Source organism: Mesoplodon mirus (genome assembly GCF_964341445.2).
Source record: "Mesoplodon mirus genome assembly, chromosome: X".
NCBI classification, from domain to species: domain Eukaryota; kingdom Metazoa; phylum Chordata; class Mammalia; order Artiodactyla; family Ziphiidae; genus Mesoplodon; species Mesoplodon mirus.
Genome location: NC_138981.1, coordinates 38814228 through 38886316, shown reverse-complemented (window position 1 = coordinate 38886316; position 72089 = coordinate 38814228). Strand labels below are relative to the sequence as shown.

Sequence of the window (72089 nt, the reverse complement as noted above, 5' to 3'; positions counted from 1 at the left end):
TAGTGGGATTTGATTGCAGGACTTCAACAGGACTGGGGGAAACAGAGACTCCACTCTTGGAGGGGAAACACAAAATGTGTGCATTGGGACCCAGGGGAAGGAGCAATGACCCCAGGGGAGACTGAACCAGACCTACCTGCTAGTGTTGGAGGGTCTCCTGCAGAGGTGGGGGGTGGCTCTGGCTCACCGTGGGGACAAGGACACTGGCAGCAGAAGTTCTGGGAAGTACTCCTTGGCGTGAGCCCTCCCAGAGTCTGTCATTAGCCCCACGAAAGAGCCCAGGTAGCCTTCAGTGTTGGGTTGCCTCAGGCCAAACAAGGAACCCAGCCTCACCCATCAGCAGTCAAGTGGATTAAAGTTTTACTGAGCTCTGCCCACCAGAGCAACACTCAGCTCTACCCACCACCAGTCCCTCCCATCAGGAAACTTACACAAGTATCTTAGATAGCCTCACCCACAAGAGGGCAGACAGCAGAAGCAAGAAGAACTACAATCCTGAAGCCTGTGAACAAAAACCACATTCACAGAAAGATAGACAGGATGAAAAGGCAGAGGGCTATGTCCCAGATGAAGGAACAAGATAAAACCCCAGAAAAACAACTAAATGAAGTGGAGATAGGCAACCTTCCAGAAAAAGAATTCAGAATAATGATAGTGAAGATGATCCAGGACCTCGGAAAAAGAATGGAGGCAAAGATCGAGAAGATGCAAGAAATGTTTAACAAAGACCTAGAAGAATTAAACAACAAACAAACAGATGAACAATACAATAACTGAAATGAAAACTACACTAGAAGGAATCAATAGCAGAATAACTGAGGCAGAAGAACGGATAAGTGACCTGGAAGACAGAATGGTGGAATTCACTGCTGCGGAACAGAATAAAGAAAAAAGAATGAAAAGAAATGAAGACAGCCTAAGAGACCTCTGGGACAACATTAAATGCAACAACATTCGCATTACAGGGGTCCCAGAAAGAGGAGAGAGAGAGAAAGGACCTGAGAAAATATCTGAAGAGAGTATAGTCGAAAACTTCCCTAACATGGGAAAGGAAATAGCCACCCAAGTCCAGGAAGTACAGAGAGTCCCATACAGGATAAACCCAAGGAGAAACACGCCGAGACACACAGTAATCAAATTGACAAAAATTGAAGACAAAGAAAAATTATTGAAAGCCGCAAGGGAAAAACGACAAATAACATACAAGGGAACTCCCATAAGATTAACAGCTTATTTCTCAGCAGAAACACTACAAGCCAGAAGGGAGTGGCATGATATATTTACAGTGATGAAAGGGAAGAACCTACAACCAAGATTACTCTACCCAGCAAGGATCTCATTCAGATTCGATGGAGAAATCAAAAGCTTTACAGACAAGCAAAAGCTAAGAGAATTCAGCACCACCAAACCAGCTCTACAACAAATGCTAAAGGAACTTCTCTTAAGTGGGAAACACAAGAGAAGAAAAGGGCCTACAAAAACAAACCCAAAACAATTAAGAAAACAGTCATAGGAACGTACATATGGATAATTACCTTAAACGTGAATGGATTAAATGGTCCAACCAAAAGACACAGGCTTGCTGAAAGGATACAAAAATAAGAACCATATATATGCTGCCTACAAGAGACCCACTTCAGATCTAGCAACACATACAGACTGAAAGTGAGGGGATGGAAAAAGATTTTCCATGCAAATGGAAATAAAAAGAAAGCTGGAGTAGCAATACTCATATCAGATAAAATAGACTTTAAAATAAAGAACGTTACAAGAGACAAGGAAGGACACTACATAATGATCAAGGGATCAATCTAAGAAGAAGATATAACAATTATAAATATATATGTACCCAACATAGGAGCACCTCAATACATAAGGCAGCTGCTAACAGTTATAAAAGAGGAAATCAACAGTAACACCATATTAGTGGGGGACTTTAACACCTCACTTACACCAATGGACAGATCATCCAAAATGAAAATAAATAAGGAAACAGAAGCTTTAAATGACACAATAGACCAGATAGATTTAATTGATATTTATAGGATATTCCATCCAAAAACAGCAGATTACACTTTCTTCTCAAGTGCACACAGAACATTCTCCAGGATAGATCACATCTTGGGTCACAAATCAAGCCTCAGTAAATTTAAGAAAAGTGAAGTCATATCAAGCATCTTTTCTGACCACAACACTATGAGATTAGAAATGAATTACAGGGAAAAAAAACGTAAAAAACACAAACCCATGGAGGCTAAACAATACATTACTAAATAACCAAGAGATCACTGAAGAAATCAAAGAGGAAATAAAAAAATACCTAGAGACAAATGACAATGAAAACACGACAGTCCAAAACCTATGGGATGCAGCAAAAGCAGTCCTAAGAGGGAAGTTTATACCTATACAAACGTACCTCACAAAACAAGAAAAATCTCAAATAAACAATCTAACCTTACACCTAAAGGAACTAGAGAAAGAAGAAAAACAAAACCCAAAGTGAGTAGAAGGAAAGAAATCATAACGATCAGAGCAAAAATAAATGAAATAGAAACAAAGAAAAGAGCAAAGATCAATAAAACAAAAAGCTGCTTCTTTGAGAAGATAAACAAAATGGATAAACCATTAGCCAGACACATCAAGAAAAAGAGTGAGAGGACTCAAATCAATAAAATTAGAAATGAAAAAGGAGAAGTTACAACAGACACCACAGAAATACAAAGCATCTTAAGCGACTACTACAAGCAACTCTATGCCAATAAAATGCACAACCTGGAAGAAATGGACAAAGTCTTAGAAAGGTATAACCTTCCAAGACTGAACCAGGAAGAAATAGAAACCATGAACAGACCAATCACAAGTAATGAAATTGAAACTGTGATTTAAAATCTTCCAACAAACAAAAGCCCAGGACCAGATGGCTTCACAGGGGAATTCTATCAAACATTTAGAGAAGAGCTAACACCTATCCTTCTCAAACTCTTCCAAAAAATTGCAGAGGAAGGAACACTCCCAAACTCATTCTATGAGGCCACCATCACCCTGATACCAAAAGCAGACAAAGATACTACAAAAAAAGAAAATTACAGACCAATATCACTGATGAATATAGATGCAAAAGTCCTCAACAAGGGCTTCCCTGGTGGCGCAGTGGTTGAGAGTCTGCCTGCAGATGCAGGGGACATGGGTTTGTGCCTCAGTCCGGGAAGATCCCACATGCCACAGAGTGGCTAGGCCTGTAGGCCATGGCCGCTGAGCCTGCGCATCTGGAGCCTGTGCTCCGCAGCGGGAGGGGCCACAACAATGAGAGGCCCGTGTACCACAAAAATAAATAAATAAATAAATAAATCCTCAACAAAATACTAGCAAACAGAATCCAACAACACATTAAAAGGATCATACACTATGATCAAGTGGGATTTATTCCAGGCATGCAAGGATTCCTCAACATATGCAAATCTATTAATGTGATATACCATATTAACAAACTAAAGAAGAAAAACCATATGATCATCTCAATAGATGCAGAAAAACCTTTTGACAAAATTCAACACGGATTTATGATAAAAAAAACTCTCCAGAAAGTGGGCATAGAGGGAACCTACCTCAACATAATAAAGGCCATATACGACAAACCCACAGCAAACATCCTTCTCAATGGTGAAAAACTGAAAGCATTTCTTCTAAGATCAGGAACAAGACAAGGATGTCCACTCTCACCAGTATTATTCAACACAGTTTTGGAAGTCCTAGCCATGGCAATCAGAGAAGAAAAAGAAATAAAAGGAATACAAATTGGAAAAGAAGAAGTAAAACTGTCACTGTTTGCAGATGACATGATACTATACATAGAGAATCCTGAAAATGCCACCAGAAAACTACTAGAGTTAATCAATGAATTTGGTAAAGTAGCAGGATACAAAATTAATGCACAGAAATCTCTTGCATTCCTATACACTAATGATGAACAATCTGAAAGAGAAATTATGGAAACACTCCCATTTACCATTGCAACAAAAAGAATAAAACACCTAGGAATAAACCTACCTAGGGAGACAAAAGACCTGTATGCAGAAAACTATAAGACACTGATGAAAGAAATTAAAGATGACACCAACAGATGGAGAGATATACCATGTTCTTGGATTGGAAGAATCAATATTGTTAAAATGACTATACTACCCAAAGCAATCTACACATTCAATGCAATCCCTATCAAATTACCAATGGCATTTTTTACGGAACTAGAGCAAAAAATCTTAAAATATGTATGGAGACACAAAAGACCCCGAATAGCCAAAGCAGTCTTGAGGGAAAAAAACGGAGCTGGAGGAATCAGACTCCCTGACTTCAGACTATACTACAAAGCTACAGTAATCAAGACAATATGGTACTGGCACAAAAACAGAAACATAGATCAATGGAACAAGATAGAAAGCCAAGAGATAAACCCACGCACCTATAGTCAACTAATCTATGACAAAGGAGGCAAGGATATACGAAGGAGAAAAGACAGTCTCTTCAATAAGTGGTGCTGGGAAAACTGGACAGCTACATGTAAAAGAATGAAATTAGAACACTCCCTAACACCATACACAAAGATAAACTCAAAATGGATTCGAGACCTAAATGTAAGACTGGACACTATAAAACTCTTAGAGGAAAACATAGGAAGAACACTCTTTGACATAAATCACAGCAACATCTTTTTTGATCCACCTCCTAGAGTAATGGAAATAAAAACAAAAATAAACAAATGGGACCTAATGAAACTTCAAAGCTTTTGCACAGCAAAGGAAACCATAAACAAGACGAAAAGACAACCCTCAGAATGGGAGAAAATATTTTCAAACGAGTCAACTGACAAAGGATTAATCTCCAAAATATATAAACAGCTCATGCAGCTCAATATTAAAGAAACAAACAACCCAATCCAAAAATGGGCAGAAGACCTAAATAGACATTTCTCCAAAGACATACAGATGGTCAAGAAGCACGTGAAAACCTGCTCAACATCACTAATTATTAGAGAAATGCAAATCAAAACTACCATGAGGTATCACCTCACACCAGTTAGAATGGGCATCATCAGAAAATCTACAAGCAACAAATGCTGGAAAGGGCGTGGAGAAAAGGGAACCCTCTTGCACTGTTGGTGGGAATGCAAATTGATACAGCCACTATGGAGAACAGTATGGAGGTTCCTTAAAAAACTAAAAATAGAATTACCATATGATCCAGCAATCCCACTACTGGGCATATACCCGGAGAAAACCATAAATCAAAAAGACGCTTGCACCCCAATGTTCATTGTAGCACTATTTACAATAGCCAGGTCATGGAAGCAACCTAAGTGTCCATCAGCGGATGAATGGATCAAGAAGATGTGGTACATATATACAATGGAATATTACTCAGCCATAAAAAGGAATGAAATTGGGTCAATTGTTGAGACGTGGATGGATCTAGCGACTGTCATACAGAGTGAAGTCAGAAAGAGAAAAACAAATATCGTATATTAATGCATGTATATGGAACCTAGAAAAATGGTACAGACAAACCGGTTTGCAGGGCAGAAGTTGAGACACAGATGTAGAGAACAAACGTATGGACACCAAGGGGGGAAAGCCACGGGGAGGTTGGGATGGTGGTGTGATGAATTGGGCGATTGGGATTGACATGTATACACTGATGTGTATAAAATTGATGACTAATAAGAACCTGCTGTATAAAAAAATAAATAAAATTAAATTTAAAAATAAAATTAAATTAAAAATTAAAAAACAACTAATACTAAACTTTCTTTGGGTTATTTGTATGTAAATATGTTAATATAAATGTTTCAGACATTACATGAAATTCCTAAAAATCTTATATGTTCTGGTATAATGTTATAAGTCATAATTCTAGTTATTATTTTTAAATGTATATCTCAGAAATAACTAAATTTCCTTGTCAATTGCATTATTATGAACTTTGAAATCTTTAACTGTGGTCATTTTTAAGTCTCTTGTTATTGACAGACAGTTCTGGGTGTACTCTGTTGGTTTTGCAAAAATGTTCCTGTAAAAGGGTTTCATCTTCAAGGAATTCATGGAAAAGACTCTGACAAGCACAGGTTTCTGATAACTGACTATACTGCTGAATTGAATGAATAAGCATTTTCAGAACTCTAATGGAAAACTGATGAATTCATAAAAGTGCTAAAAAAAGATCAAGATGAAAAAAAAGTTAATGGGACTGAGTGAACTGATGAGGATGATTATAATTTTTGTGACTTTCTGTTTGAATAAAAAAAATATGACTTCTGTTAACAAATGAATTACTTCTATACTTCAACAAAATTCTTTTAGAATCTTTATGTTTGGCATGATATAAATTTTGATTTTGTGTTTTATGTTGTGTTCTATCTTTATATATGGGATACAAATAATTTGTAAGCATTATTGCATTCCCATTTTTGGATAATTTACTATTCCTTAAAAGAAATGATATAAATTTATGCTGTTCTCAACCAGTCATTACCTGTAGTATTTAAGAGGGCAGAAGAAAAGACAGCCCTACAGACTTGGAAGGAGATTTTTAGGAAAAGTTAGCTTATGGTTATCCTGTAAATATTTGTTGGAAATTCAAATTTTAAACACTTGTTGAATATTATCATTAATTACAGCAAAATAATATATATTTGTTATATACACTATAACATATATAACATTATACTATATAATATGTGTATAACATGTAATTATATATACAATGAAATCAATACCAATAACAATTTCAATTATTGAATTCAGGCATTTCTAGGAAAACAAAGGAACTCAACCTTGACGCTCTTTCTGTTGTTGTTATTATTTGTTATTTCCCTTTCTACAAGTCCTGATAGAACAAAACCCATTATGGAAAATGCATCATTTGCAGAACTATTCTATAATATTACAATTTGGACCATTATGACTCATTAATATGCTCTTAATTGACTTGAAAATTAAGCAAGGTAAAATATTTCCAAACAACAAAATGCAAACAAATGAAAAAAAATCAAGGCTCATATTTATTTCCCTAAAAATGAGTAAATGGAAGATTGATTGATCATCTGGAATAAAATAATTTAGAATGAAAAAAAATAGATAGCTAGTGGGAAGCAGCTGCATAGCACAGGGAGATCAGCTCGGTGCTTTGTGTCCACCTAGAGGGGTGGGATAGGGAGGGTGGGAGGGAGATGCAAGAGGGAGGAGATATGGGGATATATGTATATGTATAACTGATGCACTTTGTTATAAAGCAGAAACTAACACACCATTGTAAAGCAATTATACTCCAATAAAGATATTTAAAAAAATACAGCACCCTGAATTGTGTCTCTTTGGCATGAGGATTGATGTAGGCTGATTATTTAAGGCCCCAAAAGACTCAGGATGAAACTTTGACCATCCCCCTAACTGCCTAAAAGGATTTAGATAGAGGACCTGTTCCAGGAAGGGAGCTATCACCATAGATAACTACAGTATGAACTAGGTGAGAAGACAGGGAGGAACCTAGCAAAATCTGTTAAAATTCCTGTGTCCCACTGTCTGCATGGCCCAGCAAACATTTATTTACCAAACAGTGCTTTTCCATCTCCTGTGAATTGTCTGCCCCCCTCCACTGCCCTTAAAGTCCCAAACCACTATCCCCAACATCCTCTTTTGACTTTCTTCCTCCCTGACAATGTCAAGTCTAAGAACTCAACCTAGTCGTAAATCCCAAGGACTTTTTTCCTAAAAGTTTTATAATTTTATATTTTACATTTCATTCCAAGACTCATTTTGAGTTAATTTTTGTATAAGGTGTGGGCTTTAAGTCTAGGTTCATTTTTTTGCGTGTGGGTGTTCAGTTGTTCCAGCACCATTTGTTAAGGCTATCCTTCCTCCATTGAAATGCTTTTGCACTTTTGTCAAAAATGAGCCGAGCCTATTTGTGTGGGTATATTTCTGGGTTCTCTGTTCTGTTCATTGATCTATGTTTCTATGCTCTTGTCTCTGACAATACCACACTCTCTTGATTACTGTAGCTACAGAGTAAGACTTAAGTCTTCACATAGAGTGATTCCTCTCACTTTACCCTTCTTTGTCAAGATTGGCTTAACTATTCTATGGCCTCTGCCTTTCTGTATAAATTTTAAAGACGCTTGTCTTACGTCTACAAAGGACTTTGCTGAGACTGTGATAGAGATCACATTACCCTGTAGGAGGGCAAAATGTGCCTCCCCAAAATGTGTCTCTTTGGCATAAAGATTATTTTAGATTGGTTATTTTGTAAGAAACAGCAGACATGGGAGGCACCCTGAAATCCAAGTCGAAGTTACCTTTTTGTAAGAGACATTTACATGTATAAGGGAATCTTTTTTATAAGGGTGTCTCCGCACAGTACCAGGAAGAGAGGGATGACCTTACCTCTAGAAACTCTTATCAGTGGAGAAGGTAAGGACTTAACTCTGCATAACATTACCTTTGTTTACTGTGCTTTTCCTGCTCACCTCCCACACCAGATACCCCTCCCCAGCCTCAACATCCTCTTTTGTCTTTAGCTGAAGATGGTATTTAAGGTGAGGGCTTTGGCCATTTTGGTGAGTTATTCCGTTCTCCTGGGTCTCTCCCACGTATACATGTTTGTCAAACGTTTGTTTGATCTTCTCCTATTAATCTGTCTCATGTCGATTTAATTCTTAGACCAGCCAGAAGAAACTTGTAGGGTAGAGGGAAACTTTTCCCCCCCAGCAACTCCCCTAGATCAAGTTGGGAAGAACTGACATCTTTAAATGTTGTCTTCCAATCCATGAACACAGTGTGTCTTGTTTAGGTCTTTGGTTTCTTTCATCAGCATTTCACACAGAGGCTGTACATGTTTTGTTAAATGCATACGTAAGCATTTTTCTTTGGAGTGATTGTAAATGGCATTGCTTTTTAAATTTCTATTTCCATGTGTTCATTGTTAATATATAGAAATATGGGGACTTCCCTGGCGGTCCGCGCTTCCAGTGCAGTGGGCGCAGGTTCAATCCCTGGTTGGGGAACTAAGATCGCACATGTCGTGCGACGCAGCCAGAAAAAAAAAAAAGAAATATGATTGATTTTTGTGTATTGATCTTGTTTCCTGTGATCTTGCTGAATATGCTTATTAGTTCTAGGAATTTGGGGTACATTATTTGGAATTTCCTATGTAGAAAATCATGTCATTTGCAAATAAGGACAATTTTATTTCTTCCTCTCAAATATGTATGTCTTTTATTTATTTTTCTTAATTTATTGTTCTAGCTAGAATTTCCAATACTACGTTGAACAGAAGTGGTGAGAGTGGATATCCTCACCTTATTGCTGATTTTACGGGAAAGCACTGTCCTTCACCAGTAAGCATGATATTAGCTGTAGATTTCTTCTAAACGCTTCTTTATCAAGTTCGGATCATTCCCCTCTGTTTCTAACGTGCTGAGTGTTTTGATCATGAGTGGGTATTAGATTTTGCCAAATGCTTTTTCTGTACCAACTAGCATGATTCTATGATTTTTTTTTTCTTTAGTTCATTGATATGTCAGATTACACTGATTTTCAAATGTTCAACCAGCCTTACGTACCTGGAATAAATCCCACTTGGTCATGGTGTATAATTCTTTTGGTATCTTTTTTTCAAGTCATTTCCTCTGAACTTCAACTATTATCTCCAGAAGAGAAAAGTTTCCAGAGGTGAAAAATGTCACATCACGATCTAGAGGCAGGGAAGTTTACTCTGGGTCTGGAGCTTAGAGATCTGGACTCAAATCCCAGTTTTGCCATTTACGAGCTCTGGAACTTTGGCAAGTCACTTAATTATCTAAACCTCAGTTTCTACATCTATAAAATGGGGATAACAATGTCTGAATGAGAGAATTAGATGATTAGGCACTGACTCTGACACATAATAGATAGTCAATAATGGTACCCATTTGAATTCCACAGCAACAAGCATTTTGGAGTAGAATTAGAAACATCTTATAAACGCAGTTATACAGAATATTAGGAACAGGGCATTGGGGTGACATAGCAGGATTTTCCTAAATGATCACAATCTCAATCATTTACCCTGGGGGATTTTTTTTCATCTTACTAGATGCTTTAATAATAGATATCACTGCGAGACACCAAGAGGGTCCTTCAAAGACATTCTCATTACTAGTTATTAATTTATTAAATGAACAGCCATTAGCGCTCTGCAGGCCTCTACAGAACCTCACTGCAGGAGCTCCACACCCATTAGCCACCTGGTTTGCACGTACCACTTCACCCTGACTCTTCAGGTCCATCAAAGAGCACCTCGATTCTAACTCCTAATTGCCCAGGTGCTCTTCAAAATGCTCAGTCTTGCTTCTTTTGATCTAACGAGGTCTTTAAACAGGGAATAAATAAGGCTAGCCCATTTTCTAGTGGTGATGCAAGAAAATAAATTGGCTGGGAGAAAATTAATCAACAAAACAGAGTCCTGCGCTTTACTTTCAACCCCATGCTCTTTGAAAACAACTAAGGAATCAAAGTGATACTGGCTTTCAAATATTTACGACTGTGACCCCCAATGAGAGACACATTTTTATATTGGGTTCCAGCATACACATACACACATATAACTGAAGCAAAGTTTAATGAAATAATACTTTTCTTACTATCTGTGATGCATGCTGAAGTTTCCCCATCTACTTTGTCACTATTATTATTATTATTATTTTTTTTTTTTTTTTTTTTTTTTGCGGTATGCGGGCCTCTCACTGTTGTGGCCTCCCCCGTTGCGGAGCACAGGCTCCGGATGCGCAGGCCCAGCGGCCATGGCTCACGGGCCCAGCCGCTCCGCGGCATATGGGATCCTCCCAGACCGGGGCACGAACCCGTATCCCCTGCATCGGCAGGCGGACTCTCAACCACTGCGCCACCAGGGAGGCCCTACTTTGTCACTATTATTATTATTATTTTTTTTTTTTTTTTTTTTTTTTTTTTTTTTTTTTTTTGGTACGTGGGCCTCTCACTGTTGTGGCCTCTCCCGTTGCGGAGCACAGGCTCCGGAGGCACAGGCTCAGTGGCCATGGCTCACGGGCCCAGCCGCTCCGCGGCATGTGGGATCTTCCTGGACCGGGGCACGAACCCATGTCCCCTGCATCAGCAGGCGGACTCTCATCCACTGCGCCACCAGGGAAGCCCGTCACTATTATTTTTTAATGCTGGTTGCCACTACCAATGCCATGACCCACTAATGGATCATGAGTGAGCCACAAGTGGGCCTCAGCCATGGGTCATGTATGGCAGACAGAACTCCTGCTAGGCCACTGGGAACCACAGCAGTGTGCCCTCCACGGGCCTCCCTGAAAGTTGGCGTTTCACTCAGTCTGGCTGTGAACAAAAACTCTTTTTCTCCTCTCAGGTGCACAGTAGCAAAAGTCAGCCACATTTCAAGGGAACTCCCTTAAAAAGTGCAAATGTTTGTCTAAGTGCTTCTGAATTTTCTGTGCCTGGAACACAAATAGAAGGAACATAAGCAACATTCATTCAGCAACTGAAGTTGGCCAGGCTCACTATGGAGGGGCCATGTTTCACTCCAGCTTTGCACCCCAGGCCACAGATAGACAGATGCTGAAGAGCTCTAAGATGAGGGGTTGCTCATGACTCCTCCAATGAGCTCAGCCCCTGTGAGTGCAAGTGTGTGTAGAGGGCAGGGAGCAGAGATCTAGTTGTTACTGATGTTTAAAACATGAAAATACCACCTCCCCTGGCCTGACTCCTGTCCCCTTTGGCCTTTCTTGACCACACTGGCCGCAAGGCCATGCAAAAGCCCCACATACATCACCCAGGAGAACCAGTAGGTGCAGAGACACATCCCAGCCAACACAATGAACAGGATGGAGATGAGACTCTCGGACTTCTGGAACCCAGAACACTTACTTACTGTCACAAGCAGTTTCTGCTCCCTGGGGTGGAGACTTGGGTGGGCCTCTCTAGAAAAGAGTCCTCTATTCTGTGAAGACATGGGGCCCAGTGCAAACAGAAAGGTAGGACCTACTCCTCGTTCTTGGGGGAAACCTGAACACAGTCCCAGAGGGGGAAGTGAAGAGTCCTGTTTGATAACAGAAAAAGGGAGTATCTTACAAGATTAAAGAAACTTTGGTCATACATGTAACACTTTTTAAAAAGAATATTTATTTGGCTGTGTCGGGTCTTAGTTGCGGCATGCAGGATCTTCACTGAGGCATGTGGGACCTTTCGTTGCGGCACGTGGGCTTCTCTCTAGTTGTAGAGTGTGGGTTCTTCTCTCTCTAGTTGAGGCGCGTAAGCTCAGTACTGGTGGCACGTGGGCTTAGTTGCCCCACAGCACGTGGGATCTTAGTTCCCCGACCAGGGATTGAACCCACGTCCCCTGCATTGGAAGGTGGATTCTTTCCCACTGGACCACCAGGGAAGTCCCCATACATGTAACACTTTAAAAGGAGGGGGACTGCTGTATTTTTTTCTGAGCTGTGTCTCCCAGTCTCCCAGATGCTGGTGCTCTTTGGAGAGAAATGTTACTTTACTTTGTGCAACTTGAGGCTAATTGGTGTTTCCAGAACTATTTGTTCATTCGGAGCTCTGAGCAGCAGTTTTCTGACCCCATGGAGCTGGGGTGAGGAAGGGACCGGCCAGCAAGCAGGCACACAGGCTGAGGATCGGACTTGACTGGCCCCTTCGGTTCTGATGGACCCCACCCTGGGAGACAAGAAAAAAGCTCCCCGGGAGTTTGGTCTCAGAAACAGGGAGGCCTGGGTGTTTCCAGCATGCGGGTTGGGGAGGGAGTTAAGCCAGCCAAGACGCAGGGGCCCTTGAGGGCACAGTCACATCCAGTCTATCAACAGCCACATCAGGTCTCCTTCACTTCTCAGCTGCTGCGATCTTCTGTGCTGTGAGGGACTTAGCGGGAGGGCATAAGCTGTCCTTGGGCCAGAGGATCAGAGAAGAGAGTAGTGTCCCCTCCCTTGAGATTGGGGTAAAGATGGCAGAGGGAAGCAACAGCCCAGGACAGCTGGGCCCAGCAGACGGTGTCCTCCAGAAGGTAACACTGTGGTGGCCTGACAAAGGCAGGTGGACCGGAGGGCTGTTGACCATCCTTGTGAAACCACCACAGGGAGACCTCTTCAAAACAGCCAGGGAGCTTTCTGAGAGGGAATTTTCCAAAGATCAAGCTTCCGGGGATTTTAATACTGCAAGTTGAGTCTTTGCATGGAAAACAAAGGGGAAAATATGAACCTTTTGTCTCTACGTTTTCTCTCCCCTTTCCTGAAAGAACCAATACAGTGAGGCCACAGCATTCCTATTGGCTAAAGCAAATACTGTCTTCAAAGCCTAGTTGGGGTGCTGGGAGGAGAGAAAGACTGGGACTAGCGGCTCGCTCACCAGATTGCCCCCGCAAGCCTCTATTTCTTCTTACAGTTCTGAGCAGTCCAGGCTTGGTTCTATCAGGTGACCTGCCTAGAGCCTCTAGTGCCTTGGAACATTGCCAGTGTTCACCAATATTCCCAGTTCTCCCCCTCTTCCTGGGCACATGGGGAGACCATACTTCCCTGCCTTGGTGAAGTGTGGCCATGTGACATTTTAAAAAAATATTTATTTATATATTTGGCTGCACCGGGTCTTAGTTGAGGTGTGCAGGATCTTCATTGCATGCGGGATCTTTAGTTGCGGCATGCGAACTCTTAGTTGCAGCATGTGGGATCTAGTTCCCTGACCAGGGATTGAACCTGGGCCCCCTGTATTGGGAACATGGAGTCCTAGCCACTGGACCACCAGGGGAGTCCCTATGTGACATTTTTGGCCAGTAAAATATGAGAAGCAACATGTGTCACATCTGGGTGGAAGCATTTAAGAGTGATGATTCTCCCAAGCTTTCTTTCTCTGTTGCAGCAAACCCTAGAGCCCATTTTGGATAACAATGTCCTCAAATGGCAGATCCTTCTTCAGCTTTGGTCCCTGAGTGGCTACAATGCACAGGGCCCCCCTAATAAGTCCATGTTGGACATGTAGCATGAGCAAGAAATAACCCTCAGTCAGCCACTGAAGTTTGGCGGTTGTTTGTTACCACAGCACAATGTGGTCCATCCTGACGGGTACACAGATTTGCTTAGCAGAACCCATAGTACTTTAACATTTCCCAAGGTACTAATTAGCCAATGATGGGGTGAGAAACTTAATGAACTCAAAACTGGGAACTCTCCACTCCCCTTTCTCTCATGAGAGCTCATAATGGCCACAATTGACTGGGAACTCATTTCAGGCAACTCTGGATCTGTTTGGAAAGTAACTCCCACGTTCCCAGAATTCTACTGGGCTGGGTAGCTCTATAAAAATCTGTCTCCCCGGAGGATACGTCAGCGTTGATACTTGTTCAGAGACTTTAAGCCAAACAAATGCTCAGTAAAAAGCTCACCATCTAACTACCCAGGCAGACCTGGAGCAGCATTTTGCAGCTGACTCTCAGGAACCCACTCCGAATGAAAGGAAGGACATTCCTCCCAAGGTGGCACCTTGTTCCTCAGTAACACAGGCTGCAGGTCTGCTGTGGACTCCCGTGGTTACCCAATGCAGAGATCTCGCCTCCAGGATTCTCATGATCCTCACTCAGTTACCATGACCACAACACACAGCTTGAGCAAACAACATTTCTGACCTCATCTTGTTCTCACATTTGAAAAGTAAGACATTCGGAGAACGAATTCATTTTGAAACATTAAAATCAACCAAAGAACTAAGAATTTTGAGTATTGTGATCAAATGAGTACAAGCCACGAACTAGGAACCTCATTTTCCACCCACAGGAAAAACAAGGACTGCCTAAAAAATCATTTTGACAACTGTTGAAATTTCAGTATAGAGTATATTTTAAATAATAGTATTCTACCAATGATAAAGTTCCTGATTGTAATCATGGCATCATAGATAAGAGAAAGTCCTTGCTCTTAGGAAATACACACTTAGGTATGTAGGGGTAAAGGGTCGTGATGTTTACAACTAACTCAAACTGTTCGTGAGAAATGATAACAATTTGGAGGGAGAGAGAAAGCAAATATAGCACAATGTTAACAAATGAGAAACCTAGGTGAATGGCCAAAGTGTTCGTTCTACTATTCTTGCAACTTTTCTGTAGGTTTGAGAGTTTTCCAAATGAAAAGTTTAAAAAGGACCATGCATGTTCCAGATTAGTGACTTTCAAACTTTTTTAACGATAAGCCACAATAAAGTATAAATATGCAGCAATCCAGACACACACACACACATATATATAATCTGAACAAATGCATACAGATTAAAAGTTCCACAAAACAATACTTATAATATTACACGTGATGCTCTGTGACTTTTCTATCCTGTTTTTTTTTTTTGATTGGTAAATTCCTTTAATATTTCCATGACTCAGGAGTTAAGATTTTTTTAAAGGCTAAAGTGTTTTTTGATATATTTCCCATCCCCTGCCTGAGCTCCCGCCCCACCTCCCAATCTCAGACAACTAATTACCGGTTTAGAAAATATTGGCTGATGCCAAACATTTCTTCTCTGTTCTTTCTGTTCCTTTCCTTCTGCTCAGAGACTCCTGTTCTTCCTTAATCTTTCTCTAAACTGTTGCTAATATTTGAGAAGTTTGTTTGCTGCAGCCTTGCTATACACAGTTGTGAAATTTGAACATAATGTGGTAACATGCACATTACTTACTTTATTTTTTTTGGCTGCGTTGGGACTTCGTTGCTGCGCACAAGCGTTCTCTAGTTGCGGTGAGCAGGGGCTACTCTTCATTGCAGAGCGTGGGCTTCTCATTGCGGTGGCTTCTCACTGCGGTGGCTTCTCTTGTTGCAGAGCACGGGCTCCAGGTGCGCGGGCTTCAGTAGTTGTGGCTCACGGGCTTAGTTGCTCCACGGCATGTGGGATCTTCCTGGACCAGGGATTGAACCCGTGTCCCCTGCATTGGCAGGCAGATTCTTAACCACTGTGCTACCAGGGAAGTCCCCACATTACTTATTATTGTGATATGCTCTGCTCTGGGCAATACCAAATAAAGGATATTACCACTCAGATCACATCTACATCAGCCAAATATTTTCACAATACTGATATCAGAGTGTGTTATGTTGAAGATAAAAATAGCAGCTTGCATGCTGCAGAAGACAGGAGATTAACTTCCTTCTATACACAGCAATCTACCTCTTGGATCTGGGCATTAGAGTCTATCCTGGTTTTTTGGGGGGGTTTTTTGTTTTTGTTTTTTTGTTTTGTTTTTTTGCGGTATGCGGGCCTCTCCCGTTGCGGAGCACAGGCTCCAGACGCGCAGGCCCAGCGACCATGGCCCACGGACCCAGCCGCTCCGCAGCATGCGGGATCTTCCTAGACCGGGGCACGAACCCGTGTCCCCTGCATCGGCAGGCAGGCTCTCAACCACTGCACCACCAGGGAAGCCCTATCTTGTTTTTTAAAATGCTGGTTGTGACCCATTAAATTGAGTTGATGACCACTAATGGTCACAATCCATTTGAACACTCCTGTACTCCGTGGTGCTTTCTGCAACATTTCTAATACTTTGTATTACCTATAGACACAGAAGAAGCACTATGGCCTTGAAGAACTGACAGCTCAGCACACCCTGAATCCATGTGGTCTTCGAAAACACACCCCTTCAAATACAGAGAGAGGACATTAAGATTAGGAATTGCCAGAATGTTGACAAAGGCAGTCATTGTTACACGTGTGTGGAGGACGGCTTGGGCACGTTATGTAGCAGACACACAGCCTCTACTCTGGCATTCAGGCCTGGGGGCTTACAGTTGGCCACCTCCCACCCTGAGAAATCGCTCAGCCCCCCTTCCCAGCTACTGGCTGCCTCCTTTCCTCTTGGCCCGTTAGTCAGCCCCAAAGTGTGCAGCCCATAATAATTTCCACACCTAATGGGATCATCCAAGCTGGAGACTCCCTGCCCCAATAACAAAGCATCTCTGTGTCTTTCGGACACTCTTTCCACAAAACTCTAAGGAAAGAGGATTTTGTGGCCTCCTCAATGCATGTCTGCATATGAAAGACTTGAAAAGTCCTGCAGAAGAGAAACCTTTTTAATCTTTTTTTGTTTTTAATCGTAGTATTTTTAGAAATGTATTTATCCACAGACAATGCCCCCTCCTCTTTTTTTCCCTACCCTGCCCTAAAGTTCCTTTGCGGCCGAGGCCACCCCTGGGAATAACTGTGGAGTAAATGAAATGATTCTTTGTTTTAAACACCCCCTAACACATCTCAGACTGCACGAATCACTGCCACCACCTTGGGTCTAAGTCCCTTTCCCATCGCCCTTCTCTCCTGTCCTACTCATCTTCCTGGACCCTAGTGTCCCCAGGCTCCTGGGGGAGGGGGAGGAGGGCTGTAGTAGAAAACAAAGGGATTGGACTTTTTTTAAAATTTATTTTTGCCTGCATTGGGTCTTCATTGCTGCATGCGGGCTTTCTCTAGTTGCAGCGAGCGGGGTCTACTCTTCATTGCAGTGGGTGGCTTCTCTTGTTGCAGAGCACGGGCTCTAGGCACACAGGCTTCAGTAGTTGTGGCACGCAGGCTCAGCAGTTGTGGCTTGCGGGCTCTAGAGCACAGGCTCAGTAGTTGTGGCACACAGGCTTAGTTGTTTCGCAGCATGTGGGATCTTCCCAGACCAGGGCTCGAACCCGTGTCCCCTGCATTGGCAGGTAGATTCATAACCACTGCGCCACCAGGGAAGCTCCAGGGATTGGGCTTAATGGTTGCCCCACCAGGAGAATTGGCACGGTTTTTAGTACTTAGCCAATGGATTAACTCTAATTCAGGCATGCAGGCCCAGTTTCCTGGAAGATGGGGGGAAGGGATGGGAGTGGAGCCCTGTAGCCCTAGAAACTTCCAATTCCTAGTCTTCTCACCAGAAGGCACATGTTCCTTCTTGCTTCTTTTCCAATTATGCCCATGTGACAGGAGCAGAAATCCATAATCTCCCCCCTCCCACACATGGCATTTCCCAGGGTCCTCCTCTTCCCAGGGCCCTCCTCTTCCCAGGGCCATCTCTGGAGGCAAACTGTTCCTTCCACCCTCCGCTGTAATTTTCACCCCCCCGCCCCCATCCTGTTCCCCTCTCCCCACACCAACCACTATCAAGCCCAGTAAACTAAACTCCCTTGCCTGGCAAGGCAATCTGGGCCACCCCAGTGTGGCACAGTCAGTCCATCTGGAGGACAAACACCACGTGCTGGGCCACGTTGAGCAAAAGACCAGAGCCCAGGAGAAACGGTGTCTTGTGGCCCGAGCTGCCCACCCCCCGGGAGGGAAGGCTGTCAGACAGCGAGGCGTTGACCGGCCCCTCAGTGGTATTGGCCGCCTCCGCCACCGGGGCCCTCGGGGCCAGCAGCTTGGAGAGGAGGCTGCTGAACCTGCTCACTGTGGTGGCCACTGGCTCTGGGGACGGGCCTGGACTGGACGCGGTGAGGTTCAGCTCCTCAGGGTCCACACAGAGGCCGTCGGCGGAACGCCCAAAGGCCACCTGGCGGAGGTCCAGGCCAGCCACGGAGCCCGGGGAGGCGCACGGCACGTCCGCGGCGCGCCCAAAGCTCTCCATCCAGTCCTGCAGCCACTCCAGGCGACAGTCGCAGCGCCATGGGTTGCGGAAGAGGAAGAGGCGGCCCAAGAAGAAGCCGGGCTGGAAGGCTGCCCAGGCGAGCACAGTGAGATGGTTGCCGTTCAGATGCAGGGCCAGGAGGCCCGAGAGGTTCTGGAAGGCGCCCTCTTCCACGAAGGCGATGCGGTTGCGGTCCAAGTAGAGCAGCTCGAGCTCAGCCAGCTCGGCGAACCAGGCGTGCGCCACACGGCCCAGCGCGTTGCCGCCCAGGTTGAGCGTGCGCAGGCGGCGGAGGCCGAGGAAGGCGTCGGCTGGCAGCGCGGCCAGCAGGTTGTCGTTGAGCAGCAGGTGCTCCAGGGCGCTGCAGTCGCGGAAGGCGCCGCCGTGCACGGCGCGGACGCGGTTGGCCTGCAGGCTGAGCGAGCGCAGGCGGCGCAGACCCAGCAGCGAGCTGGAGGCCACGGCCTCGATGCGGCTGCGCTCCAGGTGCACATGCGTCAGGTTGGCTAGGCCACGCAGAGCGCCGGGCACGCGGCGGAACAGGTTGTCGAAGGCGGCGAGCTCACGTAGGGCGGGCAGCTCGGCCAGGAGGCGCTCGGGCACGCTGAAGAGGCGGCAGGCGGCCAGGTCAAGGCGCCGCAGGCGGCCGAGTGCGGCGAAGGTGCGCGCGTGCAGGTAGCGCAGATCGCCGTTGTGCGCCAGGCGCAGCTCGGCCAGACGCGGCAGGCCCTTGAAGGCGCCAGGCGTGATGAAGGACAGGTTGTTGTGGCGCAGCGACAGGCGGCGCAGCGACGGCAGCGTGCCGAAGGCCCGCTCGCCCAGGAAGCGCAGGCCATTGCGGTCCAGGTCAATGGAGGCCGCCTCGCACGGGAACTCGGCCGGCACCCGCAAGAGGCCCGCGCGGTCGCAGCGCACCGAGCAGCCGCGCTCCACGCTGCTGCAGACGCAGGCGGCCGGGCAGGCGCTCGCGCAGGCGTCCTCGGCAGCCCGGGCGCTGGGCAGGCCGAGGACCACCGCTGGCGGGGGTGGGGGCGGGGACGGGGGAGAGGGGAGGGAGGAGAAAAAACAAAAAAGGAACAACTGTCAGCCACAGGATCGCCCCAGGTCCAATCCTACCCGTAAGCGTGGCAGAATGCGGCCATCCACCAGGTTCTCAAATGTCCTACAGAGCCCTGTCCTCCAAAGGACCTCGTTCCGCCTCCCAGACCTTACTCAGGTTTCCCCACCCATCACACCCTTCGCCTTTGCTCTCAAGTTCTGTTCATCAGCAAAAGTCAGCTGGAATCCAGGCACCTGACCCAATCCTAAATCCCGCTTCCCACCACCTGTATCATGGCTTGTGCTCTCCTAGACCGCGACCTAGAGGGCTTGTTGTCTGCATGCATAGAGGGACCTGGAGGGCATCACTGTGGCCTACGCTCTAGCCCTGCACTGCCTAGTACCTAGCCCCCAGCCACATGGGGCTGTTGAGCATTTGAAATGTGACTAGCCTGAACTGAGGTGTGCTCGCAGTGTAAAACACACACCAGATCCCAAAGACTTAGTACCAAAAAAAGGTGAACTATCTCATCAATAATTTTTATATTGCTTACATGTTGAAACGATATTTTAGATATATTGGGTTAGCGAAAATATTAAAATCAATGTCGATAGTTTCTTTTCACCTTTTTTATTGGGCTGCTTAGAGAATTTAAACATGTATGGCTTGCATTATATTTCTATTGGTGCTGCTGTATCCCCTCCCACCGTAAGAATTCAGTTTTTGAGGGCTTCCCTGATGGTGCAGTGGTTAAGAATCCGCCTGCCAATGCAAGAGACACGGGTTCGAGCCCTGGTCCAGGAAGATCCCACATGCTGTGCAGCAACTAAGCCTGTGCGCCACAACTACTGAGCCTGCGAGCCACAACTACTGAGCCTGTGTGCCACAACTACTGAAGCCCACGCGCCCTAGACCCCGTGCTCTGCAACAAGAGAAGCCACCGCAATGAGAAGCCTGCGCATCGCAACAAAGAGTAGCCCCCACTCACGGCAACTAGAGAAAGCCCGCGTGCAGCAACGAAGACCCAGCACAGCCAAAAATAAATTAATTAAATACATTTTTTTTTAATTTTATTTTATTTTTTTGCTTTATAACAAATATAATCAGTTATACATATACATATGTTTCCATATCCCCTCCCTTTTGCGTCTCCCTCCCACCCTCCCTATCCCACCCCTCCAGGCGGTCACAAAGCACCAAGCTGATCTCCCTGTGCTATGCGGCTGCTTCCCACTAGCTATCTACCTTACGTTTGGCAGTGTATATATGTCCATGCCGCTCTCTCACTTTGTCACAGCTTGCCCTTCCCCCTCCCCATATCCTCAAGTCCATTCTCTAGTAGGTCTGTGTCTTTATTCCTGTCTTACCCCTATGTTCTTCATGACATTTTTTTTTCTTAAATTCCATATATATGTGTTAGCATACAGTATTTGTCTTTCTCTTTCTGACTTACTTCACTCTGTATGACAGACTCTAGGTCTATCCACCTCATTACAAATAGCTCAATTTCATTTCTTTTTATGGCTGAGTAATATTCCATTGTATATATGTGCCACATCTTCTTTATCCATTCATCCGATGATGGACACTTAGGTTGTTTCCATCTCCGGGCTATTGTAAATAGGGCTGCTATGAACATTTTGGTACATGTCTCTTTTTGAATTATGGTTTTCTCAGGGTATATGCCCAGTAGTGGGATTGCTGGGTCATATGGTAGGTCTATTTGTAGTTTTTTAAGGAACCTCCATACCGTTCTCCATAGCGGCTGTACCAATTCACATTCCCACCAGCAGTGCAAGAGTGTTCCCTTTTTTCCACACCCTCTCCAGCATTTATTGTTTCTAGATTTTTTGATGATGGCCATTCTGACTGGTGTGAGATGATATCTCATTGTAGTTTTGATTTGCATTTCTCTAATGAGTAAAGATGTTGAGCATCCTTTCATGTGTTTGTTGGCAGTCTGTATATCTTCTGTGGAGAAATGTCTATTTAGGTCTTCTGCCCATTTTTGGATTGGGTTGTTTGGTTTTTTGTTCTTGAGCTGCATGAGCTGCTTATAAATTTTGGAGATTAATCCTTTGTCAGTTGCTTCATTTGCAAATATTTTCTCCCATTCTGAGGGTTGTCTTTTGGTCTTGTTTATGGTTTCCTTTGCTGTGCAAAAGCTTTTAAGTTTCATTAGGTCCCATGTGTTTATTTTTGTCTTTATTTCCATTTCTCTAGGAGGTGGGTCAAAAAGGATCTTGCTGTGATTTATGTCATAGAGTGTTCTGCCTATGTTTTCCTCTAAGAGTTTGATAGTGTCTGGCCTTACATTTAGGTCTTTAATCCATTTTGAGCTTATTTTTGTGTATGGTGTTAGGGAATGATCTAATCTCATACTTTTACATGTCCCTATCCAGTTTTCCCAGCACCACTTATTGAAGAGACTGTCCTTTCTCCACTGTACATTCCTGCCTCCTTTATCAAAGATAAGGTGACCATATGTCCGTGGGTTTAACTCTGGGCTTTCTATCCTGTTCCATTGATCTATCTTTCTGTTTTTGTGCCAGTACCATACTGTCTTGATTACTGTAGCTTTGTAGTATAGTCTGAAGTCAGGGAGCCTGATTCCTCCAGCTCCATTTTTCGTTCTCAAGATTGCTTTGGCTATTCGGGGTCTTTTGTGTTTCCATACAAATTGTGAAATTTTTTGTTCTAGTTCTGTGAAAAATGCCAGTGGTAGTTTGATAGGGATTGCATTGAACCTGTAGATTGCTTTGGGTAGTAGAGTCATTTTCACAATGTTGATTCTTCCAATCCAGGAACATGGTATTTCTCTCCATCTATTTGTATCATCTTTAATTTCTTTCATCAGTGTCTTATAATTTTCTGCATACAGGTCTTTTGTCTCCTTAGGTAGGTTTATTCCTAGATATTTTATTCTTTTTGTTGCAATGGTAAATGGGAGTGTTTCCTTGATTTCACTTTCAGATTTTTCATCATCAGTATATAGGAATGCCAGAGATTTCTGTGCATTAATTTTGTATCCTGCAACTTTACCAAATTCATTGATTAACTCTAGTAGTTTTCTGGTAGCATCTTTAGGATTCTCTATGTATAGTATCATGTCATCTGCAAACAGTGACAGCTTTACTTCTTCTTTTCCAATTTGGATTCCTTTTATTTCCTTTTCTTCTCTGATTGCTGTGGCTAAAACTTCCAAAACTAGGTTGAATAAGAGTGGTGAGAGTGGGCAACCTTGTCTAGTTCCTGATCTTAGTGGAAATGGTTTCAGTTTTTCACCATTGAGGACGATGCTGGCTGTGGGTTTGTCATATATGGCCTTTATTATGTTGAGGAAAGTTCCCTCTATGCCTACTTTCTGCAGGGTTTTTATCATAAATGGGTGTTGAATTTTGTCGAAAGCTTTCTCTGCATCTATTGAGATGATCATATGGTTTTTCTTCTTCAAATTGTTAATATGGTGTATCACGTTGATTGATTTGCGTATATTGAAGAATCCTTGCATTCCTGGAATAAACCCCACTTGATCATGGTGTATGATCCTTTTAATGTGCTGTTGGATTCTGTTTGCTAGTATTTTGTTGAGGATTTTTGCATCTATGTTCATCAGTGATATTGGCCTGTAGTTTTCTTTCTTTGTGACATCCTTGCCTGGTTTTGGTATCAAGGTGATGGTGGCATCGTAGAATGAGTTTGGGAGTGTTCCTCCCTCTGCTATATTTTGGAAGAGTTTCAGAAGGATAGGTGTTAGCTCTTCTCTAAATGCTTGATAGAATTCGCCTGTGAAGCCATCTGGTCCTGGGCTTTTGTTTGTTGGAAGATTTTTTATCACAGTTTCAATTTCAGTGCTTGTGATTGGTCTGTTCATATTTTCTATTTCTTCCTGATTCAGTCTTGGCAGGTTGTGCATTTCTAAGAATTTGTCCATTTCTTCCAGGTTGTCCATTTTATTGGCATAGAGTTGCTTATAGTAATCTCTCATGATCTTTTGTATTTCTGTAGTGTCAGTTGTTACTTCTCCTTTTTCATTTCTAATTCTATTGATTTGAGTCTTCTCCCTTTTTTTCTTGATGAGTCTGGCTAATGGTTTATCAATTTTGTTTATCTTCTCAAAGAACCAGCTTTTAGTTTTATTGATCTTTGCTATCGTTTCCTTCATTTCTTTTTCATTTATTTCTGATCTGATTTTTATGATTTCTTTCCTTCTGCTAACTTTGGGGGTTTTTTGTTCTTCTTTCTCTAATTGCTTTAGGTGCAAGGTTAGGTTGTTTATTCGAGATGTTTCCTGTTTCTTAAGGTGGGATTGTATTGCTATAAACTTCCCTCTTAGAACTGCTTTTGCTGCATCCCATAGGTTTTGGGTCGTCGTGTCTCCATTGTCATTTGTTTCTAGGTATTTTTTAATTTCCTCTTTGATTTCTTCAGTGATCACTTCGTTATTAAGTAGTGTATTGTTTAGCCTCCATGTGTTTGTATTTTTTACAGCTCTTTTCCTGTAATTGATATCTAGTCTCATAGCATTGTGGTCGGAAAAGATACTTGATACAATTTCAATTTTCTTAAATTTACCAAGGCTTGATTTGTGACCCAAGATATGATCTATCCTGGAGAATGTTCCATGAGCACTTGAGAAAAATGTGTATTCTGTTGTTTTTGGATGGAATGTCCTATAAATATCAATTAAGTCCATCTTGTTTAATGTATCATTTAAAGCTTGTGTTTCCTTATTTATTTTCATTTTGGATGATCTGTCCATTGGTGAAAGTGGGGTGTTAAAGTCCCCTACTATGAGTGTGTTACTGTCGATTTCTCCTTTTATGGCTGTTAGTATTTGCCTTATGTATTGTGGTGCTCCTATGTTGGGTGCATAAATATTTACAATTGTTATATCTTCTTCTTGGATCGATCCCTTGATCATTATGTAGTGTCCTTCTTTGTCTCTTCTAGTAGTCTTTATTTTAAAGTCTATTTTGTCTGATATGAGAATTGCTACTCCAGCTTTCTTTTGGTTTCCATTTGCATGGAATATCTTTTTCCATCCCCTTACTTTCAGTCTGTATGTGTCTCTAGGTCTGAAGTGGGTCTCTTGTAGACAGCATATAGATGGGTCTTGTTTTTGTATCCATTCAGCCACTCTGTGTCGTTTGGTGGGAGCATTTAGTCCATTTACATTTAAGGTAATTATCGATATGTATGTTCCTATTCCCATTTTCTTAATTGTTTTGGGTTCATTATTGTAGGTCTTTTACTTCTGTTGTGTTTCTTGCCTAGAGAAGTTCCTTTAGCATTTGTTGTAAAGCTGGTTTGGTGGTGCTGAACTCTCTCAGCTTTTGCTTGTCTGTAAAGGTTTTAATTTCTGCATCAAATCTGAATGAGATCCTTGCTGGGTAGAGTAATCTTGGTTGCAGGTTTTTCTCCTTCATCACTTTAAGTATGTCCTGCCACTCCCTTCTGGCTTGTAGAGTTTCTGCTGAGAGATCAGCTGTTATCCTGATGGGGATTCCCTTGTGTGTTATTTGTTGTTTTTGCCTTGCTGCTTTTAATATGATTTCTTTGTGTTTAATTTTTGACAGTTTGATTAATATGTGTCTTGGCGTATTTCTCCTTGGATTTATTCTGTATGGGACTCTCTGTGCCTCCTGGACTTGATTAACTATTTCCTTTCCCATATTAGGGAAGTTTTCAACTATAATCTCTTCAAATATTTTCTCAGTCCCTTTCTTTTTCTCTTCTTCTTCTGGAACCCCTATAATTCGAATGTTGGTGCGTTTAATGTTGTCCCAGAGGTCTCTGAGACTGTCCTCTGTTCTTTTCATTCTTTTTTCTTTATTTTGCTCTGCAGCAGTTATTTCCACTATTTTATCTTCCACCTCACTTATCCGTTCTTCTGCCTCAGTTATTCTGCTATTGATCCCATCTAGAGTATTTTTTATTTCATGTATTGTGTTTTTAATCGATGCTTGATTCATCTTTAGTTCTTCTAGGTCCTTGTTAACTGTTTCTTGCATTTTGTCTATTCTATTTCCAAGATTTTGTATCTGGGAAATAGAATCTTGGATCATCTTTACCATCATTATTCTGAATTCTTTTTCAGGTAGAGTGCCTATTACCTCTTCATTTGTTAGGTCTGGTGGGTTTTTATCTTGCTCCTTCTCCTGCTGTGTGTTTTTCTGTCTTCTCATTTTGCTTATGTTACTGTGTTTGGGGTCTCCTTTTTGCAGGCTGCAGGTTCGTAGTTCCTGTTGTTTTTGGTGTCTGTCCCCAGTGGCTAAGGTTGGTTTAGTGGGTTGTGTAGGCTTCCTGGTGGAGGGGACTAGTGCCTGTGTTCTGGTGGATGAGGCTGGATCTTGTCTTTCTGGTGGGCAGGTCCACGTCTGGTGGTGTGTTTTGGGGTGTCTGTGGACTTTTTATGATTTTAGGCCACCTCTCTGCTAATGGGTGGCGTTGTGTTCCTGACTTGCTAGTTGTTTGGCTTAGGGTGTCCAGCACTGTAGCCTGCTGGTCGTTGAGTGAAGCTGGGTGCTGGTGTTGAGATGGAGATCTCTGGAAGATTTTCGCCGTTTGATATTATGTGGAGCTGGGAGGTCTCTTGTGGACCAGTGTCCTGAAGTTGGCTCTCCCACCTCAGAGGCACAGCACTGACTCCGGGCTCCTCAATTTGGGATGATGTGTTGTCTATTCATGTATTCCACAGATGCAGGGTACATCAAGTTGATTGTGGAGCTTTAATCCGCTGCTTCTCTAAATACATTTTAAAAAATAATAATAATTGAATTTTTGAAAACCCCCACTGAGCAAATTAAGCCTCGTTAAGAAGGGAGAATTAGGAAACAGGTTGGGAATGAAAGTAAAGCCTATCAATCTTTTTTTTTTCTTTAAGTCACTATAATTAAGCCATAAGGACAGCATACTAAATAAACTATCGATGACCTTCTTACACATCTCAAAAATTACTTGTGGACACTGTGTGGTTAATTCCATTCACCAGTCTTCGCTCTCTAGAGCCTTTTTCCCATCATCAGGGGAAGGACTGGTGCTTATAAATTAATTTTGTTCTGAGCATTTGAATGGAGGATCAGATAAAGACTTCCAAAGCCCTCCAGGTGGCTTGCCACCTGCAGGAAAGCAGAATGGCATGGCCTGCTTCTGTATGGTAGCCAGAAGTCCCAAGCCCCATCTTCAGTTCCAATGGAAAAGGCAGGATGGAAGATGCACAAGTTTTATTTTCTGGCCAGGAGCAGCTGGCAGGTGGAATGTGCTCCATCTGAAATTCCTGCAGAGGAGCAAAGGTACCCAGATGTAAAACCTGACCACTGCTATTCATAATTTCTACCTGTCCTCGACAGTACTCCCAAATTCCGGCAAACACCCTGGCTACCGTGCAGTCCCTCCCACTGTGTACACGTGATGCTGCCTTGCCTATCCAAGCCCTCGTGGGAACCTGAAGGTGTGGCCACACAAGGAGTGTGTATCAATAGATCTGCTTGCTGCTGCCTCTGTAGGTTTGCTCAGCTTCCAATGTCTTTTCAGTACATCTGTTATGGACACTCATGTTTTTCTCAGTTTCTAGGAAGGGGATTCAGCCCTTTCAGCCTTGGCTGGAGAACACTCAGCCCTTTGAGGAACCCTTCAGTTGTAAACTGTAGCTAGTTCAAAATTCTGATGTTCCAGAGACTTAGCTTTTCTCTCTCCCTAAGAACTGTGAACTAGACACCAAGCTTCCAGCAAAGTTCTTGGACCCTGTGCTGGGCTTGGCTGTAAACGGGGCAGCTGCTGGGCGGGACAGACACCCTGTTAGAGAGACAGGGCCAAGAATGTAACCTTAACTCCAGGCATCAGCTGGACAGAGGCAGAACCTTCTTCTATTAACTCTTCCAACTGGGTCAAGCAGAGGCATCAGATTTCCTTACAAATAGTCCTTCATTCTACTCTCTTCTCCTTTCTAATTAAGGGAAGTGCACTCTCAACCATATGACTCATGTTTCTGCTCCACAATAGCTAATATTGTTCCAGGCGCACTGTATGGCTCAGTAAGTATTTGCAGAATTAAATAGAATTGATGCCTTTCTCTGTAACAATCCCTGCTGGGGGATGTCATTTATTTTTAAAACTTTGTCAAGGAATTCATGGAATTATGACAGACAGGATACAACCAACTTGTTTGCATAATGCAAGAGATCAAAGTTTGGGCTCTTTGGCTGCCAGTTTTTTTTTTTAATACATGCAACAGGGGTGGGGGTGAAGCTTTTTATTGTATATCTTTTTACCTTGTACATTTTGAGCCATGTGAATGTATTACCTATTTCACAAAATAGATTAAAGTGGTTTTTTTTTAACTTTAAACACTCAAGATGTCACTATTAGAGACCTATTTTCAGCCTCTGAAACTTTGATAGCCATTAGGAACAATAACTAATTTACTGGACTATTTAGTGAAATTTAAATTAAATCAAGTAAATGCTCAGAACAGACAACCAAACTCCAGTATTGGTTTACCCAATATGAAGACTAAGTATATGCCTAGTGAGCCAGAAAAACGGCACCAAAGCAAACTATTTATTTATTTATTTATTTATTTATTTATGCCTGTGTTGGGTCTTCGTTGCTGTGCACCGGCTTCTCATTGCGGTGGCTTCTCTTGTGGCGGAGCACAGGCTCTAGGCACGCGGGCTTCAGTAGTTGTGGCACGCAGGTTCTAGAGCACAGGCTGAGTAGTTATGGCACACCGGCTTAGTTGCTCCGCAGCACGTGGGATCTTCCTGGACCAGGGCTCGAACCCATGACCCCTGCATTGGCAGGTGGATTCTTAACCACTGCGCCACCAGGGAAGTCCCCAAAACAAAATTTTAAAAAATAATAACATAGGGACTTCCCTGACGGTCCAGTGATTAAGACTCTGCACTTCCACTGCAGGGGGCGCGAGTTCAATCCCTGGTCGGGGAACTAAGATCCCCCATGCTATGAGGCGCCGCCAATTAGTTAATTAATTAAATTAAAGAATAATAACATTTGGGTGAGTTCTGCTTGCAATAATGGCAGAGTAGCTTGTATCAGACTAACATTTCTGCTGATTACTAGTGTCAACTCTGGAAAAATATTTTTTAAAAATCATTTGAACACAACACTGTAAATCAACTGTACTTAAATTTTTTAAAAAAATCACTTGAAGGCACTGGAGAGAAACCTAAACAGGCCACCAGAGTAGATACGACCCTTAAATGAAAAGAAGCAAACTGAGAGGCACATTTAACTGGCTTTTCCTCTCAGGGCATTTTCAAGTCCACACTGCACATGGGCAGTAGAGCTCAAGCAGAAAGCAAGAGTCTTACTGGGCTGAGAAATTAGAGGTCAGAGTGTATAGCAGCAACAGTGGCTGGAAATTGAGGAGGGAAACCATAAGAAAGAGGGAGCCACAAAATTTGCTCACAAGCTCCCCTTAGATCTTTGTTTGAGTCCTAAAGTGCATGTATGTGGAGTGAGTCCAAGGAGCCAAGAACAGAACTCCAAGAGAACTAAACAGAGATTTCAGCAATTTCCCAGTAATGAGAAGCAGATTAAGAGTTCAAAGTCCACCAAGTTAGAAGCTCTTATAAAATACCTCGACCTTTCCATTGAAACCCTGGAGGGCCACACCTCAGGAGTAAAGACCATTTCCCAGGGCAAAGGGTAAAACGGAATTAGGCCTTCCCTAACAAAGACTGAAACCAAGCTTCCCCTGTATCAAGGGGATCTGCCAGTAGTTTAGCTGAAGGCCAGAAGGAAATTCAACACTCTTCAAAGGAAGATAAGAGGATCTAGAGTTTCTATAACTACAATCTACAATATCTGCTATACAATCAAATAATACTAGATATGTGAAGAAGAGGCAAAACACGACATTGCTCAAGAGGAAAAAAAATAGTTAACAGAAGCAGACACAGTGACAGCCCAGATGTTAGAATTACAAAACAAGCATTTATTATAATTATGTTTAGGAATTTATAGGAAAAGATGGATATAATGCATGAGGATATGGGGAATGTGAATTTTAGAAGTATGGGTCAATTTAAAAAAAAAGGTATGGAAACTGTGAATATGAACCAAGTAGAAATCTTAGTACTGAAATAATACCATATCTGAAATTTAAAAAAAAAATCACTGAATAAGAAAAACAGCAGACTAGACACAACGGAATAAATATTCATGAATTTGAAAGAAGTCAATAGTCAATTACCCAAAATGAAGCTCAGGGAGAAAAAAGATTGGAAAAAATATGATCAGAGCTTCAATGACCTATGGGACAACATCAAGCAATTAGACTAACATGCATGTATTTGCAGCCCCAGAGGAGAAAAGAGAGAGAATATGGCAAAAAAATAATTGAAGACAATTTCCAAAATTTGATTAAAAACACAAAGCTCAGCAAACCCCAACTAATATCACACATGTGCACACACACACATATTATCTAGGCACATCACAGTCAAACTGCTGAAAACCAAAGTAGAAAGAAAATTCTTTAAGGCATCCAAAGAAAAAAGACACATTACATAGAGTAAACATCAATTAAAAAGTGATGACTGATTTCGTATCAGAAACAGTGGAGGGCATAAGACAATAGAATTATGTCTTATAAGCTGCTGAAAGAAAAGCAAAATCTGGCAACCCAGAATTCTATATCCAATGGAAATATCTTCAAAAATGAAGTACAATAGAGATGCTTTCAGGTTAACAAAATCTGAGAAAATGCATCTACATCAGATCTTCTGCACAACAAGAAATGAAGACATTGTTTAGCTTGAAGGAAAATGACACTAGATGAAAGTCAGATCTACAGGAAGGAATGAAGAGCAATGGAAATGGCAAATATGCCACTAAATATAAAAGACCTTAATTGCTTAACAGACAAGTGACTGTTGAAAGCAAAACTAACAATGTGTTGTGGAATTTATAACATATGTAAATGAAAAATATGACAATAGCATAAAGAATGAGAAGAAGGGTAAACTAAATTGTACTCATAAGGATCTCGTGTTACACGTGAAACTGTATAAGACTAATTCAAAGTAGACCACGATACAGACTTGATGTAAGGGGTATGCACCACCAGCATAACTGCGTGGGCCACAGAAACCATGCTGCAAGCCCATCTGGGTGCTGACTGCCTCATGATGCTTTTAAAAATGGGCATTGCAGTGGTGGTGTGGATTTCGTCAATTAAGTGGAGAATGGGGAAGCAAAGGCTTTTCCCCAAACCTTTAAGGTGGGTTTTTGTTTGGGGTGGGTTCCCCCCCCCCCGGATTTTTACTTTTAAATCTTAAATGATATACTGCAGGCCTCAGGCATGACAGACAATGAGCAGGTGAAGAACCAATGTTCTTCATTGGTTCTTCATTGGAAAGTGTTCAAAAACTCCTGTGTTAGCTAACAAGCTTCTGAATGTATCACTGTAGTCCACAGAGAAGGCTGGGAAAGGTAGCAAGGAGATGCTGCATCAGCTACTGCAGACTTAAAACAAAGTTGGTGTCTCTTTGGACTTTAAAATTGTTCCTATGTAGCTTATTTTATTTTTGTTTAATCAAGTAAACAAGAGGGTTTTTCCATGGGGGAAAAAAAGTAGACCATGATAAATTAAAGATGCATATTGCAATCCCTAGAAAATAAAAAAGAATCTCAACCCCTACCTCACAGCATACACAAAAACTTATTTTAGATGGACCAAAGACCTAAATGTAAAAGCTAAAACTATAAAGCTTCTTAAAGATAACACAGGAGAATATCTTTGTGACCTAGTGGTAGGCAAAGATTTCTTAGGGGAAAAAAAAAAACATTAACCATAAAAGAAAAAAGTAATAAATTAGATTCATCAAAATTTAAAAGTTCTCCTCTTTGAAAGACACTTGAGAGAATGAAAAAACAAGCCACAGACTGTGAGAAAATATCTGTATATTTTCTCTGTATATATCTCATAAATAACTTGTATTCAAAATTTCTAAAGAACTCTCAAAACTCAATAATAAGAAAACAGGCAAAAAATTATAAATAATTTATTAAATAATAATATTCAAATAAATATAAGTTTATAAATAAACTTATGATGATATTATTAAATAATAAACTATAAATAAATAAATCACCCAATTAATAAATGGGCAAAATATTAGAAGAAACACTTTACCAAAAAAGATATACAGGAGACAAATAAACACATGAAAAGATGGTCAACATTATTAGTTGTTAGGGAAATGCAAATTAAAATAGTCACCTATTAGAATGACTAAAATTAGAAAGACTGACCACACCAGGTGTTGGAGAGCATATAGAATAACTGGAACTCTCTTACTCTGCTGGTAGAAATGTCAAATGGTGCAACCATGTTGGAAACAATGTGGCAGTTTCTTTAAAAGTTAATCATGGGCTTCCCTGGTGGCGCAGTGGTTGAGAGTCCGCCTGCCGATGCAGGGGACACGGGTTCGTGCCCTGGTCTGAGAAGATCCCACATGCCGCGGAGCGGCTGGGCCCGTGAGCCATGGCCGCTGAGTCTGTGCGTCCAGAGCCTGTGCTCTACAGCGGGAGAGGCCACAACAGTGAGAGGCCCGTGTACCGCAAAAAAAAAAAAAAAAAAAAAAGTTAATCATACACCTGCCTTATGATTGACCCATTCTACTTGTAGGGAAATAAAAGCACACGTCCATACAAAAGGCTTGGGCATGAATGTTCACAGCAGCTTTATTCATAATAACCCAAAACTGGAAATAACACCAACACCCATCAAGAGTTGAATGGGGGGACTTCCCTGGTGGTACAGTGGTTAACAATCTGCCTGCCAATGCAGGAGATACAGGTTTGCTCTGTGGTCTGGGAAGATCCCACATGCCATGGAGCAACTAAGCCCGTGAGCCACAACTACTGAGCCTGCGCTCTAGAGCCCGTGAGCCACAACTACTGAAGCCCGAACGCCTAGAGCCCGTGCTCCACAACAAGAGAAGCCACCGCAGTGAGAAGCCCGTGCACCGCAACGAAGAGTAGCCCCCGCTCGCTGCAACTAGAGAAAGCCCGCGCACAGCAACGAAGACCCAACGCAGCGAAAAATAAATAAATAAATAAATGTATAAATAAGTAAATAAAAAGGAGATGGATCTATTTGTATAACATGGAAAGACTTCTAAGATATATTTTTTTTAAAAAGAGTTGAATGGGTAAACAAATTATGATATATGCATACAATGGAATACTACTCAGTGATAAAAAGGAATGGATTATTGATACATATAACATGGATGACTCTCAAGATAATTCTGCTGAGTGAAGGAAGCCAGACAAAAAAGAGCACATACTGTATGATTCCATTTACAAAAAGTCCTAGAAACTGCAAATTAGTCTATAGTAACAGAAAGATCAGTGGTTGCCTGGGGATGGATGGGGGGGCAGGGAGGGGCAGAAGGGAAGGATTATAAAGGGGCATGAACTTTGGGGGTGATGGATGTGGGATATGTTCATTATCTCAATTGTGCTGATGGTTTCATGAGGGAACACTTTAAATATGTTTAATTTGTTATATGCCAATTATACCTCAATAAAGCTATTTTTTAAAAGAGATACCATTTGTGTGTGTGCCTGTATGTGTGTATGACTTGTATACAGAATATAAAAACTACTCCTACAAATGAAGAATAATGAAAAGACAAACTAAATAAAAATGAGTAGAAGACCTGAACACTTTACAAAAGAATATATTAAGGGCTTCCCTGGTGGCGCAGTGGTTGAGAGTCCGCCTGCTGATGCAGGGGACATGGGTTCGTGCCCCGGTCCGGGAAGATCCCACGTGCCGTGGAGCAGCTGGGCCCGTGAGCCACGGCCACTGAGCCTGCATGTCCGGAGCCTGTGCTCCGCAATGGGAGAGGCCACAACAGTGAGGGGCCCGCGTACCAAAAATAAATAAATAAATAAATAAAAAATAAAACTACAGTGAGATTTCCCTACACACTCACTAGAATGGCTGACAACCCTAAATGCTGGTGAGGATGTAGAACAACGGGATTCTCTTACATTGTTGATGTGAGTGGAAAATAGTTCAATAACTTTGGGAAACTTTGACAGTATCTATTAAAGCTAAACATATGACTATGATTCAGCAATTCCATTCCTAGGTATTTACCCAAGAGAAATGAAAACAAAAAGTCCACATAAAGACTGTACAAGAAAGTTCACTGTGGCTTATTCAGAATAGACCAAAACAGGAAATTACTCAACAGCAGAGAAATAAATTACACTGTATTCCATACAGTGGAATACCACTCAGCTATAAAAAGGAACAAACTATTGACACAACAAAAACATTACGGTGAGCAAAAGAGAGCTGTCACAAGAGTACATACTATACGATTAAATGTACATGCAGTCCCAGAAGAGAGCTGCTTGAAGTGGCTCTGGGAGCTCAACAGACATGGCCTGCAGATGTATTCCACCCCCAAAGACAGCAAATATGCACAGGGCAGAGTTTGGGAAGTATGGTACCATATGTTGTCCAGATGATATAAGCATGTCTAATGCTATTCAAATTAACCACAGTTTATGGGTTTCTTTTGCTCTTATAACAACCAACTTTTAATAAGTATTTGCTCGGGGCTAAGCTTGCTATATATATTATTCCATTTAATGACAACCCTGCAATGTAAGTATTCTTCTCTTCTACCCACAAAAAGAGGAAACTCGGGTTCAGGGTGGTTAAACACCACCAACCTTTGATTTTTGTCTTTCCACTGTACTGTACTATCCCCCACCCACCCAACCCTAGCCTTTCTGAGCTTTTGTTTCTTTAACTGTGAACTGAAGAGCCTGCACTTCCTGACCTTGGAGGGCCCTTCTGGCTCTCATTTTCCACAGTTGGACAGCAGCTGTTGCCAAGCACCACATCTAAGAAAAAATACCCCACTCAAAACCCCATGTTTCTCTGCAGCCTCCTCCCAGCCACAGCTGTTTGGACTGAAGGTGAACTTTTTTTTTTGCGGTACGCAGTCCTCTCACTGTTGTGGCCTCTCCCGTTGCGGAGCACAGGCTCCGGACGCGCAGGCTCAGCAGCCATGGCTCACGGGCCCAGCCGCTCCGCGGCATGTGGGATCTTCCCGGACCGGGGCACAAACCCGTGTCCCCTGCATCAGCAGGCGGACTCTCAACCACTGCGCCACCAGGGAAGCCCAGGTGAACATTTGACCTAAGCAGAGCCAATCAGATTCATTCCTTCCCTGTGAACATGGAACAGGCAGCGAGATCATGTGAGCACCAACTGCTATATAGCATTGGGGCTGGGGTTTGTACCAAAGCCATGTATGTACAGGTCAAAGTCATCGGGGAGCCGGAGCCAAAGGCAAGGTAAGGAAACTGGTGTGCAGAGAGAGGAGTAGATTGGCCATGAGAATCACAGGAAAGGAGATCAGGGACAGTGGAAAGCTCCTGGCCAGCCCTTTAGTTCCCATAAGGCCCTGCTATAGCTATTTCTGTGACATTTCCCTGCTTCCATTTCAGAAACCCACTCAAACCATCTGGGCAGACCAGTGGATTTCTGTTCCTTGCAACCAAACCATCTCTGCTTGTAGTGGACATCTGATGCCTTTTCCGGCTACCCAGCTCCTTTTAAGTACTGTTCATACATTTAGGGAATTTCCTACATTATAAATCCTGCCTCCTCAATACAGAAGCCAGAAACTCTCTTTTCTCAACTTCCCTTGCAGTTAGGGCCCAGGCATGTGACCTAGCTTTGCCTGTCAGAAGTAGGCGCCAGGCAGAAACCATTTTCTGGCCAGGATGGTGGCAGAGTGCATCTGGCTTCCAGGCTCCCATGGTGGAATTTCAGGCACCCAGCACCCAGCATGATGCCTGTGAACGGTCAGGTGTGTCCCCCAGTGGTGGTGGCCATGGGGTCTTTGCTGGAACTGCCCCACTACCTGATTTAGGCATTGCTCCGGGCAGTGAACCTCCAACCAGGAAGCCTGGGAACACCTAGCATCCCTGAATAAACCCCTTCTCATCTTCAGTGACCTGGAGTGGGTTCTATGGCTTGCAGTGAGATTCCTGAGCAACATCCTAAGTAAGACAGGTTCCCGACAGGTTCCCGTAATCCCTTGAGTACCATCTCCTCCTTCTGGCCCCTCCCCTTTCCCTGAGAACCTCATGAACTCTTCACCTTGAAAGAGAAAATGACTCAAATTCGAGACCAGGCAGCACCCCTCAACCAAAAGGAAGCTCTTTGCCATTCATTGGCAGGAAATATAGAAAATGGAATCAAAAATTGTTTAGGCCATCCCCAATTTTTCCAAATTCAAATGAAAAGCGGCCTCTCCTGGAATCAGAAGGGATCATTCCAAAGACAAATCTCCTTGGCTGTCCAGAGCTGAGTTCCATGGGAATCCCTTGGCCAAAAACACATTTACCAAATTAAAATAAAGATCACAGTTTGAGAAGAGAAGTCAAACTCATTGGCAGTTGCTTAGCAATTTATTTTCTCCCATCGGAATTTTTGGGAAGGCTCCATGTGGAAATCTGAAAAGGCTTCAGTGCTTTTATTCCCAGCCTGAGGTAGGGAGGGGAAGATGAGAAATTCAGCAGGATGGGCCTCAGCTCAGCCTGCCTCTGTCATAGCTCCAGAATTCACATGTGGGGCTTTCCAGAGCATTCGGTCTGGAAACACTCCTCCTGAGGGTGCGGCCTCTCACGCTAAATCTCTCGTAAACTCTGATGACACTGCCTTTCCCCCCCTGCTCTCTCATACTGCTTTTTTTGTTGTTTTTTTTTCTTTTGTTTCTCAGTTTCCTCATCTGTAATAGATGGACAATTATGAGGAACAAATGACTTGTAATACTTGAAAGAGCTGTGAAAGCATTGGGCCAAGCTAACAGCAGATTCCATGAGCCACTGTTGTCACAAGATTAAATCTCACCAAGGGACCAGTACTTCAAGGACCATGTGAATATCTGCCCCAGAGTGGAAAGCAAAATACCAAGCGTCAGAATACTGAAGTTATTACTACAAGTAAACTACAAAGGAAGAATCTAGAATGGTTCTCTACCTGGGCTGCACATTAGAATCACCTAAGGAGCTTTTAACCAACTCACAACTCACCAGATTACATCAGAATCTTCAGGTGTGGAAGCAGGCATCCGTACTCTAAAAAGTTCCACAGGGAATTCCAATATATAGCCCAAGTCAAAAACCAAGGGTCGGGCTTCCCTGATGGCGCAGTGGTTAAGAATCCTCCTGCCAACATAGGGGACACAGGTTCAAGCCCTGGTCCTGGAAGATCCCACATGACTTGGAGCAACTAAGCCCATGCGCCACAACTACTGAGCCTGAACTCTAGAGCCCACGAGCCACAGCTACTGAGCCCCTGTGCCACAACTACTGAGGCCTGCGTGCCTAGAGCTCGTGCTCTGCAACAAGAGAAGCCACCGCAATGAGAAGCCTGCACACCACAATGAAGAGTAGCCCCCGTTCACCACAACTAGAGAAAGCCTGTGCGCAGCAATGAAGACCCAACACAGCCAAAAATAAAAGAAATAAAAAAAGAAAATCCAATCCCCCCAAAAAAAACTAGGGGTCTAGGTGGACCAACTTTATAAAGATGGGATTCGTCTGTTTGGTATCAAACACTACAGGGTGTAAAATAAAGTTATCGCATGCCCCAGCAATTCCACTCCTAGGTGAAAGTGGGTGTTCTAACAAATACTTGTACGCAAGCGTCCATAAGGCACTATTCACAATAGCCCAAAGATGGAAGCAACAAATGTTCAACAACAGGTAAATGGATAAACAAAACATGGTCTAGCTACACGGTGGAATATTAATCTGCCATAAAAAGTAATGAAGTATTGACACATGCTACAACGTGGCATGTGTCAGTACTCAAAAACAGAACCTCAAAAACATTATGCTAGGGGAAAGCAGCCAGACACACAAGGCCACATATGATTCCATTTATATGATGTATCCAGAATAGGCAAATCCATGGAGAAAGAAAGTGGATTAGTGGTTGCCTGGGGCTGACAGAAAGAAAAGAGTGAGTAGTGACTGCTTAATAGGTACCGGGTTTCCTTTTAGGATGTGAAAATGTCTTGGAACTAGATAGAGGGGATATATGCACAACATTGTGAATGTACTAAATGCCACCGAATTGTACACTTTAAACTGGTTAATGGTTAATCTTTTGTTATGTGAATTTTACTTCAAGCAACAACAACAAAAAAAGGTACAAGGTGTCCCTGAATTGGGGCAAATACCAGAAATGGGTCCCTGCCTTTGTATTCTGGTCCAGTATACTGGCCAGCCCCCGAGCTGCAGGGAGGCGGCAATGGCCGGGCTCAGATGCCCGCACAATGATGTCTTTTTTTAATTATATTTTTTTTGGAATGCTGTCTTAATGCAGACCAGCTGAGGGATTTCTCCGTAGGTCCTCAGCTTTTTGAGTATATGCTTTTGCCCCTTGAGGTTTGCTAGGAAAAGAGTTACTCATGGAGTTTCCAACCACAGACTGAGTTTGAAGTGTTTCTTCACCCTCATTGTTTTCAAAGAACTTGTGCCTCACGAAGCCAAAATAGCAAGGGAAAATGTGATCCATTTTCTGATTTCAGCAAAATCTCTTCAGCCACTTTGGCTCTACAAGTCATTCCCCTCCCACTCTCGGTAAATGCTATCCCAATTACTCCTCAGACCAAGCCCCAGTGCCGGATTTTCAGAACCAAATGGGCTGAGGGAAGCAGAAATGCAGTGAGGGAGACCATTCCATGGCCTCTCATCTCACAGTGACCCCAGAACTTGCTTCTCACATCATGCAGGTATCTTCTGTGACAGACAAGAAAGGCTCATGGGTTCACACTGCAGCTTTGCTGGCCAATGTGAATCATGGGGGCGGTGGAGAAATCAGTTGGTCTTCAGAGGGGTGGTCTGCTAATGGCCTCGCAGGCCTTGTGGATCTCGAGGTGGAGAGCTGTCCCATCTAAGGAGGAAAACACTAGGCCCCAGAAAGTCCTCCAGGTCTAAATACAACTGCTCCAAATTGGAAACAACTTAAGTGCTCAACAATAGGGTAATGGATAAACAAACCAGTACACCCAGGCAAGGGAAAACTACTTGGTAATCAAAAGGAAGCAGCTACTTATCTATGTAATGACGTCGATGAATCTAACCCACATACTGCCCAGCTCTCCACAGTGCCTGACTCTCAATAACGAGGGATTTGTTCTCCTTGGGGTGCAGCTCTCTCCCTACAACCTTCCTTTTTTTCTTTTAAGTCGATTCAGGTATAATTTACTTACGATAAAACGTATCCATTTTAAGTGTACGTAGTTCAGAAAGTATACCAAACATATGCACCCACATAACCCCCACCCCAATCACAATGTAGAATATTCCTACTACCCAGAAAGTTTCCTCAGGCCACCCCCCTTTTTTTTTTTTTTTTTGCGGTACGCGGGCCTCTCACTGTTGTGGCCTCTCCCGTTGCGGAGCACAGGCTCCGGACGCGCAGGCTCAGCGGCCATGGCTCACGGGCCCAGCCGCTCCGCGGCATGTGGGGTCTTCCCGGACCGGGGCACGAACCCGCGTCCCCTGCATCGGCAGGCGGACTCTCAACCACTGCGCCACCAGGGAAGCCCTCTCAGGCCCCTTTGACAGCAGTCCCCTCCCCATCCTCTGCTCCAGGTAACCAGTAATACAGTTTCCGAAGTATAGTCTTGCCTGTTCTAGAACTTCATGTAAATGAAATAAAATGGTTCTTTCAGTCAACATTGTGTTTGTGAGATTCATCAATGTTGCTCCGAAGATCAGTTGATGATTCCTTAGTATTGCTGAGCAGTGTTCCGTTGTATGGCTGTACCGCCATTTGCGTATTCAGTCACCTGCTGATGGACATTTGGATTGCTTCCAGTTTTCACCTATTGTGACTAAAGCTGACTAAAGTGACTAAAGTGACCTATAGTGACTAAGGACTTGGGTGCAAGTCTTTTTGTGGACATGTGTTTTCATTTCCCATTTATCTAGGAGTGGGATTGCTGGCTCATATGGTAAATATATGTTGAACGACCCAAGAAACTGCTAAACAGTTCTCCACAGGGGCCGTGCCATTTTGCATTCCCACCAGCTGGAGAGTCCCAGTCGCTCCACATCCTCACCAACAATTGCTATGGTCTTTTTGACTAGCCATCCTAGTGGGTGTGAGGTGGCATCTCATTGTGCTTTGGATTTGCATTCCCCCAATGACTACTGATGTGGAGCATCTTTTCATATGCTTATTAGCATTTTGCATATCTTCCTTGATGAAACAGCTATTCAAAAATGTTTGCCAATGGGTTGTCTTATGATTGGATTTGAAGTTTATATATAATATATATATATATATTTTTTTTTTTTTTTAAATGCAAGACCTTTATCAGGTATTGTCATGGTTCTAATCTGGGCAGCTTCACCTATTCAACAAGCAAACCCTTATTAAGAACTTAAGTAAGACTCTAGAGACAGGAGGCAAATAAGCCCCAAACCCTAGCCCTCATTAAAGACTCATGGTTTAGAGCAAGCCGATGGCGAAGACCCCTGTAAAGCAAGACAAGGAAGTGGGATATTGTGGACAGCAGGAAGACCCTGAAGGGGTTGCCATGGGGGAGGGGGGAGAGGAGAGGCATTTCCAAGAGACCCTCCTGTGGAGAATTTCTGTTTCAGTTTTGCCCTAGATTTACCCTGCTATGAGCCACCTCTGATTCCACCATGATCTTGTTTTGTCAGGCTGATTCAGTCATTTTTCTCTAGCTGGGGTGGTAGAGTCCTATCCCTGCCTGCTTCTCGGGAACACGTTGTCTGCAATCCTTGTGACTTGTAGTCAGAGTAATATTGTCTGTGCTGCTGAGTGCGTTTTAAATGAAAGCGCCAGGGAATGTGGAGATGGTCATTAATTTTAAGTGCATCTATTATTAGCAAATGATGTCACCGCTCAGCTCTCCAATTTGTCACAAGAAGTCTGTCTGTATTTCGGGTCTCTGCAGCAGGGACAGTTCCTCTTAGGCAGCATGCAGGCTATGAATACTGTCTGCTTTCTGTGAGGAACAGGAGAGCTTTGGGTACAGAATTAAAATAATGTTGGCTCTTCGAAGCAAACATTCTGTCCCAATGAGTCAATCAAACTTCATATCCTTTCTAGGTAGGAGAAATGGCAAGGAGCTGACTGTTTGTAATTATATAAATGTCAACCTCTGTCCTTTGGAGACTCCTGCAGCTAGGAAGTCATGTCCTATTTATCCATACTGTTCCCTGAGCCTTGTTCCAATTTTTTTTTTCTCATTTACTTATTGAGTCGGCCATTAAAGAATGTAAGTTTCTCAAGGACAAAGGCTATGCAATTATCTCTCTCATGATATCCCTAGAGTGTACTGAAGGTACAGTGTGTACCTGTTGATTCCTTGAATACAGCAAGTTCTACTTTTTAAAGGTGGAATTAAAGAATAAGAAAATTCTATTACTACCGTTCTTAGAATTATCTGGCAACATTTTCTCTGCCGGCATGGCATAGAGAGGTCTATTATGTGGGTCGTTATGACCTCAAATAATTACACATTCACCTGAGGGTCAGAAGAACAGAGTCTGTGTAAATTGCTTACTGCAGAACTTAACAAGGGATTTTGCCTTGGGCTATCTCGGTTGGGTTGGAACAGCTGGAGCTGTAGAGGTGTGGAAAAAAATTGGGGATGAGTCTTCTTATTATGTTAAAACCCATATAACAATAGGACCAAAAAACTTGGAAAAAATTCCTAAACATCCATAATCACATAATTCCAACATGATATTTTTCATGTCATCTTCCTCCTTTAGGAAGATGATTTCTTTAACGGATTTTTTAACGAAATGAGCTTAAAATAATGTGATTAGAAAACCACTATAGTTTTTGGTAATTAAACCAATGAATTCATATCTGAAATTAGAATAAGAAAACCACCAAGAGTTTACTTCATATATTTGGCTCAGGAGTTTTGTTTTTAAAACAAACAAAAAATCAAAAACACCCCCCCTCCCCGACCTGCTGTTTTCTTTAACTCTCTGTACCCTCCCCCATGATCGCACATTCAGTGAAACCTAATCAGAAGTATTGGTGTCCAGGTACAGCTTTCATGGAAGCCACCTGAAGCCCACACTTCTTGGGTAGAAGCCCTGTGGTTTCCACGCATGTTCTAGCATCTTCTACTGACTTCCCAACCCCCTCACCCACTGGCAGGTGTCTGCTAGGGGACGGAAGGAGGGGGCCTTGGAACTCACCATGCAGCAGCAGGAACAGCATCCCGCAGCTTTTCACGCACCTGGTGGCTTAGAACCACCCAGCTGTGGAATCCCTACCTAAGGGGAGAGAGCACAGGTCACCGGGTGCCCAGGAGGGGGTCCCTTGACAACCAGGTCACTCAGGCCCCTCTCTATACCTCCACTTCCTCCTGAATGCCCTACCTTTCCCCCTTCTTCTCTGCATGCATTTCTCCCCATCACCTTGGTGCTGGGTTAGGAAAAACCAGTAACAATAGCCAATCAGACGCTCCCCCCAAACTGACAGCTTGGATGTGTTTGGAAATCCTTCGTCAGCAGCAACTCACACGGACTCACTGACAACCCAGCAAGGAAATGGACAGAGAGGAAACCTCTGCAGAGAAGCATTAGTGAATAGTCCCCAAATGTTGCTTACCATCCTGGGGCTCTGCCTGATACTGCTCCTCCTCCAAGGTGCCCTTCAGCTCTCCCAGCCCATCCATCTCCCAAGTCAAGCAGCCACAGATGCTAAAAATGATTCGACAGAGAAGGAAAGTGGGGGCAGGGAGGATGGTGAGCTGGGGCAGAGGAGAAATAGTTGCTTATGCAGGTTTGAGTGCCTGTTTTTCTTTCTCTAGATTTAATGGCAGGAAAATCCTGTATCAGATGAGGATTAACAGAGATGAGAGAATGTGTCTGCCTTTCGAATCACCAAAGCCAGTGACAGATTTTGCTGACACACCAATCAGCTTTATTCCCAGGCCTCAGCTTCTCCATCTGCCTGGCCCCTTTCTCTCCTTAAACCTTCCGCAGACCCCGCCTCCTGCCCTGACCCCAGCCCCAAGCAATGTGCAGCCAGAAACTGGCTTCCTGCCACCCAAATAGCATTATCAGCATTTTGAACAAGGACATGTCATATAACTTGGAGAGGTGGGGAAGGGACAAAACAGCTTAAAATAATGATGTTTTCCCGAAATGCAGGCTGCTGCTTTCCTTTCTCTGTGGAGTAGTTGAAGGCGGATGATCCAAAAACAGACTGAAGATGGCTTTTCACTATCACGAGGCTTGGAGTCCCGGCTTTGGGGTCAAGGCCATACTTGCCACCCCATAAGGCAGCAGGTCCGTGGGCCATTTTCAGAACCTGGCTGAGATTTCTCAAGCCCATCAGGACTCAGGGTGTGGCCTCAGACCAGCAGCAGCCTCTGGGAGCTGGTGAGGAAGGGGGATGTCTCAGCACCCCTACCCCAACCCCACACCCCTGGAATCAGCATCTGCATTTTAACAAGACTCCTATGCTCCCTAAAGTGGAAAGCCCTGGTTTAGGGGAGTGATGAAGGGGGTCTGCTCAAGGTGGTGGCAACAGTTTGGCTGCCCTCACATTCTTCTGGGCCCAGCGGATCCACCGGGCCTGGCTGTAGGGTCTGGCCCTCAGCTCTGCTCGAGCAAGCTCCCAGGTATCCATGGCAACCTGCTGCATCCTGGCTGTCATGGCCTTGGTGTGCCAGTGCTGATGGGCCAGGAGCCCCATCCCACAAAGAGGTCTCGGGGTGTGAAGCTAAGCATCTGAGGCTGCTGTGCCCTGGGGAATTTTTGTTTTCTTTCATTTGGGTCTTGAAAGCCAAAATACGGTTGAACTTGTCATAACTTCTGCTGGGAAGGAAGCCATACTGGGGATGGGGTATGGATGTGGGCGGAGGGAGCCCGCAAATGAAGTCCCTGTCCCCAGAGCGGTAGGCAGCTCTCCCCTTGTGACCGCTCGTGTTGGGGGCATCCTTGCAGCCTTCATTCCAAACCTTGGCCCCATGAAGCCTCTGCAGCAGGCCACAGACTGAAACGTGGCTGTGAGAGCAGCCTGTCGGCACCTACAACCCTGGGCTGTGCTTACTGGGTCCACCTTGCCTTCTGTCTTCTGCAGGCTAGTGGGCCTGGGGCTCTAAACCAAGGATCTCCCTCAGGAAGACCGCCTCTGCCTGTGAATCAGACATTTCTCCCGAGTGGGAAGTAAGGAGCAATGAGAAGCCTGTCAGGGGAGAGACGAAGGGCCCATTCACTGGGCCAGCTAGTCACACTGACAGCAACTGGGGAACAAGCAGCCTTGTCATCCAAACCTAGTTCCCAAGGGGAAAAAAAAAACAAGGAGGGAGGGGTTGTCACAGGAAGTGCGATTGACCGGCATGCCCCCAAAGAGAAACTTCAGACTGGACCCTGTTATCCAGAGAGCAAGACAGCAGGCCCCCAGCCACTCGGGGGCTGCCGGGGCAGTTAGCACCAGTGCTGGCTCTCTGTCTCCATGTAGCTGGTGGCTGATTAGAGGGGCAGGAAAAGGGAGGAGGGGTAAGCTAAGTGAGCCCGTGATATAGAGGCAGCCCAGGATGCCAGGCTTTGCCTTTGCAGGTGGCCTTCTAGAAAAGCTTCCATCAGCAGTGTGGGGGGCGGGGAGGGAGGGAGCCCTAGTGTTTCTTTGTAATTCCCGCTGCACTGGTTTGGAGGCAGCCAGCAGGGACTCAGCATGGGGCCTCTAACGATAGGAAAAGACAAAATTCCTCCTCGGGTTCAGGGGTTCAGACTTCAGCGGCCTCCGATGGGCACCCTCAGGAAGGACTTGGATACTAAACCAGATTCTTTCCATTCCTGTGCTCCGACTCCTGCTGGCACACACGTACACACACACCACAGGGAAACATGACCATTCCACAGGGCCAGCGCTCGAGGGCATGTTCAGCCTGGCACCAGTGAAACAAAGCAAAGTTCCCTGTTTCCATTTGATACGTACGAGGCAGGAGGATGAGGTAAACTCCAGCAGAGCCTGGGAAGGAAATCGGCGATCGCGTCATTCCACGCTTTTATTTACTGATGAGGAAGCCCCGGCCCAACTGCAACATGAAATGTCCTTATGCTTAGTTCAGATTCCCCCAGAGGCAGGTCCTGGGACAATGATAAGAATGGAAGTACTTGATTTGTGAAGCGATTGCGTAAGCACCAGCAGGAGAGTGGGGAACGTAGAACTCAATGGTGTTATCAAACAAGTTGGTGCTGTGACCAAGCGGAGCCTAATCCCTTAGCAAGCTCTTCGAGACACAGCACACGTCTCAGAATTCTCTCTCCTGCAGGGCAGGGAGCTGGGGCACTTATCCACCAACTCCCGCCCTTGGTAGAGGCTGCTCCCAGAGGAGATGCGGGCCCGTTCCTTCTCCAGCAGCCTCTGGCTGGCAGGCAAAATGAGGCTGATGCACCAATTCCTAAAGAAAATTTCTTTCCAGGCTCATCTCTTACAGCAAATCAGGGCGGCTGGGGGAGTAGCTAAGCTTCCCCAACTTGGAATTGGTAAGGAAATGCTGATTACCAAGGAGGCATGGTGCGGCGAGGGGTGTCGGGGCTCTTGCCCTATGCAGAGCTGCCCTGGGATGGGCTGCAGGGTCTCATCCCGCTCTGATGGGTGAGGCTGCCCCTCAGGGGCTGCACAGCTGGCGGCTGCACCCTACGTGGTACGGCGATATTCCGAGGACACAGATTTGCCTCCAGCCTTTCTACACCATGGTCACAATTCACAGACATTCCGACTCTGGATGGCTGATCCTCAAGGCCTTTGCTCCTTTCTTTCCCCACTTCTCCACCTGCTGAAACCCCAACCTTCCCGCAGGCTTAGCCCAAGTACTACCTCCTCTAAGAAATGAGCCCCTCTTGGCAACCTCCCTCCTCGCCCACAGGCATCAGCCCTGCCCTTTGGAGTGTCTGGATGGTCCAGGGCTGTGCTTGGTCCAAGTCTGCACCCCCATAACGCCTGGCAGGTACCACCCTCAGACTGGGCAAGATGGAGGACGAGCAAAGTGCCAAGGAGATGTCCACCGGATTCTGGGTACCTGGGACTGTTCCTGGCGAATTTGAGAGTCTTTCTTTGTCACCGAAAGAATTCGGAGACGAAGTGATAGGTAAGAAGTGGATTTATTTAGAGAGTAACACGCTCCACAGATAGAGCGTGGGCCATCTCAGAAGGCGAGAGAGCCTCGAAATATGGGGTGGTTAGTTTTTATGGGCTGGGTAATTTCATAGGCTAATGAGTGGGAGGATTATTCCAACTATTTGGGGGAAGGGGCGGGGATTTCCAGGAATTGGGCCACGGCACCTCAGGACTCCCTGCCCAACAGATTCTGAACCCGCTTTTCTTAGTCCATCCTCCAAGGGTAGACTGTACCACCACTGTGCACACTGGAGAAGTGGCCCGTTAAAGGGCATCTGTTTGCACTTGAGGACGTGTGTGGGAAAGGGCCCTTGTGGTGTGGGATGGACGCAGGCAGGGAAGAGGGAAGCCACGCCACAGCCCTTGAGCTGGGGCCACTCTCTGTGCCACCACATTCCTGCTCAGAACGCTGAGGAATACAAGAATTCCAAACTTAAACCTGGCCTTCCAGATTGCTATTCATGGAGGTATATCTGTCAAGGTAGTTGGATAGAACACATTTTGCTTAAGAGTCTGTTGGCTTGATTTATAACTTTTAAATATTTAGACATATGGTATGTGGTCCTCTGTGTGTACTCTTGTCCCAGGTCCCACAAACATCAGGGCTGGGCCTATGTTTGGCATTCAGGCAGTGGTGCACAAATGTTTGCTAACGAAGCCCATGTGAGAATTGGTGGGCAAAGGTGTGGGGGGGACTATAGAAGGACTGGGGCACATGACAGCCTTGGCCCCTGGCGCCACCTTCTTCTCTGACTTATTCGGTGGTCTCAGGACAGATACCCTCACTTCCCATGCCTTACAAGTACTTGAAACTATTCCATCATCTAGTCCAGACCATCATTCTTCAAGTCGGGAAACTGAGGCCCACAAAGGTTAAGTGACCAGCTCCCCAGGGTGACAGTTGAGTGGAAGTGGAGCTAGGACCCAGTCCTCCTGTCTCCCAGTCCCTGGGTTATTCCGGGACCCTAGTAAGACAGGGACACAATCTATCCGCATCCCCGTGACCACTCCCGCTGCCGGCAGTAGGAGAAGGGGAAAGGGGGAAGGGGAGGGGAGTCACCCCTAAACTACCTTGGCTGAACCCATTCTGTGGCTACAGCACCTAACTCCTTTGTTCTCTATGAGCAAACCATCCTACTTCCTTTCACTTCCAACCTTCCAATGGAAACCCAGCTCCGACGGGTCTGGTTAGATCTGCCTGGGCTCAGGGGCTTCGTTTCTGGAATTGGGGGGAGGGGAAGGGAGGGGCAGAGAAAACTGTGCCTTCATTCCGCGGACTCCCGGTGAAGTGACGTCGCCCCAACTGCAGGCCCAGACACAGTCGGGGTGCGGGCTCGCACCCCCTTGCATCCTCCCCGGGGCGCAGGGCGCGCCACAGCGCTAATGGAGGGGCAAGTAGGCAGCGAGTCAGCGGTCTGGACATTTCGGCCCAGCCCCTCCTTCCATCCCTCCCTCCCCGGGCTTCGGAGAACTAGTTCAGCTCGCTAACCCCGGTTAGCAACCACTCGTGACACAGTGGTTTTTTTCCCCTTGAGGTCACGTCCTCGTGAAGCCTCTACAGCTCCTGCCCGCATCCGCCGGCCCAGCCCCAACCCCTCCGGGGGCGAAGAGGCGGAGCCGCTGGGCGCCAAGCCCCACCCCACCAGGCGCGGCCGCCAGAGGGCGCTGAGGCTCCGGAGCCGGGCCAGGGCGGCTCCCAGCCCTCAGCCCCCAGCCCCCGCCCGTCCCCGCCTTCGAGCGCCACTCTCACCGGCTCTGCGGGGCGGGACAGAGGCCCGGGAAAGTCCCAGGGTGCATCTGTGTCTGGAACGTTAGTCACGCACCTGGAGCCGCAGAATATCCGGCTGGAAGGGATGCCAGGGCGAGGGCCTGACTTGTCAAAGGTCACACCCTGGGGAAGGTGTCCCAGAGCCTTGTCCTCCTGACCCGGCGCCATGTAGCTCCGATTGTGGCTGATAACCCTGTTTGCTCACCTGTAAATGAAGAGCTGGCTCAGGGTCCCTTCCTGGCGTATCACTCAGCAAACGCTGCCCACTGCCCAAAGGTACACCTCCTTGGAGCCTCTTTTGAAATCATCGCTCTTTACATTGCATCAAAAGTAGGTGTCTTCATTTCCAAGTAAAAGGAACCAGAGCTCCTTGAAGAAAAGTCTGTTTCCAGGTCTGGGGCAGGCAAAGTACAACATGATCCTGGAACGTCTTATTATTTCAGAAGATAAGCCATCAAAGATATTTGAGTAGAAGGAACGTTGAGTGGTTCCACTGGCCAAAGATGAACCAATAATATTGACTGTAAAATGAAATAAATATATTTGTTAAATCCATGAGTTTATAATGATATTTGAAAAACTCAGTAGACTTTGGAGGTTACTAGGGTGTTATTCTGAAAGGTGATAACTAAAGGGAAGGAATCAAGCATTTATCTTGCCTTTCCTTTATGGGTTGTATTTCAGGGTAACCAAATACAGTAGTTGATTAGGGAAAGTTTTTCTTTATAAAAGAATCACACATAATAAATGCAGAAGTGATAGAATGAGGAAATCACTGTATTGCAATGAAATCATGCATCCTACGGATCGTTCTTAAACATACCCCCCAGGTGGCACAACCAGACATTAGGTACCTCTTGATCTGACATAACAGAAAGTACAGAGCCCTACCATTGAAGTGTTTGGGGCAGGAAAAAAAAAAAAAAAAGAACCTGAAGCTAATCAAGCCTCCAGATCTAGCTACCATTTAAAGAAATGTGAAGGATGGAGAAATATGTTAAAAGATTCCAAAGATACAATAAGCTAAATACACACTGTGGAAAGTTCTACAGGGCAAATGATCCAGTTTTCCCAACAATTTAATGGAATGGGGGACAAAGAGGAAGAAGGAAGACCTGTTAAGTAAAAGAGACTAAAGAGGGAGTCACTGGGAGTTCCCTGGTGGCTTAATGGTTAGGATTCCGGGCTTTCACTGCCTTGGCCTGGGTTCAATCCCTGGTGGGGGGACTGAGATCCTGCAAGCCACATGGCACGGCCAAAAAAAAAAAAAGAGATAGTAGTCAATGCGATTTTCAGACAATTTTGAAACCATCAGTAGAAACTAAATACAGATTGATTATTAGATAATATTAAAGAATTGGTTTTCTGTTGGGTGTGATAATGGTATTATGGTTCTATTTTTAAAATTCTATGCATTAGGAAAAATACAGAAGTAATTATGGTGAAATATGATATCTGGGATTTGCTTTGAAATACTCCCACAAAACAAGGGGCAGGGAGAATTGAAACAAAAATAGCAGAAAGTTGATAAATGTGGAAACTGGGTGATGGATACATGGGGGTGTCTCTACTTTTGTGTGTGCTTGAAATTTTTTCATAATAGCTTTTTAAAAGTATGCTCCTCATTTGGCCCCTTTCAGATACATAGCTAAATATATTTGGTAGGAAGAAAATTTTATATTTTTCTCTGCATTTCCTTCCATGCATTCCTATCAACTTTCCTATATTTCCTTCATTGAAAATGAAAACAACCTATAAAAAGTGGAATAATTGGCAATCGTGCCTTCCTTTTCTGATCTAAAACATTTTCATGCATAACTCAGAACTCAAAATGGTTAAACTATAGAGGAAACTGAGAATCAGAACTTCTGAGCTGTATAGTCCCTTTGATTTGTTTTGGTTTTCTTGTTTTTTGTTTGTTTAGATAACTTTAGGAAGTGGCTTATAATAAGTAATAATTTCTCATGAACCCTAAAATGTTCTGTTTTGGCTCAGGTGTCTAGCGTGTCAAGATGGGAACCAATTTGTGCTTCTCATTTAAAGCTTGTGAATGTCAGTTCCTGGTCAAGCAGAGGAGAAAGATTGAGCTCAGTGCTGAGCTGTGAGGAGGCAGCTTTATTCTACCTCCAAACAGGACCCTTCTTTGTGTTCCACTTTCCTCTTTTGTAAAATGGAGCTGTTTTACTTCTTCCTAGTAGAGTTATAAGGGCTAATTAAAGCCTGTGGAAGCACTTTTAAAGAAGATCCTAAGATGTAGGGTGCTTGAGAAGTGAAAACTATCATTAATATATTTTAATCATCACGTTAAATACCCACATAGACACACCCACCTCTTCTCCATTCAGGCAGATTTTTGCAAAGGGGTAATTAACAGAGATGATGTCATAACCACAGATGGCTGCTTTCATCCTGAAAGCTGCAAAGTTTCCAAATGCTCACTAACTCCTCATTAGACTTTTAAAACATATTAAATAAGTACAGAGTCCCCAGATCTGAGCGAAAGCATGCTGGCAAGAGAAACCTTTTTCTTTGTAAACAGAGTAAATGAACATTTAAAAGTAGCCAACTTTTAGGTAAGCCTGCCAAAACCCAGAGGGCAGCAATAATAAAATCAAATGCTGAGATTGCGTGTTTGGAAAAATCAACTTGACTACATCCAAAAAGATCTCCAGAGACCTGTACCTGCTTTTTAAGTCTTCACCAGGAGGTGAAGAGTTACAAGCGTCCTGTCTCCTGGCACCTAGAAAGGGATGAGGGCAGCTTTTCAGCTGTTAAATGCCAAACCCTCTGGGAAACAGCTGACAAGCGCTTTGCTAACGCAGACACCAGCTACAGTGATGCAGCTCTTTGAAATTCTAATATAATGTTCTCAAATTCCCCTGTGATGGGAAACCCTGTGTCCTTTTCCAATATCTACAGGGAATCATGGGATAGTGGGGTGGTGAAGGGTACATTTTACCTAGTGACTTCCGGTTCTGATTTCCGGGGTTTGCTCAGAATTCTACCACCCACAGTTCACCTCTTGTTTTCTCTCCACTCCCTGTCAACCCTAACATGTAATAAAGCCCCTTTTCCTTGATCTCCCCAAAACGCCACTCACCAAGGCTGTCGTGAATGTGTAGCAGACTCTGGCTGAGGACTTGGAGAGTTTAAGGCATAATGTAGGTAGCCTCAGCCATTCATCTACCCCTCACTCCACTCCCCTTTCCCCACCGAGGACCCTTTCCCTCTCCTTTGTTCCTCTCCCGAGCAAACTCACCCCAGATTCTCATTCTTTTCTTATGCTGAGCAGTCTGGCTTCCTCTCTGTCTCATTCCCAGGTGGCCCCAGCCCTGCTATCTTTCTAAAACCACAATGGCCCATTAGTTTGCTTTTCTAAACAAAGACAGTTCTCACCCAAGAAGAATTCTGTTCCAAGTCATTCAGAAATGTACAATTTCTGCAGCAGTTAACAGAAAAATCCACCTAATAATGCCTTTGGTCAGAAGCTCTCAAACTTTTTTGGCTTTCAGGACTCCTTTACACTCTTCATTCAAAATTACTGAGTATCCCCAAAAGCCTTTGTTTATATGGGTTATATCTATCAATATTTACTGTATTAGAAGTTAATACTGTATTTCCCAGTTAACCGAGAAACTTTTAAAATTTGTATTCATTTAGAATTCCCTGGCGGTCCAGTGGTTAAGACTCCCGCGCTCCCAATGCAGGGGACAGCCCTGGTCAGGGAACTAAGATCCCACACGGTGCGGCCAAAAAAAATAAAATTGTATTCATTTAAAAATAACAGTAATAAGCCCATTGCATGTCAACATAAATAATACATTTTTATGAAAAATAACTATTCTCCAAAACAAAACAAAAAATGAGTGAGAATGACACTGTGTTACATTTTTGCAAATCTTTCATGTCTGACTTAATAGAAGACAGCTGGATTTTCTAGCAGCTTCTGCCTTCAATCTGTTGTGATATTAAATAAACAACATGGAGCCTCTGGAAAACCCCACTGTATGCTCATGAGAGAATGAGGGTGAAAAGGGCTAATAACATCTTAATACTGTTGTTACTAAACCAAACTTGGGTCCGGCTCACCTCACTGGTGCAGTAAAGCCAATCTACTGACACTGGGTCGTGGCGAAGGGAAGTGCAGCGTGAATTGCAGGGCCCCAAGCAAGGAGTCCACGCACCTAATGCTCAAAAGACCCGAACTCCTGATGGCTTTCAGGGGAAGGTTTTTAAAGACAGGGTGAGGGAGAGGGTTGCTGGGTATGTGATCAGCTGGTGGACATTGTTCTGATTGGTTGGTGGTGAGGTAATCAGGAGTCAACATCAACCTTCTGGTTCCAGCTGGTCTGGGGTCTGCGTGCTTGTGGGCAGCAGACAGTTAACTTCTTCCACCTGGTGGGGGCTTCAGTGTCTGCAAAACAGCTCAAAGGATTTGGCTCCGAAGATTATCTATAGCCCTTGAGGAGGAACTAAAGGTCCTGACTTTGTTTAATGGCCTAACTATTACTTTGTCTTGTTTGACTGTTTTCCTTTGTTTCTGCATTTTCTCACTTCTCTGATTAAATATATTAAATATATTCTTTGGAACTCAGGGAAGGCCTAGGAGGCTAAAGGTTTTCTACAAACAAGAGACAGGTGGAGGACATGGGGGAGGGGTGGTCCTGTCCCAGGAAGGCCTTATAGGGTCCTGCTCAGTTACACTATTATAAATTTTGTTCTCGTGGGACCTCTTAAAGGGTCTCAGGGATCCCCAGAACACACTTTGAGAACCACTATCTTAAAACCTAAAGACATTTATTGTTTACTTAATAAGAGGTCTGAGGTAGGTGGGCTCAGGGTTGGTTCGGCAGGTAACACCACCGAAGACCCTGGTGCCTTCCTACCTTCCATTCCCCCCACCATTTCATGTTGGCTTCTCACCTTCAGGCTTGCTGCAAGATGGCAGCCACAGCTCCAGACATTAACTTCACGCACATTCAAAGGAAGCAAGCAGGAAGGTGTACCTAGGGAAACCACCACCTTCTCCCCATCTCTCTGTTTCTTACCAAGAGTAAGTTTTTTCCAGAAAGCCCCCAGCAGACTTCTCCTCCAACCTTATTGGCCTTGATGGATCACATGGCTACTCTTAACTGCAAAGGAAGACAGGAAAGGAAGTCTCTTGAGATGGGGAACAAGAGGGCTATGATAAGCTAAACTCAAGACTCCTTGTCCCCTGAAGCTAAGCACATGGTTGCCCAAACAAAATCAGGGTTCTCTTAGCAATGTAGATGGTGGATTGGCTGCATGATAAGCAACAAACAGTGCTACGCCCCACTCTTAAACTAATAAATATTTCTCCTACTACATCTTTATCCGTAACAAGGAAGCAAAATGTGTAATTGACCCAATACTATTGGCAGAGACTCAACTACAAGGATTGGATTTCTAGTAAAGATGGCCTCATGGGAATCTCTAGTTAACTTGAGCCACCAAATTGGGTGAAAGTGCAGAAAAGCATTGTTATTTTTCGAACATTAAGTTGAATGTTAAACTGGACATGAAAATGCTTCATCATATAGATCCCCAAGGCCATCTCTAAGGTCCTTTTGTGAATATTATATCAGAAATGAGATCTCTTGTGGTTTCCTTGGATGTAAGATCTTTGTGGAAACAATAGAACTCCACAGTAAAGATTATCATAAAGATTGAAGAGTATTCTTCACTTAAGTGGATTATCAAGCAAAGCTACGGCCCCACATAATTCTAATGGGTGGGTGTCCACAGTTGATGAGCCACAAATTTGGAGGTGCTCAGCCAATCTTTTGGGAAATATCCATTGAGCAGAATTGGAACATACAAATAAGAATATTATTATTTGTTTTTCCTTGAAACTTATCTCATTCCAAAAGGGATTCTAGTAGCATACAACACAAAATACAAAATAAAATAAATTGTCTCTATAATAAGAATTTTTCTCCCCCAATTTTTTCTAACCAAAGTGAAAAAATTGGACAGGAAGGAAAAAATAAGATGAAGCTAAGGTTAATGCCTAAAATTCATGATATAAGGTTACATACTATTTTTAGAGCTGACTTTCAAATTTAACACAACTGTCAGCAGCCCCATCACAGATAGAAATATGATGAATTTACACAATGCCACTGTTACTAAGGAAAATATTCTCCTCAGGCTCACATATATACATAGGTACACACACACATATAGGCACTGAGATATCTAAACAAACAAACAAACAAACAAAACAAGCTTTCAAAACCATCTCCACAATAAACAGTTAAATAGGGCTACTTCTCATTACAGTCTTCAACATATGTCAAAGCAAATTTCCATAAACATCATGCTACAAATGCCTACAAGATGGGGCACAGGTACATAGCTCTTTGAGAATCTGGTTTAACACAAAAATAAAATTTAGAGACGATGGAGGTCTGCAATCAGCAAGAAGCAAATGAGAGATTACTACATTTTCTTTAACTGCTATAAATTATTTTTTAATTGAAGTATAGTTGATTTACAATGTTGTTAGTTTCAGGCGTACAGCAAAGTACACACACACACATATATATATATAAAGAGAGAGAGAGAGAAAGAGAGGTGTACAGTGATTCAGTTATATATGTATATATGTATATACATATATATGTATATGTGTGTATATATATATATATAAATTAGTACATTCTAATATCACCAAAGGACAAGTTTGACGAGAAAAAGTAAAATAAATCTTACATTTTTTCTTTTTTTTTCTTTTTTTTTTTGCCACACTGTGCATACGGGATCTTAGTTCCCTGACCAGGGATCAAACCCGTGCCCTCTGCAGTGGAAGTGCAGACTCTTAACCACTGGACCGCCAGGGAAGTCCCAAATCTGTAAATATTTTGGGAAATAATTGGTACAGAGTGATTTTTTTTTTTTTTTTTTTTTTTTTGCCACGACACTCGGCTTGCGGGATCTTAGTTCCCCAACCAGGGACTGAACCCGAGTCCTCGACAGTGAAAGCACAGAGTCCTCACCACTGGACTGCCAAGGAATTCTCTGAATTTTAATAAGAATATCTCACAACCATAGATGGTTGAGGGTGGGAGGGCAGAGAATAAAGTTTTTTTTAATTTATTTATTTTTATTTATTTTTTGCTGCTTTAGGTCTTCGTTGTTGCACGCAGGCTTTCTCTAGTTGCGGCGAGCGGGGGCTACTCTTCGTTGCGGTGCGCGGGCTTCTCATTGCGGTGGCTTTTCTTGTTGCAGAGCACGGGCTCTAGAGCGGAGGCTCAGTAGTTGTGGCGCACAGGCTTAGCTGCTCCGTGGCATGTGAGATCTTCCCAGATCAGGGCTCGAACCCCGTGACCCCTGCATTAGCAGGCGCATTCTTAACCACTGAGCCAACAGGGAAGTCTGAGAATAAAGTTTTTAAGACTAGACTTTCAACATTCCTACATGAGAATTCAAAGTATCCCAGGTTAATAATAGAAGTAAATACTGAAGTAAACAGTTGTGTAAAAGCCTGAGAAATCAAAAACTTTAGAAAAACAGATTAGTTAAGGTTACCTTCTAATAGAATTCAGAAGGAAACAAAAAGTTGAAAGAACCTCACATAAAGTCCATAAATCGAAAGGGAGAGAACAAATGAAAATTTAAATAAATTTAAAAGAAAATGGGATATGGTAAAATTTCACCAATTAAAGCATTAAATGTAAAGAGGCTGAACTCCACTCTTAAAAAAGGCAGTTCATTGACTGTTAAAAGAGCAAAATCTAACAATTTGTTGCTTACAGGAGACACACAAACCAAAAAGAATCAACAGAGCCCCGGTGTAAGAGGATATTCTTATGTGAACAGAAGAAAAGCTGGGATTACTGTTTTGGTAGCAGATAAAGCAGATGTAATAGCAAAAGGCAGTACAATAAGTAAGGTGATTACATAATGGCCAAATGTACATTAAATTATGAAAATTGAAAAATACTGAATGTATGTGTTACAGAAACCATTGCAACAAAGTCAGGGAAAGAAAATGGACAAAAAAGGACAAAAAGGCAAAAAGAAATAAAAAACAAACATTATTTTAATTGGAACCCTCAACATTCCATTTCAGGAAGTAATAGACAAAGAATATATTGGAAAATACTATATGATTGAATAACTCATTCAATAAAAATCTTGGTGGGGTGTTCACTACGTTCCAGGGCCTCTGTACTCCATGCTAGAAGACAATTCCATAAACAATATGAGTTTAACAGACATGTGGGGAAACTAAAGATGGGACAGGTTCATATGGTCTTTTCTCAAATGTACATAAATCATACCATTCGCAAACAAACATACCGAAAACTATGATTCTATATTGGACCACAAAGACTCATTCTTTCATTGATTTAGCACACATTAACGAGTTTATTCAACTTACTAGGTTTGGTATTTGCAGAAAGGCAGAAATACGGTCCACCAAATAGTCAAACCACAAGGCATTAAAATTTTTAAAAATAACAAAAACAAAATGCCGACCACATAGGAATGCTATGTGACACATTTAAATGCTCTCTTTGGAAGTGCTTGAGTTACACAGGAAATCCAGAACATATGTAGGGGACATCTGTTGTTTTTGTCCTGCCCCATTTCTCCCTTCTGCTAACAGAGGTCGTCTCTTTCTCTGGGGAACTTCCCCTCCCCCACTCTGCATGACTTTGGTGGAACTGTCGACCCCTGGTTCTGTGATGAGGAGGTGACCCAAGTGGCCAGAGTAACTCATTCTTCTGAAGATAGTGATCGTCCTAATGGGCGTATGATCCACACAGGTGAATCAAGAGTCCTTTTCAAAGACTGATATGACCATTGGGGGAGAGAGAGTCATGGTAAATTCTCCAAGATTCTGAGGGGTAAGGAGAACATAAACCTGTGACGCTCGTGACCATCTCAATTGCCTTGTGGAGAGAGTCTACCTGAGACTGAAACCTACACAAAGAAAAGAATGACGATATGGGAGTGAGAGGGCCAGAATCCTAATGATATTGCTTTGATCCCTGGATCCAGCTGTGCCAGAAGCACGTCCAGTTGCTCCCCCTCTTTTTTAAAAAAATTGTGGTAAAATATATAGAACATAAAATTTAACATTTTAAACCTTTTTAAGAGGAGTGGCGTTAAGTATACTCACATTGTTGTGCAACCTTCAGCATTATCCTTCTCCAAACTTTTCCATCATCCCAAACTGAAATTCTGTACCCATTAAATAACAACTCCCCTTTCCCCCTCCCCCCAAGAAATTCCCTATGAGGCTTAAACTGTTTCTAGTTCAATTTCTGTACCTTTTAATTAAAAGAGTCGACTAATGCAACTCTGTAAGAGAATATTTTTTAAGCAATGAAAACATAATACAAAATATACAATTATTACATATAACAAGAACTATAAAATTATTCAAACTCTTGACACAGTAATTTTAATCTGGGAAGTATAACCCAAAGAATCCTCCACCACACACACACACACACACACACACACACACACACACACACACATACACACAAAACCTATATTGAACAAAAAGCATTCAGGCTATTGATAATAGTGAATTATGTAAACAACACGATATACAGCAGTATGGGTGACAACTGAGCAAAATTTTAATGACATATGTGGACCATGTAAAAACATGAAAATGTTCATATAAAATAATCTAAAGTGGAAAAAGTAATTGAAATAGCAGGCATGCATTGATGGTAAGTGTAAAGGAATGAAAGACTTGAATACACACTTCCCAAAAGCCCATGTAAAGTTGCTCAACTTCATTAATTACCAGGGAATTACAAATGAAAACCATAATGTGATACCACTTCACACCTACCAGAATGGCTCAAAAGACAATACCAAGTGTTGGTAAGGATATAGAATAAGTGAACTCTCATACACTGTTGCTGGGAGTGTAAATTGGTACCATCAAATTGGAAAACCATTAGGCAGTATCTATTCCGCTCCTGGGTGTATACCCAAGAGAAATTCATGTACTAGAATGTTCAGAGCAGCACCATTCCTAATAGCCCCAAACTAAAAACTACTAGAACACACCTCAGCAATAGAATGGATCCGTAAATTGTGGATATTCACACAATGGGATACTATATATAGTGGTCTGCAACCTATAACCTGCAGGCCAAATCCAGCTTGCTGCCTGTTTTTGAAAGTTTTACTGGGACACAGTCGCGCTCACTTGTTTACATTCTGTCTAAGGCTCTTTTCACCAGCATCAGAAACTACAGTAGTTGCAACAGAAACTATATGGCTCACAAACTTAAAATCTTTACTCTCTGGCCCAGCACAGAAAAAGTTGGCTCTATAGCAACAGGAATGAACCGCCAGTACACATGACAAATGAATGAATCTCACAAACAGATTGTTGAGCAAAAACAACACCAGACCCAAAGAGCACACGTTGTATGATTCCATTTACATAAAGTACAAAACCAGGCAAAACTCTTCTACACTGTTAGCAATCAGGATGGTGGTTATCTTTGGGGAGGTAGTGTCTGAAATAGGGCATGAAAGGGGATTCTGAAGCTATGGTCACATTCTGTTTCTCGTTCTGGATGCTGTTTGTGAATATTCATCCAGCTCTGCACTTATGATTTATGAGCTTTTCATAACCTATTGTAAGTACAGAGCTGGGTGTATATTATGCATTCACCATAATGCATACATTTTAAAAGTATAAAAAGACCATTACTGAAATTTTAAAAATTAGGAAAAGCTACATGCACTAAATGTACTATCTCAGATTGGATCCTGGAACAAAAACAAAAAAATAACATTAGTGGAAAAACTGGGGAAATCCAAGCAAAGTCTGTAGTTTAGTTAATAGTAATGTACCAGTGTTGGTTCCTTCATTCTGGCTAACGTACCATGTACATTATGTAAGATGCTAACGTTAGGGCAAGCTTGGTGAGGGGTGCATAGGAACTGGGTACCAGCTTTACAACTTTTCTGTAAATCTAAAGTTACTTCAAAAGAAGCACAGGGAGATCAGCTCGGTGCTTTGTGACCACCTAGAGGGGTGGGATAGGGAGGGTGGGAGGGAGGTAGACGCAAAAGGGAAGAAATATATGGGGATATATGTGCATGTATAGCTGATTCACTTTGTTATAAAGCAGAAACTAACACGCCATTGTAAAGCAATTATACTCCAATAAAGATGTTAAAAAAAGAAAAAGAAAAAGTAGTTTTTGAAAAAACTATAGAGCTAGCAGCAGTTCACAAATGTTTTGGTCTCAGGACCCCTCTACACTCTTAAAATTTACTGAAGACCTCAAAGAGTTGTTGTTTGTGTGGGTTACATCTATCAATATTTACTGTATTAGGAATTAAAACAGAAAATTTTAAAATATGTATTCATTAATTCATTTAAAATAATAAGAAACCCATTACATATGAACATAAATCATATTCTTTTATGAAAAATAACTATATTTGCCAAAAAAAAAATTAGCCAGAAGAGTGGCATTGTTTTACATGTTTGCAAATCTCTCAGCTTTTATGTTTAAAGAAGACAGCTGGATTCTCCAAGTGCTTCTCCCCTCAATCTTTTGTGTTAGCAAACATAAAACACTACAGTACATTAGGGAGAGAATGACAGTGACAAATGCAAACACTGCCTTAGTATTATTATGAAAGTAGTTTTAAACAGGCAGGACCCCTGTACTACACTATATAGGAATGGATTAAACAAAAAGATTGTTTTTCATTTGATTCCTTGTTCAGTAAAATTGCTTCAACTAGATAATTTTTTTGATGTTAAAAACAAAGTCTAAAAAAAAAAAACCAAAGTCTCCTGCAGGAAGCTAATTAAGCATCGCTGCCGAGAGGCCAGCAGCTCCTGTTTGAGCTTGTGTTTCTGCATCTTTCCTGCAACAGAATGAGGCTCCTGCCCGGGTTGCCAAGGACGCACTGTCCCCGCTGGAAAGCTCTGCTCACCACGGAGGCTCCACAGATGTCCACAGAGGGTTTTTTAATGCCGTGCTAAGCGGCTGGTACCGAGGTCATGCATGAGAGGGGAGGTGCAGCCTGCTCGGGATTTATTTGGGGGCTCACACCAGGGACCTAGCCTCTCAGGGCTGCAGTGCATGAACGTGCCCGGGCTTGCACACCACCTGGAATGGCTGCCAACAGGGCACCGCTGGCCAGTACCGCCCCGGCCCAGCACTGCCTTCTTTCTGTTTGTTTATTCTTTATATGAAGTAGATGTGATTTTGCACTTTTTAATTGAAGTACAGCCTGGATATGGAAAAGTGCACCTATGATAAGATAGAGTTTCATGAATTTCCACAAACAGCACAGCCGTGCAGCCCTTACCCCAGAAGCCCGCCCCTCCCCCAGCCCATCCCCAGACAAAACTCAAGCACCTTGCTGGATAGCCACTCTCCTAACTTCTACCACCATAAATTCGTTTTGCCAGTTTCTATACATAAACGGAATCAACTGTACCTGTTCTTCTGTGTGTGGCTTCTTTTGCTCAAGGTCATATCTGTATGAGTATCTGTCTTATGACCTTAAGTGTAGTTCATTCATTTCCACTGCAGGATAGTAAGTATTCCATTGTATGACTATTTATTTATATAATTGTTTATCCATAATCCGTGGACATCTGGGCCATTTCAAGTTTGGGGCTGCTATAAATAAGGCAGCCATGAACATTCTTGTAGGAATCTTTTTGTGGAAACATTAGCTAGTTTTAAATTTAAACTTACCATGTTTTTATTTTTTTAAACACAACAGTACAGGTTATAATGTGAAAAGCAGAAATTGCCTTCCTCATTTCTGCCTCTTTTTTGTAAGCCCTATTAAATTTCTCCTTTCAGAAATTTCTTAAGCATCTAAACACTCACGAATATAAATGAATGAGATCACTCTTTTGGCACTTGGTTGTTTTTTTTTTCACTTAATTATCATGGAGATTGTATTAGTCATGATGGGCTGGAATATGCTGAAGTAATGAAAAGTATTCACAATCTCAGTGGTTGAAATGTTTATTTCCCCCTCCTACTACCTGTCTAAGCTGGGTAGATAAGATATTCATGTTCATCACAGTCACTCAGAGACCCAGGTCCCATCCCAACATGTATGTTCACAGTCATTGGGGCAGAGAGAAGGGGATGTCACACACCAACACTTAAGGTGTTGGCCCAGAAGGGACATATGTCATTTTTGCTTGGTTATCATTGGCCACACCTATCTTCAAAGAGGGTGGGAAAATGCAATCCTACCCTGTGTGGGGAGAGAGAAGAGAGGCAGAACATTTGGGAACATCTTTAGTGACTACCATGGAGATCTTTCCACATCAGGACCCACAGATCTACCTCATTCAACCACAGTAAAGATGTACTGCAAATGACTTAACCAATGCCGCTCCTCGGACAATACAAGCCATGTAACAATGAATGTTCTCTCACATTTATCTTTACTCACTTGTTTCAGTATATCTGTAGGGTAAATTCCTTGAAGTAGAATTGCTGGCTCAAAGAGTTTGTGCAGTTTTTATTTTATTTTTGCTGTGTTGGGTCTTCGTTTCTGTGCAAGGGCTTTCTCCAGTTGCAGCAAGCGGGGGCCACTCTTCATTGTGGTGCACCACCAGGGAAGCCCTATTCATTTTTAAACTGTACTAAATATTGCCAAATTGCTAGGTCTTGCTAAATTATCTCCTGAAGGAATTGCCAATTTGCACTCAGACCAAGAGAGAATGAGAATTTCTGTTTCCACCAAGTCCTGGTTCTATCTAACTTTTAAATCACTGACCATTAGATAGGCTAATATTGTCATTTTAATTTGTTTCTTTAATTAGGAATTACATTGAGCATCTTATCACCTGTCTATTAGTCACTTATATTTCTTTTTCTGTAAATTACCCATTCCTGACCTTTGCCCATTTTCTGTTGGGTTACTAGTCTTTGTTCTCATTGATTAGTAAGAGCTCTTTGTATATTCAGGAAATTAGCCTATAGTCTGCCATGTGTATTTCAAAGGTTTTTTTTTTTGTATGTATTTATCTTTTGTCATTATGGTATTTTTGTTTACACAGACATTTAAAATTTCATATTGATCAAAACTACCAGTTTGGGGACTTCCCTGGTGGCGCAGTGGTTAAGAATCCACCTGCCAGTGAAGGGGACACGGATTCGAGCCCCGGTCTGAGAAGATCCCACATGCCACAGAGCAACTAAGCCCGTGCGCCACAACTACTGAGTCCGCACTCTAGAGCCCGCGAGCCACAACTACTGAGCCTGTGCACCTAGAGCCCGCGCTCTGCAACAAGAGAAGCCACCGCAATGAAAAGCCCGCGCACCACAACAAAAGAGTAGCCCCTGCTCGCTGCAACTAGAGAAAGCCCGCGCACAGCAACAGAGAACCAACGTAGCCAAAAACAAATAAATAAATAAATAAATTTAAAAAAAAACTACAAGTTTTTTTGCTTTGTGAATTCTAGGTTTAGGAACTTGTTTTAAAAGGCTTTTCCCAATGAAAGTATTTTTTTAAATCACCCATGTTTCTTTCTAAAACTTTTATATTCCTTCACTCTTGGAGGATCTTCCTCTCTTCAAAGGACAGGATTGGTGTTACTAAAAATCTGTTTCTTGCAGAAAGTGGGTGGATAAATATTGAACTGAACTCTTATTTTGCACTTTAACTGCCCCCACCCCCACCCCCCCCACACATGCATGTTGGGCTCTGAAACCCTTTTCCTAAATTCACTCAATTCTTTCTCCAGGAAAATATCATTACTGGCCTAATTACAGATATTCACTCAGAAGAAATCGATCTGGGTCAGCAGGAGCTGTTCCTGCCTCCTTTCCAAATCTTGTTTCCTGCACACAGATACCATAATTATAGGACTGAGTTGAGCTGATGGAACAACCACAAAACTGGCAAGATAAAAGGAAGATCAAAAAAATTGAGTGGCTACTTTGTATTCCCTTTTTCCTAAGGTTGAGAACTTCAGAAATCCACAAACTAAACACCTATGATACCTAAATTTAAAGTAAAAGAAGCAAGAGTGGGTGGAACTGTATATTCTCATATGTACATAAAAATGACATAGCTTTCTGGCTTAAACTTGAACAATAGTTTGCTCATTGAATTAGGTAAGATTCTTCATTTTTGTTTTCATTCATTTGTCTCTTAAGCACAGACTTCCAATACATACAATGAATCCTATCTGGATGTTTATTTCATCTCCATATTTTGGGAATCTAAAACCTAGAGTATTCCTAGGAAAATCCTTGTATATATGCACAAGGATATGTGTGCAAAAATAGTCTTGGTAGCATTGTTTATAAGTGCTCCAAACTGGAAACACCCCAAGTGTTCACCAACGGCAGAAAGAATACATAAGTTGTGTAATATTCATACTATGGAATACTATATAGCAATGGGAGTGAACAGATAGAGCCACATGGCACAAGAGAGTGTTTAGAGCCCTCACAAAATATATACAGTATAATTGATTTCTCTAAATTCAAGCACAGGCAAAGCTAAACCACATTGTTTTAAAATGCATACATGAGAGGTCAAAATATAAGAAAAAGCATGGAAGTGATTACTATAAAAGTCAGGAGAGGGATTATTTCTTGAGGACAGAAGACAATGATCAGGAGGGAGGGATACCTGGGGATTTCGAAGATGGGGGTGATGTCCTCTTCCTTGATCTGGGTGTTGTTGACATGCGTGTTCCCTTTAGAAACATTTGTTAAATCACACGTGTAGGTTTTAGGCACTTCAACATGAAAAAAGTCTTTTAAAGTTTTTTTTAAAACCCTAGCAGGTTACACAAAGTTGAGTTACAGTAAAAATTCACAGAAGATTAGAGTGGGTTGTGGGCAGGTGTCTGCCTTACATTTGAGGAAGTCGGGTGGGGTTGCCAGATAAAGTAGACGATGATTACATAGTAAATGTAAATTTCAGATAAACAATGCATAGTTTTGTAGCATATTTCAAATATTTCATGCAGCAACATGGATGGACCTAGAGATTATCATCCTAAGTAAGTCAGACAGAGAAAGACATATACCATATGATACCACTTATATGTGGAATCTAAAAAAAAATGATACAAATGAACTTATTTACAAAAAAGAGATAGACTCACAGACATAGAAAACAAACTTATGGTTACCAAAGGGGAAGGGGGGAGGGATAAATTGGGAATTTGGGATTAACAGATACACACTACCATATATAATATAGATAACAAACAAAGACCTACTGTATAGCACAGGGAACTATATTCAATATCTTGTAATAACCTACAGTGGAAAAGAATCTGAGAAAGAATATATATATATATATATACACACACACACACACACACACACATAACTGAATCACTTTTGCTATACATCTGAAATATTATAAATCAACTATATTTCAACTTAAAAATATTTCATAGAATGTGCTTATCCTAAAAAATTTATCCATTGTTTATTCAAAATTCAAATTTAACTTGGCTTTTGTATTTTTATTTGCTAAATCTGGCCACAGTATACTGTCCAGGACATTAGTACAAAAGGAAGCCCCTACAACATATGCCTGAAGACTAAGTTATACACCCAACTAGCAAACTGTTCAATAAAACATGTTTTAGGGCTTCCCTGGTGGCGCAGTGGTTGAGAGTCCGCCTGCCGATGCAGGGGATGTGGGTTCGTGCCCCGGTCCGGGAAGATCCCACATGCCGCAGAGCGGCTGGGCCCGTGAGCCATGGCCGCTGAGCCTGCGCGTCCGGAGCCTGTGCTCCGCAACGGGAGAGGCCACAACAGTGAGAGGCCCGCGAACCGCAAAAAAAAAAAAAAAACATGTTCTATTCTCCTATCTTGACAAATACACCCTCACAATGACAAAGTTGATAAATATATATGTAAAGCTATGATATTTTTTTTCTGTTTCATGTCTTTATTGACCAGAGAGAAAAAAAAGGGTCACAGCATTTCAGACTTTATTCAAACACACAAATGGTAACAAAGGGCACCCACAAGTGACAGGCATGGTCCCTAAGGCCTGGCTCAAAGGCCATGCTGCAGGGTGTGGGTAACTTCTCAGCCCTACTCCCTCAGCATCTCTGTCCCTTCCTCCTCTGCACCTCACGGACACCCCTGAGATCAGTTAAAATTGTGCAGAAACTAAGTTACTCTAGAGGAGGTTGGGCCCTACCTCACTGCCAAAAAAAAGAGCAGGTTCTGAGGAGAAGATGGAAGCGGGCTTCGGGGTTGTCACTCAGGAGACGCCAGGCTGCTCCCTGGGTCTGGCCTGCATCACCCACGGCCTCGGACCTGGGCAGGGAAGGAAGCAGGGAGATACTCCCCACGTGGCAGCCCTGGGCAGCTGGAGAGCGTGGGTCACTGGTCATGTGATACCCCCCAGCCCATGGCCAGACCTCTGCCTGAAGTTACTCCCCTGGAGGGAGAAGGCTTTCAAGAAAAAAACACCAACTAGGTTCATAAAGGGCTTGGGTAAAATACTTTTCCAGAAACCTTAAGAAACGAATCACTCTCAGATTCCTGGAGCATTGGAACAACTGAAATTGTCATGGGGTTGCTGGGAGGAGGGAAACTTGGTGAAAGGCAGCCCTCTAGCTCCTCAGATCACTTAGCAAGGGGGCTCAGCAGTCTTTGCGCAGGCTCCACGGTGGACCTCTGAGAAGCATGATGAAAGAAACAATGCATCTTGAGCGGCTGGCCCACACCTCCTCGCTCCTTCTTGCTGGCTTGGGACCAGAGGCTGATCATCAGGTGAGCCCCAGAAAGCAAATCTGATTGGGCACGAGGCCCCAGATGCAGCTGCTTTCCCTCCTTTCAGTCTGACGGTTCTTATTCAAATGGGCCAAAGAGCACCTCGCCCATAGTTCTGTTCTACTTAGGGCAGCTTTTCCTTGACTCACTCAAAATCTTTTTTTTTTTTTCCCTGAAAGATGACAGGATGGACATCTGTCACCTTTCTGAAGGGGTGACTGTTTTTATTGTAGGTAGAAGTTCCTCTAACATTTTACAACTGTAAAAATCCTGGGCTCGGGCCAGACTTCCGAGGTGCCGACATGCACGTTCACGTTGGTGCGCAGACATGGCGTGTCCGCAGACGCCCTGGATACACACTTCTACCCTACTCTACACAGACACATGAGGGGAACGTGCGAATCCTGGAGAAGAGTTAGGCCACCTGGGCAGGGGCAGGTCACAGGCTCAGAAGACATTTGGCATAGTCGATAGTCCTTTCCAAAACACCATGACCCCAGACCCACACAGTAAGCAGCTGAGCTGTGGAGCAGAGAGAACCTCAGCTTTGAAGGTGCCCAGGAGCCATGGGCTTGAGGGGGCTTTTATGGATGGAGCATTCCCCACGGGCACCTGCCCCTTGTCCAGACCATCTGCCACCCTAAGAAAGTCACCCAGGGAAAAGTCAAGATTCTCTGGCCCCTTTGCGTTCCATGACTGCTCATCGAGACTCAAAAGCTTAGAGAGTCCAGTTACGAGCTCTGAGGGCACAGCCCAAAGGAGGGCTTTCCTCCTCTGGGTCCAACAGCATTTGATCCTCGACGCCTTGGCACTCCACAGAAAGAAGTGGTGGTGAGGGCTAGGTCAGAGATGGGGAGTCCTCAGACTGCCCAGCAAACCCACACACACTACGGGGGATGGTGTGTGGGGGGGTCACTGACGCCGCCCAGGTCAGAAACCAAGAAGAGACACAAATATAGCACTTTTGGTCAAGGCATTTCCAAGAGACGATCACAAAAATGATTCCATTTTTGGATACTACAACATAACACGTTTGGCAGCTTTCAAAGAAAACAGCCGTCCCCACCCCAAGCCATTGAGGGTCCAAAGTCCTTTTACCCTCAGCCCCAGTTTAAAAAGTCAGGGAAGGGGGCTTCCCTGGTGGCACAGTGGTTGAGAGTCCGCCTGCCGATGCAGGGGACACGGGTTCGTGCCCTGGTCTGGGAAGATCCCACATGCCGCGGAGCGGCTGGACCCGTGAGCCATGGCCGCTGAGCCCGCGCGTCCGGAGCCTGTGCTCCGCAACGGGAGAGGCCTGCGTACCGCAAAAAAAAAGTCAGGGAAGGAAGATGGGCCAATGCAGGGCAAGAAAAGGCTGCAGAAGCAGTTACATCAATTACCTAAAGCGCCTGTCTGTCTCATTCGGCGCAGGATGCCGCCTGCCTCAAACCTCTTCTTGGGGAGAAAGCAAGCTATCTGGGGGGTCCAGGCTGCTGGAGACAAACGATGCAAAGCTGAACATGGTAGCAGCTGGGTGCCCCGAATCCAGAGCTGCGATCCCCAGTCTCCAACTACAACCAAGGACACCCTATCCTCCCCCTCCTCCAAGAGGCTTTGTTCATAGGAATGTGGGGTACTCTGGCAACTCTATCCAAACCTCAGTTCAACAACCTGAAGCTAGAACCCTTTGCATCTGCTGCATTATTTTGGGGTGCATGGGCGGGGAAAGATGGTGTTACAAAGCGGCTGCCAACGTCCGACATGGCCCACTCAGGTGGAAACATGGCACAGAGCAGGGAAAAACCTCTTCGTTTGCTCCAGCTTCCTTGAAGCACAGCATATGTGCAAAGACCTAGGCCTTCCTCTTCCCCTCCCCCTAGCCCTAGATCAGCTCCAGCTGGGAACCCAGCCCAGCTGCTCTTGTAAAGATTTGTTATAACTGGCTAAGAGAACAGAAGCAGGTACTGAAAAGGTATTCTGCAGCCGGAAGCGGCCTCTGTCTTCCGGTTCCTGTGGGTGGGGCTGCGGTTCCTTTGGTTTTGACCAGAACACTTCTCCACCGGGGGGCCAGGCTCAGCTTTGCTCTGCAGTAGCTCGGTTACTGTACAGCAGCAAGATTTAACTTCACAGAGGTGCTCTGCTGGGTTGCTCTCTCGTCGGTTAGGACTCCGGACTTTACATCCGAGATCCTCTCTCCTGAAGAATCTTTGCCTTCTCGCTCGGCTCAATGACAATGCCATTGGTAAAATTATTTAATTCTCTGGAGACAACACAGAGGAATTCTGCTTGATCCTCATTTCCATAGTTATAGGAAGATCCGATGCTGATTAGCTGTTCGAATTTCCAGCCGTCAGACATAGTGGACAGCATCTGCGTGAGCTCCTCTTCTTGGCACTGCAGGACTCTGTACACGTGCTTCACGGGGCCCTGTGAAGTTCTGTTCTCGTTGTCCCGTATCCTTTCCTTAACAAGTTGCACGAGAGATGCAATGTTGTAAAACTCCGCTTCCTCCAGCACACCTTCTTCTGCCAACTCCTTCGTAATGATGGGCTTCCCATGGCCGAGATAGTTCAGGATATAGGACCAAAGTAGGTAGGGTCCCTGTCAGTCAGATAGGCCCCTGTCTCGTCCTTGTCTGAGTCCAGCTCCGGGTCCTCCTGGCAGCAGAGGCGGCAGAGAAAAGGCTTGGGCTCCCGGCCTAGGGTCTGCCTGGTGGTCACGAAGTAGGTGCCGCCCACGTTCAGCCGAACCCAGCGGGCGGCTCCACCGCCCCCTGCCCGCTTGGGCGGTCCGGGACCCGGCTCCAGTGGCTGTGCGGTGGCGGTGGGCTGGCGGCCGTGCCCGCGGGGCGTGGGGCCAGCAGGGCGAGGGCTGGGGGGCCCGCGACCCGGGCCGCCCCCGTCGCCCAGCCCACTCCCGCCACCCCCTCCCAGCCCCGCCATCGCTGGGTCCAGTTGCAGCTCCACCATCTTGGGCCGCCACCACCACCACCGCTGCCCGCGCACCTATGAAATTTTTTGTATGACTGGAATTCAGTAAAACATCAAAGACTACTGAAGTCAGTTATGTTTGTGTGTGTCTGTGTATTTTGTGAGTTTGGAGGATTAATAAAATAAAGACATACATAATTCATACATTAGCATATATATATTGCTTAAATTGTATTGCCTGAGTTTACAAAGTCACAAATTATGCTACTATAATTAAAAATTTCACATAACTTGTATTCTGTTGATAGTAATTATCTAAAGAATTTTAAACAGAAGATGTGTGTTAGAAAAAATTCAGTCTCCCTCCTCTCTGACACCCACACTATGACCACACTCACAACACTTCTGACACCAGATATGTGTGGGTTTCCCCACCAAGCAATTCTCTGCAACACCAGCTGGGTGTCCTACAATTCAACTCAATTCTGACGCTATCTACCTGGAGACAGAATCAGATTCCACAAGTTAAAGACTCAGTCCCACAAGACTGCCCCACCCTCACTTCAGACGCCAATTGCAAGCCCAGACTATTACCTGTACTTCTGACCATCCAGCTGTAAATCAGAAGTTCCCATGACCCCTTCCTTGCATTTGATTAATTTGCTAGGGTGACTCACAGAACTCAGAGAAACAGCTTACATACTGTTTAACAATTTATTATAAAAGGATATGATAAAAGATACAGATGAACTGACAGATGGAAGAGATGTGTACAGCAAAGTATGTGGGAAGAGGGTTGGAGCTTCCAGCCCTCCCTGGGTGAGTCACTCTCCTCAAATCTCCACATGTTCACCAACCCGGAAGCTCTCCAAACCTGGTACTTGTGGGATTTTTATGGAGGTTTCCTCACATAGGCATGGTTGATCATTAACTCCATTTCCAACCCCTCTCCCCTCTTTGGAGAATGGGGGATGGGACTGAAAATTCCAAGCTTCTAATCATGGCTTGGTCTTTCTGGTGATCCAGCCCCCATCCAGGACCCCACCAAGAGTCACCTCATTAGAACAAAAGACACTGCTATCACCCAGGAAATTCCAAGGGACTTAAGAGCTCTGTGTCAGGAACTGGAGCCAAAGATCAAATATTAGAACAAAAGATGCTCCTAGTGCTCTTCTCAGTTAGGAAATTACAAGGGTTTGGGGAGCTTGTGCCAGAAACCAGGGACAGAGACCAATATATGTTTTCTATTATCTCACAAGATGTAACTGCATTAAAATTGTATACATTTTTAATATATTTACATCAAATTTTTAAATTAAGGTAGGTAGCAAAAATCAAAATATTTAAACATTTTCATATGTTTCAAAAACATTTTTCTTATAAAATATTAAAAATTGTGTATTAAAGTTAAATGGCAGGACTTCCCTGGTGGTGCAGTGGTTAAGAATCCGCCTGCCAATGCAGGGGACACGGGTTCAAGCCCTGGTCCAGGAAGATCCCACATGCCACGGAGCAGCTAAGCCCGCGAGCCACAACCCCTGAGCCCGTGTGCCACAACTACTGAAGCCCGTGCGCCTAGAGCCCATGCTCGGCAACAAGAGAAGCCACCGCAATGAGAAGCCTGCGAACCGCAACGAAGAGTAGCCCCCGCTCGCTGCAACTAGAGAAAGCCTGCGTGCAGCAACGAAGACCTAACGCGGCCAAAAATAAATAAAATTAAAAAAAAAAAAGTTAAATGGCAGTGGTTGCCAAGGGCTGGGGGGTCGGGGGATGGGGAGTTAGTGTTTAATGGGTACAGAGTTTCAATTTTGCAAGATGAAAGGAATTCTGGAGAGGGATAGCGATGATGATTGCAAAACTATAAATATATTTAATACTGCTCAACTGTACACTTAAAAATAGTTAAGGTGGTAAATTTTATGTTATGTGCATTTTATCATAATAAAAACATTTTTAATTAAATGGGAAATATAATCAACAGACATCAAATTTTTATCTGAATTATTTAAATAAAGATGACTTTAAGTTTTTGAAAATTTAATTCTTATTAAATGTTTTATAACAGTAAAACAATATAAAAAATCTGGTATCACATTTCACACATTAGGTTGAGACCTACATATATACCAAATTAAGAGTAATATAAATTTTTTTATATTATGTTTTAAAATATTGTTTATATTATTTATATGTTTTAAAATATTGTTCAATATTTGGCCAATGTTCCTCAGTTGCGATGTTGTGAAAATCGCCTTAATTCTGTGAGTACCTCCAGAACCATGAATTGGGATTCTAAGAGAAGCAAGAAAATGGACACTTGGAACCACTGGGGCAATCACTTATATTTGTGTGATATTCAGTGATGATGTCTTTTCTCTTACCAAGCACTTCAGTCCCTCTAACCACTCTGAAATGCTCTCCACCTCTGGCGTCCTCAGCAGCCCAACCCACAAGTCTCCACAGCATGTGGCTCTGGTCACCTTTGGTTTGAAGGACGCAAGATGCCTGAACACCAGTCAGTCATGGGAGTGGATGTTCAAGGTGACAGGCCAGACTGTGCCAATGCCGACTAGCTGATCCTAAGCCAAGAGGTGCCCGTGTGCTTGTTAATAAGTGTGTTTTTATGACCTGTGGGGCTCTCTGAAATGTGGAGCACATTTCAGAGGCAGGGGTCCCTCTAGCCCAGATCTAAGGATGGTACTGGCTCTGGGAACCTGATCAGATCAAAATGAATTCAAGAAGGAAGTTATCATCCAGACCCTTGGCAAGAGTAAGTTTGACAGGCTTTTCTCCAGTTCTACTAACATAAGGAAACAACCATGCTTTTGTAGGAAGTTCCATCACAGCTAAGTAAAATGTCAACCAGGCAACAGCTAGCCTGAAGCTAGGTAATAAGAAAGCCCCTCACTGAGGCCTTCCCTGTTCCCTTCCCTCCACCAGGTAGTGACAGAGGGGAAGCTGCTCCTTCTACAGTCCCTAACACCAGGGATGCCATTTCCCCTCTCCAATGGAAGTAAACTTCTCTCTTCAATTTGGCGTCAATTTACAAAATATTCAAATTTCAAATGCCAAGGCTAGGGGCTTGGCAGCTGGCCAGGAAGAGGCATGAGGCCAGAACTGAACTTTGCCCTTCCAGCTGACTGACTGTCCCCACTCTGCCTGCCTTTTTCAGCAGTTGTCAAGTTCCCGGCTTCATCATGGTGTGCCCCATCACCCCAGGGCCCCCGCCCCCATGCTGGGGGCATTATAGAACCCTCCCTGCTATTCCAGTGTGGAGAAAAGGGAAGTTCCCTATGCTGTTGGTGGGAATGTAAATTGGTGCAGCCATTATAGAAAACAGTCTGGTGGTTCCTTAAAAACTAAAACCCAGCAATTCCACTCCTGGGCATATATCCAGAGAAAGCTCTAATGCAAAAAGATACATTCACCCCAATGCTCATAGCAGCACTATTTACGATAGCCAAGACATGGAAGCAACCTAAATGTCCATCAACAGATAAACAAATAAAGAAGATGTGGTACATATATACAATGGAATACTACTCAGCCATAAAAAAGAATGAAATAATGCTATTTGCAGCAACATGAATGGACCTAGAGGTTATCATCCTAAGTGAAGCAAGTCAGACAAAGACAAATATCATATGATGTCACTTACACGTGGAATCTAAAAAATGCTACAAATGAACTTATTTACAAAACAGAAATAGAACAGACATAGAAACCAAACTTATGGTTACCGAAGGGGAAAGGGGAGGGGAGTGATAAA

The 72089-nt window shown here is 43.6% G+C and overlaps 2 protein-coding genes across 2 annotated transcripts; both read right to left on the bottom strand.

The window, feature by feature from the left end:
* Positions 1 to 18234: 18234 nt before the first annotated feature.
* Positions 18235 to 43451, bottom strand: NYX (nyctalopin; the record flags this gene model as incomplete). The annotated part of the gene is made up of 3 exons (XM_082609214.1): positions 18235 to 19646; positions 42360 to 42501; positions 43302 to 43451. The coding sequence occupies 3 exons, from the start codon at positions 43449 to 43451 to the stop codon at positions 18235 to 18237; spliced, it is 1704 nt and encodes a 567-aa protein (XP_082465340.1).
* A 23354-nt stretch (positions 43452 to 66805) lies between these two features.
* On the bottom strand, positions 66806 to 68359 carry LOC309796765 (BTB/POZ domain-containing protein KCTD2-like; the record flags this gene model as incomplete). Its single annotated transcript, XM_082610113.1, is given in 2 exon segments — positions 66806 to 67967; positions 67970 to 68359. Coding segments are annotated over 2 exon segments (792 nt in total). The 3' UTR covers positions 66806 to 67565.
* Between the last annotated feature and the right edge of the window lie 3730 nt (positions 68360 to 72089).